This window comes from Carcharodon carcharias, chromosome 4 (genome assembly GCF_017639515.1).
Source record: "Carcharodon carcharias isolate sCarCar2 chromosome 4, sCarCar2.pri, whole genome shotgun sequence".
NCBI lineage: Eukaryota > Metazoa > Chordata > Chondrichthyes > Lamniformes > Lamnidae > Carcharodon > Carcharodon carcharias.
Genome location: NC_054470.1, coordinates 11,059,245 through 11,131,333, shown reverse-complemented (window position 1 = coordinate 11,131,333; position 72,089 = coordinate 11,059,245).

Here is a 72,089-nt window from a genome sequence, read left to right as displayed (position 1 = left end):
GAGAGCAGGGTGGAGTGTTGAAATGGCAAGCGACAGGAAGGTCTGGATCATGCTTGCGGACAGACCGAAGGTTTTCCGCAAAGCGGTCACCCAGTCTGCGTTTGGTCTCCCCAGTGTAGAGGAGACCGCATTGGGAGCAGCGAATGCAGTAGATTAAATTGAGGGAAGTGCAAGTGAAGTGCTGCTTCACTTGAAACGAATGTTTGGGCTCTTGGACGGTGAAGAGGGGGGTAAGGAGTGGGGCAGGTGTTGCACCTTCTGCGATTGCATGGGAAGTTGCCGTGGGAAGGGGTTGAGGTGTAGGCGTTGATGGAGGAGTGGATCAGGGAGTCCCAGAGGGAACAGTCCCTGTGGATTCCCAGCAAGGGGGGGTGAAGGGAAGATGTGTTTGGTGGTGGCATCATGCTGGAGTTGACGGAAATGGCGGAGGATGATCCTTTGAATGCAGAGGCTGATGGGATGATAAGTGAGGACAAGGGGGACCCTATCATGGTTCTGGGAGGGAGAGGAAGGTGAGAGGGCAGAGGCACGGCAGATGGGTCAGACACGGTTGAGGGCCCTGTCAACCACCATGGGTGGGAAACCTTGGTTAAGGAAGGAGGAAGACATGTCAGAAGCACTGTTTTGGAAAGTGGCATCATTGGAACAGATGCGACAAAGGTGAAGGGACTGAGAGAATGGGATGGAGCCCTTACAGGAAGCGGGGTGTGAGGAGTTGTAGTCGAGGTGGCTGTGGAGGTTGTTGGGCTTGTAATGAATATTGGTGGACAGTCTATCACCAGAATTTGCGACAGAGAGATCAAGGAGGGGAAGGAAGTGTCAGTGATGGACCATGTGAAAGTGAGAGGAGAATGCGAGAGGGAGGCCCTGGAAGAGGCAGCCAGCAGGAACTAGAGGAGAGTGCGAGAGGAGGACTCTGAGACAGGCAGTCAGCAGCAGCTTCAGGAGAGAGCGAGAGGAGGACCCTAGGACAGGCAGCCAGCAGCACCTAGAGGAGAGAGCGAGAGGAGGACCCTGGGACAGACAGTCAGCAGCACCTAGAGGAAAGAGCGAGAGGAGTGCCCTCTGCAGTCACCATTGCCGGTGAAAAAAAAGTGACATCACAGAAAAACTGTAAGTTCATTGGTTGGTAAGTAACTGCTAGTTTGAACTACCTAGTCTAAGTTGATTTCAGATTAAGGGTGACTACTGGGGCCCAGGATCAGAGGCCTAACACTTCAGCTTCAGCTCAGCAGAGAGAGCAAGTTCCAACTGATTTTAAAAAGTGTATTTTGAACCTCGATTCTAACTTGCTTTCAGATTAAAGGTAAATAGGAGAAATATTTTACAGATTGATAAACTAAAGACCAGTAGGAAATTTAAAAACAAATTTAAAAACTAGTTAAATAAAGTACAGATACTGGGCCAGGCGATGTGTTGTAGCTGCATGATGCAGGAGCTGGTGGACTCCATTGTGGTTCCTGGTGACCACATCTGTAGCAAATGTTGGTTGTTCGAGGAACTCTGGCTCAGAGTTGATGAGCTGGAGTCTGAGCTTCGGACACTTTGACACATCAGGGAGGGGGAGAGTTACCTGGACACTGTGTTTCAGGAGACAGTCACACTCCTTAGATTAGCTACCTTAAATTCGGCCAGTGGTCAGGACAAGAGGGTGTGACTATGAGTGAGGCAGGTAGAGGGATTCAGGAAGCAGCACTGCAGGAGCCTCAGCCCTTGCCCTTATCCAATAGGTTCGGGATTCTTGTTCCCTGTATGGATGAGAGCGGGGACTATAGGGAGGATGAGCAAACTGACCATAGCACATGGTACAGGGAGCCATTCAAGTGGGATGAGAAAAGAGAAATGTAGTTGTAATCAGGGATAGCATAGTTAGGGGAATAGATACTGTTCTCTGTAGCCAGGATTGAGAGTCCTGAAGGCTGTGTTGCCTAGTTGGTGCCAGGGTTAAGGATATCTTATCTGGGCTGCAGAGGAACTTGGAGTTGGAGGGGAAAGATCCAGTTGTCGTGGTCCATGAAGGTACCAACGATATAGGTACAAGAAGGAAAGAGGTTCTGCTGAGGGAATACGAGCAGCTAGGGGCTAAATTAAAAAGCAGAACCAAAAAGGTAATAATCTCTGGATTACTACCTGAACCACGAGCTAATTGGCACAGTGTCAATAAGATTAAAGAGGTAAATGCGTGGCTCAAAGATTGGTGTGGGAGAAGTGGGTTCGAATTCATGGGACATTGGCACCAGTACTGGGGAAAGAGGGAGCTATTCCATTCAGATGGGCTATACTTGAATCAGGCTGGGACCAGTGTCCTGGCGAATCACATAGCTAGGGTCGTAGTTAGGGCTTTAAACTAAATAGTTGGGGGGGAGGGTTCAGTCGCATGGAAGTATAAAGAATCAAAGTTCGGTGGTGGATTTGTGGTCCAGGGGGAGGTAGGAGGAAGTGTCTGAGAGTTGGCGCTCAGCCTCTGCAAGGTAGAGGTCAGTACGCCAGACAACAACAGCACCACCCTTGCCAGCAGGTTTGATAATTAAGTCTCAATGTTCTATCGATTGTAGGACATCCTGCTTGTTAATCATTTACTGGAGACGCCTCAGGAGCTGGTAAAGGCATGCATGCTCCTAAACTGCTCATGCACTGATTGGGATAACAATCCTTCTGTCTTGCTGCAGGTCAAGAACACACAGTAAGAGGGGCCAGGTCCAGAACAGCGGCGGCCTGCCAGGTATTCAAATCCTCATCCATTCAAGGAGGAGTTGTCAGAAGCACCCACAGAGTGAGACATTGTTTTAATAAGGGAGCCTGATAAGGCATTCACTAAATCTTTCTTTTCTCCATTCCAGGTAGCAGTAAGAAAAGGGGGAGAATGCAGATCACCCACAGGAACAATTCTAACCTCACCTCTGAGGATGATGCCTCAGAATCCTCGGAGGATGTACCGTCATGGCATTCAGCTACACTCTCCACCAGTGCAGATATATACACCTCGGTGGGTGCATGAGCTCGTGGTCACATCCTGATGAGCATGTCACTGACACACTGACATGGGTCCACAGCTGACAGAGGAAGTAACAGTCAAGGTCTCTGACACCCTGTGGTCTTTTTTAAAAATTTATTTACGGGATTTGGGCCTCAATGGCTAGGTCTGCATTTATTGCTCATCCCTAATTGTCTTTCAGAAAGTGGTTGTGAGCCGCCATCTTGAACCACTTCATGCCGGTTTACTGTAGTGTAGATACACCCACAGTGCTGTTAGGGAGGGAGTTCCAGGATTTTGACCCAGCGACAGTGAAGGTATATATTTCCAAGTCAGGATGGTGAGCGGCTTGAGGGAAACTTCCAGATGGTAGTGTTCCCACATGTCGGCTGCCCTTGTTCTTCAATATGGGAGTGGTCGTGGTTTTGGAATGCACTGTCTAAGCAGCCTTGGTGAGTTCCTGCAGTGCACCTTGTAGATGATACACACTGCTGTCACCATTCCTCGGTGGTGGAGGGAGTGAACGTTTGTGGAATGGATGCCAATCAAGCGGGCTGCTTTGTCCTGGATGTTGTCAAGCTTCTTGAGTGTTGCTGGAGGTGCACTCATCCAGGCAAGTGGGGAGTATTCCATCATGCTCCTGACTTGTGCCTTGTAGATGATGGTCAGTCTTTGGGGAGTCAGAAGGTGAATTACTTGCCGCAGGGTTCCTAGCCTCTGACCTGCTTTTGTACCCACAGTATTTATATATGTAACCCAGTTCAATTTCTGCTCAATGGTAACTCCCAGGAAGTTGAAAGTGGGGGATTCAGTGAAGGTAATGCCATTGAATGTCAAGGGAGTTGGTTAGATTGTCTCTTGTTGGAGATGGTCATTGCCTGGCACTTATGCAATGTGAACATTACTTGCCACTTGTCAGCCCAAGTTGGACTGTTGGAGATCAGGCACCTGCTCAGCCCTATGCAGAGGACGAGCCTCTGGGCTCAGCCTGAGACCTGGTGGAGATGGAGAGACAGATGGGGGCACATCAGGCAGAGATGCTAGAGGCCATGTGCAGACTGGACTGAAGACTAGAGGAGTTTATTCACATTCTGCCTACCCTTGAGGCTCCAGCATGTGAATACTTGGCTGTCTCCATGGAAAGGGTGGCAGCTGCCTTGGAGACCCAGGTCCAACAGAACACACAATGGCTGCTGGACATACGCTCCAACCTGCACTCCATCACTCTAGACAAGGATGCAGTGCTGCAGTGGCTGAGTGAAAAGTGGACAAAGGCATCTCAACCTCCCTCCAGTTGCCCCTTCTCCTCAAGGAGTCAGACAGGTGCCATCGTGCACAAGCAGGGAGGAGGAATGCCAGCAAGGCCCTCTGGGGGCTAAATCCCAGGGCACTCCAAGGGTGCCCTGTTGCTCAACCTCCCCCCTGCCAGTGACCCCATTACCTCCAGCAGGTCAGGCCAAGGTGGGTGCACCCACACCTGCACAGGAGACCCTTAGCAGGCTGGGGCCATCTAGGCCTTGGGCCACCAGGAGATGCCTGCCAAAGTCATCGCACTCAACAGGGTATAGCAATCAACAGGCTGTGTATGTCAGGCCTGCATCTAGATTTAGTGATAGGAAAAGAAAGATAAATAAGTTTTTAAGGCACACAGATGGTGTGGGTGTATAATCATTGTATGTGGTTTTGGCGCTTGTAAATACATGTTCACTTGCATTGTTTGGAAGTGTATTGGATTCTCATCTTGCTGCTAGTTACTTCAATGGCTGTGGGCATTTAAGGGTGTGGAATTTGAGCCCCCACCAGAGTGTGATAATGAATGTCAATAGATTCGCTTCCCTCACATTATCAACATAGTGATTACTCAATAATCCCACTTATGCATGATTAAGCACTAGCCGTCATTGGTGAGTGTGCAGCCTTGGCACGCATCATGCAATCCATAACTCACCATGTTCTGAGCTCTGAAAATGATGTCTGTGTAAAGTGTTCAGTGAGGTCATTGCATCTCCTGCTGCTGTTGGCCTGATGTGAGATGTTGGTGGATGCAAGGAGTACTCAAGGGGAGTTAAACATGCTACGCGAGTGACAAGGAAAACTGGAGATGCACTTTCAGGGTTGAATGAGTGAAGCTCTAGCTGTCTTCTTAACAAAGGAAAACCAGAGGCTTCCCTACATATTTGGAGAAATCTGTGGTGGGCACGCCTAATTTTTACTGGTCATCCTTGATGATTTGTCGTTGTGAGCCAATGTGCTGGTGAATGCTGCAAGTAAAGAGGCAACAGGCAAGTTAGCCTTGACTGCAAGAGGGATTGAGTGTAGGATTAAAGAGGTGTGCCTGCAGTTGACTGAAGCTTTGTGAGGACTCACATGAAGAATTGTTAGGCCTATTCATCTCCTTATTAAGGGTTGGAATAGACCTCACATAAAGGAATTACAAACAAAGTGCACCAGACATTATTGCATAACTGGGGTATTATCCCTTGAGGTGAGAGCAAATAGTTTGGGCCTTTGTGCTTGACCATACAGAGGACTGTGAGGCTATCAATGTGAAGCATCAAGAGATCTTACAGGATGGGGTGGTAAATAGTGAGGAGAATAGCCTTAGATTACAGGAGGATATAGATGGGCTGGTCAGATAGGCTGATCAGTGGTATTTGGAATTTAATCTGGATAAGTGTGAGGTGATGCACTTGGGCAGGACAAACAAGGCATGAGAATGCGTGATGAATACTAGGACCCTGGGAAGTACCGAGGATCAGAGGGACCTTGGTGTACATGTCCATGCCTTAAGGTATGCTTCTATGGCTCTGCAGGTTCCATGCAGGAAAGCTATTTAGCTTGTCTGGGGTATCCAGAATGATGAATGCACTAATACTAAGGCCATCTAGGATTGAGAGTTGTAGGAGTCTCTGCAATTGGATGGTCCAGAGTGGTTGCCACTCGACAACCTAAAGTGCAAACCTTGAAACTTTTCAGTATGATAAAGCTGCCAAGGGATATGTGTTTACTGTGGCTGAGAGGCAATCAGGGAGCAGGAACACCATCTTCCTTCATCAATCTGCAGGTCGAGTAATCTTGAGGGGTTAAATGGTGTTCTCATCTTGTGCACCCATATATCTGATTCCAAGTGAAAGAGCTCTCTGCAAGATCTGCTCCCCTTTGGGACCAGGTGTGAGGGTGAAATGGGTGCATCCCTACCAAGGTAATATTTCATGTTGCTTTCAATGTGCTTTGCATGCAATCTTTGTGAGGGCACAGGAAAAATCTCATTTCTATTTACAGGTGCCCGAGGCTGTGGGAGAATGGAGTGCTGTGCAGTTTTGAATGTGTGCATTTAGCGACAGGGGTCTGTTTATCAGCACAGTTTGGTGCATACAAAGGATCAATCCATCAGCAGGGCATGCAGTGCAATTTAATTCAGCTATCATACATCAAGGTACATGAGAGAAAAGTATAATGATTGTTACCAAAAAGGAGGCTGGCAGATGATAGAAAGCCGAATAGTAAAGAAATGTTTCGGCAGCTTACTCTTCCTGGAATTTATTTGCAATCAGATTGTCACAGGCCTGTCTGTCACGTCATTCCCTTGCAATGGCCTCTGCACGTGAAACCCTGTCCCTCATCATCACTATCCCTTTAGCCGTCCCCCCTTATTGGAGGAGACATCTCACTCCTTCTTGTCTTCCTCAGCCAAGACATCTCCCCTTTGTAGCATGTGGCTATGCAGGGCACAGCATACAAAGATTATCTGGGACGCTCTCTGTGGGGAGTATTGGAGTGCGTTGCCTGAGTGGCCCAAACATCTGAACTTCATCTTTGGGAGGCCTATTGTCTGCTCAATCATGGCCCCTGTGGAGGCATTTGTGGCATTGTCGCTCTCCTCAGCGGCACTCTGGAGGTGACAAACTGGCATTCTCAGCTAGGTCTTCTGGAGACATCCCTTGTCACCAAGGAGCCAATCCTGGATTTGCCGAAGTCCCTCAAAAACTTATGGCACCTGGAAGCGGGTCAGAATGTAGGCATCATGAGAGCTTCCTGGGAACCAAGTACAAACATGCAGGATTTGTCTTCTGTGATTACATATCAGCTGAACATTGAAAAAATGGAATCCTTTCCTGTTGATGAATATGACTGGCTGATGCCAGGGAGCTCTCAAGGCCACAAATGTGCAGTCAATAGCCTCTTGTGCTTGTGGGAAACCAGTGATTGCTGCAAAACCTGATGGTGTGGCTGCCTGGCTCTCGGGATCCAAGTCGAATTGGACAAATTGGTGCGCACTCCTGAAGAAGGCGTCTGTCACCTCTTGAATGCACGTGTCCGTCACTGACTGGGAAATACCACTCAGGTCCCCTGTGGAGCCCTGGCAGGAGCCACTGGCAAAGAAATTTAGGGCAGCATTGATCTTTAATGCCACTGGCAAGGGATTGCCTCCAAGTCCTTGAGGCCACAGGTCCTTGTGGAGAAGCTGGCAGGTGTGAGGAACCACATTTCAGCACATCATAAGGCACCTCCAGCATTGTCCTTTGCTCATCTGTAGCTAATTGCACTGCTTGCAATATACCCAAGATCGGGCCAATGCTTTCCATTGCGCTGGTCATTGGTTGCCAGTGTCCTGATCTTTTTGAGGCGCCACTGTTTCTTGCTGTTCTCCTCCTGGCCTTGTGCCAACTTGCACCAGTTCCTCTTTATTTGGATGAGAGTCGGTAGAAAGTCTGGGTTGCCTGGAGCCTGCATCATCCAGGCCTCAGAGGATCTGTGAGCGAATTGTAATAATCCATCTACTCAGCAAGCTCTTTGTAAATCAGCCTCTATCTCTGGCCACAAAATTGAGCTCAGTAGCACTGCTGGTGCCGTTGGTACAGGAACCTTGAAGGCAGGAAATGACTCATGACATAAGCTGGCCACTTCCAATGCAGCCTGGATGGCACCCCAGCTTCGGAAGGATGGTTGAGCCATCTGTGTGTCAGAAGAAACAGAAGAGGTCAGATGGTGATGTTAATCAGCCGTTCTGGTTGATCTGATGCAAGTTCTCACCATGTCAGCCCCACGGTACCAGTGATGCCTGTGCTCATCACTTGAAGCTGAACATGTGTTCAGTTGCACAAAGGATCCCCCGACTAGTGTACTTAAAGGACCAGATAGCCAGTTTGCAGGTGAGGTGCATTTGACTTACCTCTTTTATAGCGAAGTCTGCTGAAGTATTGTGTGTTGGCAAACTCATGCATCCATTCAGGGAGGCAGACAATTTCATCACCTGCACACACTAAATCTGCAAGAGGAATGTGGGTTGTAGTTGCAGCATTTCTAGGTCTGCAGGTTGACCGAGAATTGGAGCAGAGGGGCAAACTCTGCAGCGTTGGAGGAGGACTCTCCACAGAAAGCCGTCCCCATTACAGGTTTCAGGGAGCACTGCCTGAACCTCTACACTGCCTAGGAGTAATGTCTAAGGTGACTCAGATTCAACAAGGGGATGATCACAGAACTGTGTCACCTCCTTAAAGAGGATCTGCAGCCTCATGCCTGGGTCAGGATGATGCTGCCAGTGCCAGTGTAAAGGTCAGTCACACTAAACTCCTACACAACCACATCATTCCAGACAGTACACTATTACTGCATCCGGGAGGTCACGGAGGCCCCATTTGCTAAGAGAGGTGATTACATTGTGGGCTCTCTAGGCAGAAGGCACCAGGATAATGGGATTCCAAATAGTGCAGGCAATCATCAGATGCATTGGTATGTGTTCATTCACAAACCAAACTACCGGTGAATGCCTATTATCCTGGCAGCAACCACAATGCCTTCATTCTGGGGCAGTGCTCAGTTCCTGTGTCTTCAGGCCTCTAAGAAGAACCAGAGGGCAGTTGCTAAGAGGCAAGATATAGCCCCTCAACATTGGCTGATGACGTCCCTGCAATACCTGACCATGGGAGGACAGCACGAATATAGTGAAAGCCGTACAGCCAACAGAAACATCTTGGAAGATCGGCCTGCTAAAGCAGTGCTTCTGCTTTATGGATTACTCAAGAGGACCCCCTCATTACACAGCAGAGTGTGGCTCCAAGTTTGTGATGGTTTGCCGTGTCCTGCAAACATTATCATGAGGGCTCAGCCTTTGCCACCAGGAATCGGTAGACCACCTTGGGAGGAGAGTGAGGAAGAGGAAGAGGAGGAGGAGGAGGCACAGACGATGCAGCCAGGATCCTGTGGTTCTGGATGGGCTGACTAAGGTTGCCTGCTGAGACACTTCTTCCTTCAGGGGAATATCCCTTCACCACCATGGATAGCTGGCCAAAACGCTGCAATAAAAGTCATTACCAATGACTTTCCCATAACATCTTTATCCAAAATACATCGCTTGTACAAACAAAAATGAACTAACCACCCTTATGCCTTCCTTTGTGTCTGCCTCTGTGTGCTCTTGCTTGGACCAGTACTCCTGTGCAGCGCTATGCAAGTGCATGCAGCATGGCTGGTGAAAGGCTGCTGACTTTCAGTCAGGGAGACCGCTGATGGCCTTGCAGAATGCCATCAGGAAGTTTAGTGGGTACAAGGCTCGGCTTTGATCTCATATGATCTCATAGAGTGCAATCAGACTATTTCTCCAATATTTTGCTCCCCCATGCTTCAAAGGATGCTCCTCTTGGAGCACCTTCAAGGCTTCAGCAGCAGCAACTAGTTCTGTCGAAGGGTCGTGAGGACTCGAAACATCAACTCTTTTCTTCTCCGCTGATGCTGCCAGACCTGCTGAGTTTTTCCAGGTAATTCTGTTTTTGTACAGGATTCAACAAACTGGCGGCGGGAGTAAAAAGCAGGAAAAAAAAAACACGAAAGGACGAGAAAAAGCAGGAAAGAGCAAAGGAAATCAAGAGAACCAAAATCGGGCCGCACCTTGTACAGGAATTGTGAGCAAAGAGAAATTTCCATTCTGATCGTCGAAGTAACCCCCTCAGAGCATGCTGCAACTTGGAAGAGCTGGACCTTTTGATCCAGCCTCGGACGACTGGTCTCATTATGTTGAACGCCTCACGTTCTTCTTCCAGACAAACAACATTGCGGGGGAGGAGAAGAAGTGTGTGGGAGTGAGACATATGAGTTAATGCGAAATTCATTGGCACCCAGGGCCCCAGATTCAAAAGGTTTTGATGACTTAGTGAACCTCGTAAAGAATTATTATTATCAGCCAAAGCCCTCGGTGATGATGCAACAGTTTAAACTTAACTCAAAGAACAGAGCCGCGGGAGAGACAGTTGCTTGTTACGTAGCAAGTCTGAAACAGTTAACAGAACATTGTGAGTTTGGTACACCTATCAATGATATGTTTAGAGATCGTCTGGTGTACGGAATAAATGAAGATGCAATTGAGAAGAGATTGCTTTCTTCGACAAATTTAAATTTTCAGAAGGCATTGGAAATTGTCCTGGCAATGGAAGGTGCAGTGCGGGACTCGAAAGCCATACAAGGAGCGCAAAATGGCGCCATCCTCAACATTGGGCGGGGAGCCTCAGCCAAAAAGAGTGAGAAGGAGCAAGGCTTTACTCAGAAGCAGGAAGCAGCCACTGCAAGCAGACAAATTAAAAGAGATAACGTAGCAGCAAAAATGGCGTAACGGTAACAGAGGTGGAAGCAGACAACCTAGTAGTGAAACACATTTTTAAAAAAGCGAATGTTTTTTCTGTCATCGAAACAGACACCTTATGAGACATTGTAAAGGTAGAATCATGCAGACTTTCAAACAAAAGCAAAAACCCAATGAGATCTACAGCATTGAAAAGCCAGAAGTATTAGATTCAGATAGTTATTCATTGTATAATTTAGAGGTAGGAAGAACAGAACTTATCTATGTAAAAATGAGAGTGAATGAGAGGCCTATCAGAATGGAGATGGATACTGCAGCATCCACTACAGTCACAGGTGACCGTCCTTTTAAATACCTGAATCATGGGCAACGTAAACTAAATTTGGAAGAAATAGATGCCAAATTGAAAACTTACACAGGAGAAGACACACAAGTCAAGGACATAAATAAAGTCACAGTACATTACAGAGGCTAAACAGTGAAATTACCCTTGATGGTTGTAGCAGGCAAGGACCTAACCTCCCTGGATGAAAATGGCTTTAAGAAATTAAATTGGAATGGACAGAAATTGTCCAACTGAGAATTAATGGGTTATCAGAGCTACTACAAAAATATGCCTCAGTCTGCAGGGATGAACTTGGAGGCAAGACCAGTACCTTATGCAATGCGGGGAAAGGTAAACACCGAACTGGACAGATTAGAAAAACTGGGAGTGATACAACCAGAGCAGTTTTCAGAGTGAGCAGCACCAATTATACCTGTTCTCAAACCTGACTGAAGCATTCGAAATTGTGGAGACTACAAATTAACAGTCAATAAAGTGGCAAAGTTGGACAGACACCCCATACCAAAACTTGAAGACTCGTACACTAAATTGCCAGATGGAACCACCTACATGAAGCTTGATATGAGTCATGCTTATCAACAATTGGAATTAGAGAAGGCCTCCCAGAAGCTTGTCACCATTAATACACACAAAGGTTTGTACCAATACACCCGTTTACATTTTGGCTTATCTTTCAGCTTGCGCCATATTCCAAAGAACCATGGAAAGTTTATCACAGGGACTGCCCTATGTTGTAGTTTAGTTAAATAACATTCTGGTGACAGGACTCACTGGAAAGAAGCATTTGGTTATCTTGGAAGAAGTTCTGAGACATTTTTCACAGCTAGAAGTGCGTTTGAAAAAATAAAAGTGCACATTCCAAGTGAAAGAGGTAACCTACCTAGGTCACAAGGTAGATGCACAAGGCCTGCACCCAGTTGAGGAAGAAGTGAAAGCCATTAGAGAGGCACCAGTGCCTAAGAATACTCCTGGACCCAAATCATTCTTAGGGATGTTCAATTACTATGGACACTTCTTGCCTAACTTGTTGACAGAACTAGCACCACTGTACTATTTGCTCAAGGAAAACCAACCATGTTCCAACCACAGGAAGAAGCTTTCACACAAGTGAAACAGTTGTTGCAGGTGTTGACATGTGACGCATCTCCCTATAGAGTGGGAGCAGTCCTCTCCCATTGAATGGATGATGGATCAAAGCGGCCTATGGGATATATAACAAGAACACTCAATATAGCGGAAAAAGGGTACTCATGAATAGAAAAAGACCTGTCAATCATCTTTGGTGTTAAGAAATTTCACCAGTGTGTACATGGTCATGATTTTACCATCATACCGGACCCCAAGCCATTGCTGGAATTGTTCAGCGAAGACAAGGCGATACCCCTATAGTCTCAGCAAGAATTCAAAGATGGGCATTGACCTTGGCAGCGTATAAGCATACTTTCATTCATAGACCTGGGAGTCAAACTGCAAATTCTGATGCCCTTAGTTGTTTGCCCATGCCAGTAAATGATGAGAATGTTCCAATTTCTCAAAAATTCATTTTACTATTGAACTTCTTAGAATCATCAGCAGTATGTGCTAGACAGATTAGAGAGTGGACAAGTCGAGACCCAGTCTTATCCAAAGGAGGAGAACAAGTTCTTCATGGTTGGTCACAAGAACAGGAATCTGACAAAATGAAACCCTTTTTTCAAGGAAGATACGAAATAACCAGCCAAGAAAGTATCTTATTGTGGGGAGCGCGAGTGATTGTTCCTCCAAAAGGACGAAAGCCATTGTTGTCTGAACTTCACACGGCGCATCCAGGAATTTCCCAAATGAAGGCAATAGCACGAAGCTATCTATGGTGGCCTGGGATGGATGGAGAAATCGAAAACTTAGTAAGAAGTTGTGTGCAGTGTCAGCAAGGGCATAAGTTACCTTCAACAGTTCCATGACACCCTTGGGAATGGCCAGGAAGGCCGTGGGTGCAATTACAAATCGATTATGTTGTACCCTTTATGGGAATGATGTTTCTACTTATCGTTGATGCTCGCTCAAAATGGATGGACATATAAGAAGGGAAGTCGCAGACACCTTCTGCTACAACTGACAAACTATGTCAAAGTTTCACACCCAATGGACTACCAGAAATAGTCATAGCAGACAATGGAACAGTATTTACGAGGTGCTGGGTTTCACCAATTTATCAGCCTCAATGGTATTACTCATGTAAAAACTTTACCTATCCACCCTTCTTCAAATGGACTGGCCGAGAGAGTGATTCAGATGTTCAAGTCTGGTACAAAAAAATTGGAGATGCTACAGCTACTAAACTAGCACAATTTATTTTCCATGATAGGACCAGCCCTCATACAACAACGGTGTCACACCTGTGGGATTGTTGATGAAGCGCCGTCTCCAATCGAGATTCCGTCTAACTATGCCAAACTTGGTGGGGGGGAAGGTGGAAAGGAGTAAGGGAAGTCAGAAAACTGAACGTGACTGTCACAGTTGTGACAGGGCAGTTAATGTAGGAGAGAAGGTATATGTGAAGAATTTTAGAGAAGGACCAACATGGTTGTTCGATGAAATAAGCACAGCATCTGGGCCTCTTTCCTACCACCTGAAACTGGAAGAACGAATCATATGGAGACATGTGGCTCATATAAGAGGAGAAACAAAATACCCAGAAATGATTCCACCAGTGTTCGTGACTGAATCAACATGTCCTGTTGAAAGAATTCAACTGAGTACAGATGTGTCTGAAGGGTCGACTGTACCTGAAAGAGAAAACAGAGCTGCGGGTACCTACAGAAGAGCCTAATGCTCAGACGACTCCAGTGAAGGAGGTTGCAGATAAAACATCAGAAGCTGTAGAGCTGAGATGTTCTTCACACATATGCAAACCCTCAGATTGATAGATTTTATAAATTACTTATCTGTATGAAAAATTTGATATTTAAAAACGTTGTAAAATGTATTTCTCAGTAAATGGGGAGGGATGTAGTAATCTGATGTGTGATATACCTTTAAGACGAATGTCATAATGAAAGATCACATGATCTTGGTATCCAGAGTAGTGCAGGCTAGCTCTGTAGTCAGTAGTCTTGAGTTGGAGTGTGAAATGTACAGACAGAGTTTTGAGGTGTAAACACAGAAATGTAGCTGCTGAGTTCATTTTGTAAATGAACAGAATATGTTTCTTCTAAGAATGACATACTGATCTTCTCTGTCTATGGTGCCAACTCAGTCACCCCTAAACCCGGATACTTAAGTCCCAACAAACCAGGGTACAGGATCCAACAGTGTCCCTGGTGTCCCTGCCTCCATGGGGGTTACAGAGGTCTGCCTCCATGCCCTCAGCATTCTTCTCCCCATTCTCCTCTTCTGACACACTACTGGATTCATCTTCTGTGGCCTTTGGGGCTGTGTCAAGGTCCTCTTCCTCCAGTGGGTCCCCCCTTGCCAGTGTCAGATTGTGGGGAGTGCAGAATGAAACCACTATCAGTGACACCCGCTCTGGGGGTTATCGTAGTACAACTCCTGAACGATCCAGTCATTGGAAGCGCATCTTCAGGAGATCTGTGGTCCTCTTTATCACTGCCCTTGTGGAGGCATGGCTCCTGTTATAACGCTGCTCTGCCTCTGTTCTTGGATGGTGGAGATGCATCCTAAGCCACCTATTCAACAGATAGTCCTTGTCACCCAACAGCCATCCATCCAGTTGGGCTGGAGCACTGAATAGACTTGGCACCTGGGAGTGCCTGAGTATATAAGCATCATGGGATCTGCCAAGGTACCTTGCACAGACTTGCAGAATATGCATCCTGTGGTCACACACTATCTGGATGTCCACAGAGTGGAATCCCTTCCTGTTGACAAAGGCACCCGGCTGAGCTGCTGGTGCCTTGATGGTCACACGTGTGCAATCAATTGCACCCTGGACATGGGGGAACCCAGCAATCGCTGCAAAGCCTCTGGCTTGCTCAGCCTGGCTGGCCTCGTCTGTACAGAAATGAATAAATGTCATTACCTGCCTGAACAGAACTTCTGTTACCAGGGTGATACAATTGTGGACAGCTGATTGGGACACTCCACACAGATCCCCCATGACCCCTGGAAAGAACCAGATACATAGAAGTTGAGGGCCACGCTGACCTGTAGGACCATTGGCATGGGTTGTCCACACACATAGTTGGAGGTGATCTCAGGCCCAATCATCTGAAAATGGGGGTCATGTTCTCCCTGGAGAGGCAAAGCCTCCTTCAGCATTGCACCTCGAACATATTGAGGTAGCTGCATCACCACATGTAAACACTGGCAGCAGGATAGTGGCGTCGTCTGCAGCCCCTTCCGCCTTGGACTACTTGCAGGCCCTGTGCCCCTTGTGCCTGCACCTCTCCTCCCACACGTTGCTTCCCTGGAAGTTGCATTGGGACACCTGGCCTCCTCTCCCTTCTGCCCCTCTCTTCCTCCTCAGGGTAGGTGCCTCCAGCGGAGATCACAATCCCCATTACCAGGGTAACGGAAAGCTGTCTAATACCTGGAAGGGTTCACATGGTCTGAATCCTCTGGGGGCCTTGGAGACAGCAATATATCCTGAAACGAAGCCTGGAAATGCTAAGAATGAAGCCCTGAACAGAAATGAAACTGCCAAGTACCAATAAGCAACCAGCACCAAACTATCTCCAAAACTCCTCATTACTCACACTGGCAATGCTGATGACCCTATTTCTGCCTCTCTTGGATGAGAGTTTGCAAAACGTTCCTGCCCGTCTGCCCATTTTGCCCGTGCCACAAGCGCGAGATCGCACAGGCAACATGAGGTCTTGGTCAATTGCCTTTTTAATGGCCTTAACTGGCCTGTTAATAGATGGTGGGTGCGGCTCCGATACCCATGCACACCCTCCAACTGAAATATCTCGTGAGCGCGGGGTGACGTTGGGGTGCTCGCCCAACGCCATCTCGTGCGGTTTCATGTCCGATCGTGTCGCGTGCGCACGCCTATCCTATCAGTGTAAGATTCTGCCCCTTGTGTGAATGGAAACGCAACTGCCTCACAAGCCTTATAAGTTGCTCTGGTAAATAGCTTTGTGCAAATGTCCCCATGTTGCTACCTTCACCAAGATCATTCTTCTAAAACATGTTACATTTCACTGGAACTGGCAAACAGCAAATATGCATGAAAATACTAATAACGTTGCAACACAGAGGGGTGGAGCTTGACTTTTGTTCAGTTATTTGTTTGATGGCAAAGAGGCCTGGATCTCATTCAAATCCCTGCTGAGCTGTGGGTGCCCTGAGACTGCTTAAATAAAGGCAAAATACTGCGGATGTTGGAAATCTGAAAAAAGTAAACAAAAATTGCTGGAAAAACTCAGCAGGTCTGACAGCATCTGTGGAGAGAAAGACAGAGTTAACATTTCAAGTCCGTATGACTCTGCTTCAGAGCTGAACTTAGGACTCAAAACTTTAACTCTGTCTTTCTCCCCACAGATGCTGTCAGACCTGCTGAGTTTTTCCAGAATTTTTTTGTCTTTGTCCTTGAGACTGCTTTCCAGTTTTAGTTTTGCAAAGATTAGCCTTGAATCTTCAAGCAGTCAGTTTAACCATGATGGTGGGGAAGCTTTGGAAATGGTAATTCAGGAAAAAATTAACAGTCACTTCGATAAATGCAGGTTAATTAAGGAAAGCCAACATGGGTTTGTTATGGATAAATCATGCTTAACTAACTTGCTTGAGTTTTTTGCTGAGGTAACAGAGGGGGTTGACGAGGGTAACGTGGTTGATGTGGTGTACATGGAATTCCAAAGGCATTTGAAAGTTCTGCACAACAGACTTGGCAGCCAAGTTAGAGCTTATGGAATAAAAAGGACATTAGCAACATGGATATGAAATTGGCTGAATAAATGGAATCAGAAAGTAGTGGTGAATGGTTGCTTTTTGGAATGGAGGAAGATTTATAGTGGGATTCTGCAGGGGTTGGTGTTCAGGCCCATGCTCTTCTTGATACATAGTAATGACCTAGACTTTGGTGCACAGGGCACAATTTTGAAATTTGCAGATGACACAGAAGAATTATGAACTGTGAGGAAGAGGGTGTTAACCTGCAAAAGGACACAGACAGGTTGGTGGAATGGGCGGACAAGTGGTGGATGAAATAAATGTAGTGTGAAGTGATTTGTTTTGGTTGAAAGAATGGGGAGTGGCAATATAAAATAAAGGGTACAATTTAGAGGCAGAGGGACCTGGGTGCACAAACCATTGAAGGTGGCAGGGCAGGTTTTTTTTATTCTTTCACGGGACATGGGCCCTGCTAGCTTGGCCAGCATTTTTATTGCCCTTCCCTTATTGCCCTTGAGGAGGTGCTGATGAGCTGCCTTCTTGAACCGCTACAGTTGATATGGTGTAGGTACACCCGTAGTGCTATTTGGGAGGGAGTTCCAGGATTTTGACCCAACGACAGTGAAGGAATGGTGATATAGCTCCAGGTCAGGATTGTGAGTGGCTTGGAGGGGAGCTTGCATGTGGTGGTGTTCCCATGTGTCTGCTGCCCTTGTCTTTCTAGATGGTGGAGGTCGCGGGTTTGGAAGGTGCTGTCGAAGGAGCTTTGGTGAGCTGCTGCAAAGTATCTTGTTGATGGTACACAGCACTGCTGCCACTTTGTGTCGGTGGTGGAGGGAGTGGATCTTGGAGGTGCTTGATAGCACTGTTAGCAAAGCATACGGGATCCTGGGTTTTATAAATAGGGGCCTAGGGAACATAAGCAAGAAAGTTATGATAAACCTGTATAAAAACTGGTTTGGCCTCAGCTGGAGTATTGCGTTCAGTTCTGGCTGCCACGCTTTAGGAAAGATGTGAAGGCATTAGAGATGGTGCAGAAAAGATTCACAAGAATGGTTCCAAGGATGAGGAACTTCAGTTACGTTGATCGGCTGCAGAAGTTGATGCTGTACTCCTTGGAGAACAGGAGAGAGGAGATTTGTTGGAGATGCTCATGAGGTGTCTGGTCAGAGTAGATAGGGAGAGACTGCTCCCATTTGTGGAAGACTGAGAACCAGAGAGCACCAATTTAAGATGTTCAACAAAAGAAATGACAGCAACATGGGGAAAACCATTTTTACACAGTGAGTGGTTAGGATCTGGAATGCAATTCTTGAGAGTGTGGTGGAGGCAGATTCAATCATGGCTTTCAAGAGAGAATTGGATTATTATCTGAAGAGGAAGCATTTGCAGTTTACGGGAAAAAGGTGGGGGAGTGGGATGAGATGAATTGCTCTTGCAGAGAGCCAGCACAGGCACAAGGGGTCGAATGGCATTCTTCTTTGTTGTAACCATTCCAAGATTCCATGATTTTATGGCCCCAATAAGCATTGGCTGGTGACAGCAACAGGTAGATTCCGATAGGGAGGTAAGGTAAGGTTGAGGAGGGTGCAGGTGGGGAGCAAGCCCAGGCTAGCAGAATCCTGCAGTATTTGGGTGGAGCCCTCTTGCTCCACTTGACCCCAAAAAATTAATGTGAAACTTACTTCTTCAGGGCCTCTTCAGCTCTAATGCTGCTCAAACCGGATGATTCCTTCATGATACATGTTCCATATATTTCTTTCCTGAAGACCAGTCCAGGTCTGATGTACATTGCTGGACCCTGATTTTCATTCAAATGAACCTACTGCCATTCAAATGAATCAGGGGCAGGAACGGATAAACTAAATAATTGAATGACCCCACACTGTGAACAATGACAGAACAGAGCATGAAACAATTGATATCAAGTATTCAATTTGACACAGACAGTAACTCTTCCAGTTGCAACTACTGCCAAATAACCTTCTTTCAAATTAGGCTTTACATTTTGTTCAGGACAACATCATTACAGCTGGATAATATTCTACCCTGTTTATGATTCATGACCTTAGAATGATAAAAGATGAAAGAGAAGTAAAGAGACTAAGCTCAGGAATGAAGAAAGAAATGAAAAAGCCACAGGCAACTTTTCTCATCAGATTACAAGATTGGCTTGTGTGTAAGAGGTTCTTTGGTCCTTTTGATCTCCAGTTATAAATTTGGGCTGGGCTACAGACTCTTAAACAAAGTTCTACCAGAATAGCTCAGGTACATCTTGCTCCTGCCGCCCTAGGGTAAGTAAATTCTACAAGCTTTGGCACCTTAAACATTCACCCCCTCCACCACAAGCCCACTATGTCTGCAGTATGAACTATCTACTGGAAACACTTGCAGTAACAGGTCAAAGCTTCTTTGGCAACACCTCCCAAACTCGTCATCTCTGCCGCTTAATAGAAGAAGTACATGGGAACACCATCACCTCCAAGCTCCCCTCCAATGAGTCATACGCCATCCTGACTTGATGGGTATCTTCATCATTGCTAAATCAGAATTCCAGAACTCTCTACCTATCAGTACCAGCTTAATCAGTTCAAAAAGGTGGCTTATCACCACCTACTCAAAAATAAATAGGGATCTTGATAGTGAAGTGCATGTCCCTAGAATGATTTTTTTTTAAAAATGGAAACAGCTTTGCATATGAAAAATAATGACCTGTACTCTGGCAAGCACGGGCCAGAATTTTACGTTCAGCATGAAGGCGCGTGCCCGACATGCATGAGCAAAATATGACGCGCGATGATGTCGGCGTGTATCTTGATGTCATCGCGCACTCGCGCTATATTTCGTTTGACGGGCGCATGCTAGATTCAGCTGTGTGCCTTTCAATAATTGAAATGCCTAGTAAGGCCATTAACGAGCTAATTAACTTCAAATTTACGCTGCCCGTCCAACCTGACGGTTGGCAGGCAAACAAAAAGACCAAGCAGTCTTTATATTTTTTAGGGAATGTCATCCATGAGCGGGATGAGGTTTCCTAAAGCTAATACAAACTAAATAAAAACTTTCTTTTTACATTAAAAACTATGTCCCATGAGGGGACATGTTTCATTAAATTTTTATTGCCTTCATTAATTTTTTTTATAAAAGTGCTTCAATCTCCCTGAGGCAGCTCCATGCGTCAGGGAGATTGAAGCATTCTTTCACGTGCATGCACCAACTACGCTCGAGGCCCTGCTCTCCCACCTCCCTCCCCCCACGTCCACAGGCAGCGCACGGTGCTGCCGCTCATGATCCACGCAGGGTGGGTCTTAATTGGCCCGCCCGCGTGAAATCACGGTGCGGAGCCAATCGCGGGCGGCAGTTGGCTTCCCAACTACCCCCGCCCGCTCCCAGCAAGCCCGCTCAACAAGGGAAGTATTCTGGCCATGGTATTCTATACATGAAGCAATCTTACATATTGCAGCAGATGGAAAACACATTCCCAATTGTTCATAAAATAATGTTCTAACGTCTCTCAAATTCTTTTATGTACATCTAGTTCCTGTAGTGAAAGCATAGAGATTTAAGTGGCATGTATATCTTCCAGAAGCAATATTGGAGAGGAAGAAAAAAATGACAGTTGTAATTTTATCAAAGTTCACCCTTAGTTTTCAGATAACATGGCTGTCACTCTGATCTGTCTATTTTTCTTACCTTGAAATGATTCAGAATGGGACACACAAAATGAGCCACAAATGATGCTAGCCAGGTGACTGATGGATGTGTAAATTACAATAGTAATGATAGGGTCATATAAATTTAGTGAACAGCTTTTCTTTAGATCAAATAATAAAACGCTCTACAAGCCTTTACTTACATTTCTTCACCATAGTATTTTGTTCAAAATAAGGAAAAGTAAGTGTCTGATTCTCTGTGAAGTTAGCAGCACTTCCACTCCGCTCCTGTTTTGGAATTCCAAAGAAGCAATGGGGTGATCAGGAAAATAACACTAACATATACTTCATTAATATTTAGATAAAGCATTAATCATGTGAATGGCATGAAAGCCATTACGTGTCAATCACATCACTAGTACTTGGGAAATTGGGGGAGAAAAGCATTGGTTATTGATTCTGTAGCTCATCTATTTTCATTTTCCCATTTATATCTACACGTGGTTACGGAGCAATAGCTTTCCTTCGTTGATTTTAATTTTGAGTGGGTTTACTCAGTTGTGTACCATTATAACACAAAAACAAAAACAGAATTACCTGGAAAAACTCAGCAGGTCTGGCAGCATCGGCGGAGGAGAAAAGAGTTGAAGTTTCGAGTCCTCATGACCCTTCGACAGAACTTGAGTACGAGTCCAAGAAAGAGTTGAAATATAAGCTGGTTTAAGGTGTGTGTGTGGGGGGTGGAGAGAGAGAGAGAGAGAGAGGTGGAGGGGGGGGGGGTGTGGTTGTAGGGACAAACAAGCAGTGATAGAAGCAGATCATCAAAAGATGTCAACAACAATCTCTGTGTACCATTATACCCATTCTCAAACAACAGGTTGAAATCATGGCTTAAAGAAAAAGGAAAATTGTTGACCTTTGTCTTTTAAAAGGTTGCCTAATCATTATTTTCCTCTTGAATCGTATAATAGCTTAGAATTACTGCAAGGCCTTTTTAGCAATGCAAGATGAAACACTAAAGGCTGAATTTCCAGGGATGAAAAATAGCCTCACAGGCCAGCTTGACAATCCCTTGGCTCCGTCCTGCCTCCAGCCATTTCATGCAGATGGGGTGGGGGCCTGCAGGCCGAGACCTAAACATATGCTGATCAGTTTTGATACTGCCTAAGTGAGGCTAATTAAAGGTGGATAACTGGAAGCTTCCATGTTCCTGCACTAATGTGACCCAGTTTAGGGGTCTGGGGTCAGGCACCTGGCGACACGCCAGAGGTCTAGTGCTCCAAGTAGGCCTAGAGGCCCTCCCTGGATGCCAGAGCATCCTTAGGTTTCCCTGTAGATGGGCCAACCCCTTCCACCATCATGGCCTGGCTGATGAATCTAATTTTTAATTAAAGATTTAAGAGACATGGCAGCACCTCCATTTTGAATCACCTTCTCTCTTATTTACCTTTTATAGTAGTCTAGTGCACCTTTCAAGCCAGAAGGCCTCTGGTTGGCTGTCCAATTCCAAGAGCTTACCCGCTATCTTTATTTGGACAGAGAATTTGTCTGCATGACAATAAAGGGGATACCCTTCTAAAAATCTCAACGAATGGTTGTCTTCTCCCGGGAAACAGTCCCAGCCTCTGTCCTCGTCCTGGGTGAGAAAATCCAGTCCTGGGTATTGTGCATTAGCCATTCGCTAAGAAGGAAAATACATAGCGTGGTCCAAAAGATGCTTGGCAATTTTTTTTAAGATGGGTGGGAGGACTGGTGAGAAGCCCAAGTCATTTTGTGAGCCTGGCCTCATTTTAATATGAAGGATGAGCTCAATTGCAGAGCCAGTGTCAATAGGCAACTTACTGTTCGAGGAAAACCAACGGCTCTGATTTGGAGCTGAGTTAGAAGCAGGGACTAAAGGAAGGAGACACTCACGGGTGTGGGGAGCAAGGACAGACTGTCAACAAGACAGGAGACTTTTCCACAGACAGAAGGGCCATTTATGGGCCCTTGAAGAACCAATGGTTGGTCTACAGAACCTTAAAATTGGTAGCAGCAAAATTGCCTCAGGTTCCCAGGACCACCATTACCCCACTTTGCACATTATAAGTGGAATTCCAAATGAAGCAGGCGAACTGTTTGGCCATTCATTTCCATCATGGCTCAGAAATGGTGGCAACTGCAGAGGGTATGGCAATGGTGCGGTAAGTGGGGCATTGGCATTTTAGACGCAGCGCTGCGTTGTTCCTGCCAGGCAGAGGGCCATGAATCTCAGACTATTTTTATCCTAAAAAATACTGTCACGTTTGAAAAACAGTTTGTACAACAAAAGGAATCATAGGATGAGAAAAGGTAACGACAGAATCTGATCATGAACTGTGCATTAATTGAGATATAATAGGGATGAGAAGCATTCAAACTGTGTTGCATTTTGGTCAGTCCAAAAGCTGAATAGATGGCATAGTGAACTAGAACAGTCATTATGTGTTTCAGAAACATGAAAGTAGATTTTCTGAATTGGGATTATTTTAGCTTTTCGTAATGGTGGGTAGAATTCTGCCCTTGATGGGCGGGCGGGTGCGACCGACTTGGTGGCAGGTGGGCAGCCGATTGTCGCCGCCGAAACGGACCCCGCCGCCATTTTAAGTGGGTGCGCCAATTAAGGCCCGCCCAGCGTGGCGCCCGACAGAAAGTGCTATGCGCTCCCTGCGCGGGATTCCCCAACTGACAGAGTGCGCTCTTTTGGCACGTGCGTGCGAAAGGAGGCTAAGTGCTGCCTCAGGGAGATTGCTGAAACTCTGCGCAACTCTAAAAATAGAAAAATTTAAAAATCATTAACATGTCCCCCTCATGTGAAAATATCGCACGCGATGGGCCATGTTAGTGAAGAACACAGACACTTTATTAAAAGTTTTTAAACCCGATATCTAACCTCATCCCGCCCGCCACTGGATGACGTTTGTTAAAAAAAATCACTCACCCGCCTGCCCGTTGAGCCCGTGCGCCGAGCCGAAGTTCGCACGGGCCCCTCAAAATCCTGGATGGTTGGAGAGTTAATGGCCTTAACAAGTACTTTAATTAATGGCGGGCGCGCATCCCGCTGCATAGCGCGCCCGCCAACTAAAATATCGCGATGTCACGCGCTGACATCGGGACCCTCGTGTGACATCAGCGCGCGACATTTTAAGTTCTGGCCTGTGGACTCTGCCACCCGCACACCAGCCAGAAGATCCTGCCCAGTGTGATATTGGGCCAGCTATTTGATATTCCCACTACACCGTGTACTTTTATTTTCAGTAATTATCTTTGATGTGGCACATTATCAAAGGTCTTCTGGAAATCCAGGTACAGTACATCTACAGTCTCCACTTCATCCACTGTGCCTGCATAATTCTGAGGTGCAGAGAGATCTAGGTGTTCTAGTATGAGTCAGAAGAAGTTGGTATGTAGATACAGCAAGTACCCAGGACGAGGACAGAGGCTGGGACTGTTTCCCGGGAGAAGACAATCATTCGTTGAGATTTTTAGAAGGGTATCCCCTTTATTGTCATGCAGACAATTTCTCTGTCCAAATAAAGATAGCGGGTAAGCTCTTGGAATTGGACAGCCAACCAGAGGCCTTCTGGCTTGAAAGGTGCACTAGACTACTATAAAAGGTAAATAAGAGAGAAGGTGATTCAAAATGGAGGTGCTGCCATGTCTCTGACCTTCTTAAATCTTTAATTAAAAATTAGATTCATCAGCCAGGCCATGATGGTGGAAGGGGTTGGCCCATCTACAGGGAAACCTAAGGATGCTCCGGCATCCAGGGAGACAGGGAGGGCCTCTAGGCCTACCTGGAGCACTAGACCTCTGGCGTGTCGCCAGGTGCCTGACCCCAGACCCCTAAACTGGGTCACATTAGTGCAGGAACATGGAAGCTTCCAGTTATCCACCTTTAATTAACCTCACTTAGGCAGTAATAAAACTGATTTTATTGACTTCATTAGAAAGGAAAACTGGCCAATCTTCAATATCAGCCATTTTAACCCATTTTGCAGAAGTTAAAATCACCTACTCAGTCGGGACCTTTGTGCGATATAAGTTGGGAAACAATTGTTGAGCTCAGTGTGCCCCGCTCAATTTTCCATTTGATCATTTGAACGGGCTGAAAATTGTGTGAACATAAGAACATAAGAAATGGGAACAGGAGTAGACCATTTGGTCCCTTGAGCCTGCTCCGCCATTCAATAAGATCATGGCTGATCTTCTTGTGTTTCAATTTCCACATTCTCATCTAACCCCGATAACTTTTGATTCCTTTGCCTAACAAGAATCTATCTACCTCCGCCTTAAAAATATTCAATGACCTCACCTCCACCACCTTCTGAGGCAGAGAGTTCCAAAGTCGCACAATCCTCAGAAAAAAATTCTCCTCAACTTTGTCCTAAAAGGGTGACCCCTAATTTTAAAACAGTGCCCCCTAGTTCTGGACTCACCCACAAGAGGAAACATCCTTTTAATGTCCACCTTTTCAAGGTCGTTCAGGATCTTGTATACTTCAATCAAATCACCCCTCGCTCTTCTAAACTCTAGTCGAAGCAAGCCCAGTCTGTCTAACCTTTCCTCATAAGACAACCCACTCATTCCAGGTATCAATCTAGTGAACCTCCTTTGAACCGCCTCCAATGCATTTACATCCTTCCTTAAATAAGGAGACCAAAACTGCACACACTACTCGAGGTGCAGCCTCACCAATGCCCTGTACAACTGAAGCATAACATCCTTATTTTTATGTTCAATCCCTCTCGTAATAAAGGATAGCATTCCATTATCCTTCTTAATTACTTGCTGTACCTGCATACTAACTTCTTCTGACTCATGCTAGAATACCTAGATCTCTCTACACCTCAGAATTATGCAGCCGTTCTCCATTTAAGTAACACTCTGCTTTTTGTTCTTGCTGACAAACTGAATAACCTCACATTTTCCCACTTTAAACTGCATATGCGAGATCTTTGCCCACTCACTCAACCTGTCTACATCCTTCTGCAACCTCCTCATGTCCTATTCACAATATACCTTCCTACCTATCTTGGTGTCATCTGCAAACTTAGCCACCATGTCTTCACTCCCCTCATCTAAGCCATTGATGTAAATTGTAAAAAGTTGAGACCCTAGTACACAGATCCTTGTAGGAAGCCACTCATCATACCCTGCCAATCTGAAAAGGGTCCACTTATGCATACACTCTGCTTTCTGCCAGCCAGCGAATCTTCTATCCATTCTAATCTGTTACCCACTATACCGTGTGCTTTTATTTTCAGTAATTACCTTTGATGTGGCACATTATCAAATGTCTTCTGGAAATCCAGGTACAGTACATCTACAGTCTCCACTTCATCCACTGTGCCTGTTAATCCTTCAAAAATCTCCAATAGATTGATTGAACATGATTTTCCTTTCTCAAAACCATGCTGACTCTTCCCAATTGCCTTGAGCTCTAAGCGCTCAGCTATAACCTCCTTAATGATCGATTCTAATAACTTCCCCACAACAGATGTCAAGCTAACCGGCCCATAGTTTCCTGTTTCCTGCCTCCCTCACTTCTTGATTAGAGGGATTATATTTGCTACTTTCCAGTCTGATGGAATCTTTGCAGAAGCTAGCGAATTTTGGAAAATTAACAACAATGCATTAACTACCTCATTAGCCACCTCTTTAAAGACCCTAGGATGTAGTCCATTGAGACTTGCCAGCCAGCAGTGCCATCAATTCGCTCAGTACCGTTTCCCTAGTGATTTCAATTTCACCAAGCTCCTTTCTGCCGTTCACCTCCTGATTTGCAGCTATTGCTGGAATGTTTTTTGTATCCTCTATCGTGAACATTTGTTCATTTCTTCTGCAGTTTTCTTATTATCTATTATTAACTCCCTACTGTCGCTCTCTAGAGGACTAACACTCACTTTACTTATTCTTTTCCTTTTTAAGTACCTGTAGAAACTCTTGCTATCCATCTTTACATTTCTAGCTAGCTTCCTCTTAGACTCTAATTTATTTCTCCTGATTAGCCTTTTAGTCATTCTCTGCTGTTCTTTATATTCTGTCCAATCATCTGTCTTGCCACTAAACTTTGTATGCTTTTTCCTTAAGTTTGATACTTTCCTAAGTATCTCTGGCTAACAACAGATGGTGGGTCCTCCCCTTAAAATTTTTCTTTATAATAGGAATGTACTTATTCTGAATACTTGGAAATATCCCCTTAAATGTCTGCCACTGCTTCTCTATTGATCTATCCTCTAGCCTAGTTTCCCAGTTCACTTCAGCTAGCCCAGATTTCATCCCCACATAGTTGCCCTTATTTAAATTTAAGATACTAGTCTTAAACCCACTCTTCTCCTTTTCAAACTGGATGTAAAATTCAATCATATTGTGGTCGCTGCTACCTAGGAGTACCTTTACTCTGAGGTCATTAATTAATCCTGTCACATTACACAATACCAAGTTTTATATAGCCTGCTCTCTGGTTGGTTCCAGAACATGCTGCTCTAAGAAACTATCTCCGAAGCATTCTAATAACTCATCATTCAGGCTACTACTGCCAATCTGATTTTCCCAGTTTGTGTAGATTAAAATCACCCATGATTATTGCTGTCCCTTTATAACAAGCACGCAATATTTCCTCTTGAATACTTTGTCCTACACTGGGGCCATAGTTCGGGGGCCTGTAGACCATTCCCACTAATGACTTTTTCCCACTACTATTCCTCATCTCCACCCAAACCGGTTCTACATCTTGATCTCCTGCACCAAGGTCATCTCTAACTATTGCACCAATGCCCTCTTTGATTAACAGTGCTACCCCTCCACCCTTACCTAGCTTCCTATCCTTCTTGAATGTCATGTGCCCCTCAATATTAAGCACCCAATCTTTGTTGTCCTGCAGCCCAGTCTCCGTAATTGCTATCAGATCATATTTATTTACTTCAATGTGGGCCATGAATTTGTTTACTTTGTTATGAATGCTACGTGCATTCAGATAGATAGCCTTCAGTTTTGTCTTCTTGTTCCCCTTGTAACATCAGTCTTGACTGTCGATGTATTCTTAAGTTTTTTCTCTCTGTCCCTTCCTGCCATTCTCTGACCCTCATTTCTCATATTACTATTTTTATGTCCTGTCTTAACTCTACACCCTAAATTTCTATCTCTACCCAAGCTTAATCCCTCACCCCTCTTGTTTAGTTTAAAGCCTTCTCTATTTCCCTAGTAATGCAATTTGTGAGGACACTCGTCACAGCATGGTTCAGGTGTAAACTGTCCCAATGGTACAGCCTTCACTTCCTCCAGTACTGATGCCAGTGCCCCACAAACTGGAACCCACTTCTCCCACACCAGTCTTTGAGCCACACATTTGTCACTCTAATCTTATTTGCCATATATGTGGCTCAGATAATAATCCAGAGATTATTACCTTTGAGGTTCTGCTTCTTAATTTGATACATAGCTCCTCATACTGACTTTGCAGGACCTCCTTCCTAGTTCTACCTATGTCATTGGTACCTACATGGACCACAACAACTGGATCCTCCTCCTCCCACTGCAAGTTCCTCTCCAGCCCTGAGCAGATAAGAACATAAGAAATAAGAGCAAGAGTAGGCAATTCAGCCCCTCGAGCCTACCCCTCCATTCATTACGATCATGGCTGTTCTCATTTCGGCCTCAACTCCAGTTTCCTGCCCTCTCCCCATAACCTTTCAACCCATCACTAATTAAAAATCTGTCTATCTCCTTAAATTTATTCAGCGTCCCGGCATCCACTGCACTCTGAGTTAGTGAATTCCACAGATTCACGACCCTTTGAGAAAAGTAATTCCTCCTCATCTCTGATTTAAGTCTGCCACCTCTTAGCCTAAAACTATGGCCTCTCATTCTAGAATGCCCGACAAGGGGAAACATCCGCTCCACGTCTACTTTGTCTGTCCCCTTTAGTATCTTATTTACCTCAATTAGATCTCCTCTCATCCTTCTAAACTCTAGCAAGTATAGGCCTAAACTGCTCAATCTCTCCTCATAAGACAAGCCCACCATCTCTGGAATCAATCTAGTGAACCTCCTCTGAACCGCCTCCAATGCAACTACATCCTTCCTCAAGTAAGGGGACCAAAACTGTATACAGTACACCAGGTGCGGTCTCACCAATGCCTTGTACAGTTGCAAGAACACTTCCCAATTTTTATATTCTGTTCCTTTAGCAATAAATACCCTGAACCCTGGCACCTGGCAGGCAACATATCCGTCTGGACACTTGCTCTTTGCTGCAGAAAGCAGTGTCAATCCCCCTCACTATACTATCCTCTACTATCCCTACATTCCTTTTTGTTCCCCTGGCTTGAACAGCTTCCTGTGCCACAGTGCCATGGCCAGCCAGCTCATCCACCTTGCAGACCTCGCTTTTACTCACCCAGGTTGTGGGCACCTCAAACCTGCTTGACAATCGCAAAGTCTGAGGCTCCTCCCCTAGGTCTGCTCAGTCCCATTACCTGCCTCACTGACAGTCACATCCTCCTGTCCCTCACTGCTGACCAAAACAGATGACCCTATTCTAAGAAGAGTGACTGTCTTCTGGGACAAAGTATCCAGGTATTTGGCCCCCTCCCTTATGTTGCACAGTGTCTGCATTTTGGCTTCCAAATCAATAATCCTGATCCGGAATTCCTCAAGCTGCTTACATTTCCTGCAGACGCATTTGTCATGGATCACCGTAGCATCCAAAAGATCCCACATCCCACAGCTGCAACATAACACCTGTCCCTCCATTCTAACTTATGTTATTTAGTTAATTTACTTTAATTACTTTCTTCCTATGTATGCTGCAATTTACTGTGTTTATTGAATGCTAGTACCACCGACAACTAACGGTTATCTGCTTCTTAACTACGAGGTATGTGTTTTAAACATTTGTTTAAATTACTTTATTTTTATTGCTTTTTTTAATCTTTATTGTTTGATTTTAATTTTGAAGTTTTCAAATTTTGGTTTATCATTTTAAAGTTTTAGTTATTTCTGTTTATAGATCTGCCTTAACTCGCTTGTCCCAAGCTGGTTTCTCACACACACTGTCCCTTAGACTGAGCTCTTACCGGCCAATCAACTGACAAGCTTCCTGTGACATCACAGTTGCTTTTTTTGCTTTTCCCAGACAGCAGCTTCACAGCAGCTGAAACAGTGAAACAGTGAAACACTGCGCTGCTCAGCTCCACTCCTCACTCAAATCCCCCGTCTGTATTTACAGGAGCTTCTCAGCTCCCGACTGTCTCCCGCAGGTCTGCTCCACTTTGACTCCCAGCAAGATGTTCAAACTGAGGGCCCCGCCAATCTCTGTGCTCTTTTAAACTGAAGTCTCTCCCACTTTCTGCATCCTTTTCAAACTGAAATCCCTGCCGCTGTTCGTGCCCTTTTCAGACTGAAGTTTCTCCCACTCTCCATCGTCCTTTTCAAACTGGGATAAATTAATCTTCATGTCTGATTCCCCAATCTGTGTAGTTATTTTGCAAAGTGCTATATTGGGCACACTAATTCATTAAATCTACTCCATAGGGCACACTAAATAAAAGACTAGAAGGAGTAGAAGCATGGGACCAAGAATTGACCATTCAGCTCCTTCGAGTATGTTCCATCAGTCATTTAGATTATGATTGATCTGTATCTCAACTCCAATTACCTGCCTTAGCACCATCTCTGATGGGACTCTTGTCTAACAAAAATCTATGACCTGAGTCTTGGGAATGTCATGCTCACACAATATGGACTCATGGACTTGAGGAGTATAAATTTGAAATGGAAATTTTACCTTAAAATAAAATGGAGTTGAGAAGTCAGGTGACCTTCCCTTTCCTGTAAATATACATGGAACTACATGAGGCCCTTGAAATAATCTTCATTTCTGCAAAAGACATCAAGATGCAAACAAACCTTCAGGACATATCTTTGAGAAGTCATTAAAATGTAACAGACCTTTCCTGTGGTTAATGACTGCCCTTATCCAAATAATTAAAGAAACTGGTTCACAATACAGCTTATGGACTTTTCAGCTTTGGTGTGGAATATCATGAAATATAAATAAATGAGACTTGGGATCCATTGTGTGTCAATGGCCTAGTTGTCAGAAACCATTTATGAGGATAATGGACAGAAACACTCTGGTCACATGACAGAAACTAGGTTTTCAGGTAAAAACATTTAATAAAACATATTTTTGGAGCAGCAAGGGAGAAAAATCCAGACCAGCAATGGAACAGGACCCTTCCTATCGGTGGAGAATTTGGGTTGGTCTTTCCCTCTCTATTTGAGGAACCGAACCAGGTTTCCGCAACAGGGATTTGACTGCACCTCAATTGGAGTGGAGCCAGGGGAACCTGCTATTGCATGCAGTAAACCCCAGCGAATTCATCTTTCTAAATCTCTGGGCTCCATTCTACAAGGGACCTAAAAGGAATCACAAGCATGCAACATTTCAAGACTTCAACCCAGGTTTTTACTCCTGGGTTGGCCACGCAGAGATGGAAGAATTCTTGACTCTGTGAACCTGACCTTAAAAAATGGCTGCCCTTAGTTGTGATTTTCGTTCTGGGGGCTTCACTGGGGTGGAAGGTGGGGGCGGGGGACGGGGAGGGAGGGGGCTCTATTGTGGTTAAAATCTGGGCTTTCATCTCAGAAAAAGCAAGTGTGACAGAGAACTCAAACTTTTAAGACATAAGTGCATGCTACCTTTGTAGTCGCAATCTTTTCTTGTGTGTGTCTATATGAGTGAGTGAGTGGGTGTTGTTGCAAATGCATTCAGGTGTTGAATATTAAACATTTACCTTTCATTTTCTAAAACTTAGGGTTGAGGCAGAAGATCAGCTTTGATTGCATTGAATGACAGAGCAGGCTAGAGCGGCTGTATGATCTAATCCTGATCCTATTTTTCATATTCTTGTGTTCTTATGAGGTCAAGGAGTAGAATATCGCATCCAAATTCATCTTCAGAGCATTGCAAGATGTGTGTGAGAACTATGTATATCTCTGTGTGAGTAAGAAGGAGACAAGACATAAGAGCAGTTTAATACTTGACCTGAATTTGAAAGTGGTGGTGAGCTGCCTTCTTGGACTGCTGCAGTCCATGTGTTTTAGGTACACCCACAGTGTTGTTAGGAAGGAAGTTCCAGGATTTTGACCCCGAGACTGTGAAGGAATGGTGATACAGTTCCAAGTCAGGATGGTGTGTGACTTGGAGGGGTACTTGCAGGTGGTTGTGCTCCCATGCATCTGCTGCCCTTGCCCTTCGTGGTGGTAGAGATCACGGGTTTAGAAGGTGTTGTCTAAGGAACTTTGGTAAGTTACTGCAGTGTATCTTGTAGATTGTATACGCTGCTGCTACTGTGCATTGGTGGTGGAGTGAGTGGATGTTGAAGGTGGTGGATGGGGTGCCAAACAAGGGGGCTGCTTTGAATGGTGTCAAGCTTCTTGAGTGTTGTTGAAGCTGCATTCATCCAGGCAAGTGGAGAGTAACAGGTAGGTGTTTTGAGATAATAATCTAGAAAGTAAGGGCATGTTAGGAACCTTAGCCCTATAGAATGCACATCCATATGGAAAGTCCTGGATGATTCTCGTGGCCTGGACAACCACAAGTGCAGGAAGTGTTGCCAGCTGGAGCAGCTCGAGCTCCAGGTTTTAGAACTGGAGGGGTGGCTGGTGCATCTATGAGAACGGAGAGCTTTGCGGATAGCACATTCCTGCAGGTGGTTACTCTGCAGCTTAAAAATGTACAGGCAGAAAGGAAAGGGTGTCCACCAGAAGGGTAAGCAGACCCAGCAAGTAGGGCAAATTCCCTGTGTTCACCTCGCTCCCAAACTGGTATTTAGTTTTGAGTACTGCTGAGAATGATTGTTCCTCTGTAGGAGTGCAAGCAAAACCAAGTTATTGGCATAATAGGTGGTTCAGCTACACTCAGGGAGAGAAATAAGAGTGAAAGAGCAATGAAGGACATTCTGAGAGGGGTGGGAGAGGGTAAGCAGCCATAGGTCACATCAATATCAACACCAGTGACATCAACAGGAAGAGGGGTGAGATCCAAAAGGAAGAATTTTGGGAAATAGGAAAGAGATTGAAAGCAGGACCACGAGGATAGTAATCTCTGGATTACTCCCAGTGCCACACGTTGGTTAGATAAATAGGAAGAAAGAACTAATGAATATGTGGCTGCATAGATGGTGCAGGAGGGACGGCTTTAGATTCCTGAGGCATTGGGACCTCTCCTTATGTGAGGTGGGACCTGTACAAGATGGATTCAACACGGCTGGGGCCAATATCCTCGCAGGGATTTTGCAAATGCTGCTGGGAAGGGTTGAAACTCGTTTCACAGACTGTGGGAAACTGAGAATAGATTCAGAAGGGAGAAAAGAAGGTTTGAAATAAAAGAAAATTAGTCAGTGTGTTTGGGAGGCAGAGGAAACAAAGCCTAGAAAATAGACAACAATAAAGTTTTGCAGTGCTAAATGGCATATACTTCAGTGCAAGAAGTCTAAGGAATAAGACAGATGAGCTGCGAGCACAGAATGATATGTGGGAGTATAATAACCCAGCTATTACTGAGACAAGGCTGTAGGAAGGGTAGGAATGGCTGCTCAACATTCCTGGTTACAGGGATTTCAGACAAGGCAGAAAAGTGTATTAAAAGTGGGGGCGGTTGTAATATTGACTAAAGAACCCATTCTAGCTGTGGGGAGGAACGATATGCTAAAAGGATCATCAAATATGGCTAGAAAGGTTGATCTGAAGAACAAAAAAGGGGGGTTTACGCTACTGTGAGTGTACTTTAGACCCTCAAACAGTCAGAGAGAGATAGAAGAACAATTATGTAGGCAAATCTCTTGAGGGGTGTAAAAACAATAATTAGTACTAGTGGGGGATTTCAAATGGATAGAATTAATATGAAAGTCACAGAGCAGGCTGAATTCTTAAAATGCTTTCAGGGGAACTTTTTTTAGTCAATACATAGCAAGCCGAACGAGAGAGGGTCCAGTTTTGGGCTTAATTTTAGGGAAGAAGGGGTATCAGTTGGGAGCACTTTGGGCATCAGAGGTAGGTGGAAGGGCTATCAGTTGGGAACACTTTGGTGGAAGTGATCATAATTCAGTTTGATTTAGAGTAGTTATGGAAAAGGACAATGGTATGCCAGGAATTGGGGAAAAGCTCACTTTACTAAGCTGAGATGCGATTTAGCTATAGTGGGCCGCAAACAGTTACTTGAAAGCAAATCAGTGATAGATCTTTGGGAGGTATTCAAGGAAGAGATAGTGAGGGTTCAGAGCAAGTATGTATCCTTAAAGGAAGGGATCAGAACTAAAAAATCCAGAGCCCCCTGGGTGTCATTGGGCTTAAAGGAGAGGATCAATTAAAAAGGGAAGATTATAAGAGATACCAACAGCTCAATACTGCATAAATCCTAGAGGATCATAAAAGGGGAATCAGGGAAACAAAGAGAAGACATGAAAAATATTGGCAAGAAAAATCAAGGAAACTCTCAAGATTTTTTATAAACTCAGAAAGAGCAAGAGGATAATTAAAGAAAGAGTAGGGCCTACTAAGGACCATAAAGACATCCTGTGTCATTGATACATTTATTAATAAATACTTTGCATCTGTTTTCACAATAGAGAGGAACAATACAGACATTGCAATCAGGGAGAAGGATGAAATGCTAGATAATATTAACCGTGACAGAGGAATTGTTAATGGTTTTAACATCCTTAAAAGTGGGTAAATCTCCAGGCCTGGATATAGTGCCTCCTGGGCTGTTAAGGGAAGCAAGAGAAGAAATAATCGAAGCTCTGATAATCATTTTCCAATCCTCTCTGTGTACAGGTCTATGCTACAGTACTGGATGACAACTAACATTGTAACAATTTATAAATGAAGAAAGGGATAGACTGAGTAATTATAGGCCAGTCAGCCTATATGTAGTAATTGTAAGTTAAACCATTTCTTACTGTTATGTGGATCATGTGACCGTACAGACAAATTAGCCCTAAGTGTGGGGAATCTTTGGGGATGAGCTTTTCAGCCTCGGTTTTTGGGAACAAGCAGACAGCCTCACCAGGAGTTGTAAATAAAGTTTGCTGTTTCTTACAAGAAACCAGCCCTGCATTCCAAATTTATTGCAACTGGCAAAGAACAAATAGCGCTGATGCAGCACCTCGCCTCACACCTCTGAGTAATTCGACTGATTTTAAGTGAAGAAAGAAAAGAAGTATACTCACCAGCAATGCCTCTCTTTGATAGAATTTGCCCACATGACTCATCCATTAAGAACTGGAGTCAGTACATAGAGTGACTAGGTTTCTATTTTGTGGCGAACTAAATAACGGTGGAGGAGAAGCAGAAGGCAATTCTCCTAAGTGTCTGCAGGAGCAAAACATATAACCTATCTGTAGTTTGGTGGCTCCAAATACACCAAATTCTGGATCCTTCACTGAGCTAGTCGACCTCGTGAAGGGACATTTTCAGCCTAAACCCTTGGTGATTCAAGTTTAACTCTCAAGTAAGGGCCCCCCGGTGAGTCGATCGCAATGTACATCGTGAAGTTAAAGCAGTTAATGGAGCTCTGTGACTTCAGTGATACTTTAAACAGTATGTTGCGAGATCGTTTGGTTTGCAGCGTAAATGATGATGCCATTCAGCACCATTTGCTTGCAGAAATTGATATAGACCTGAAGCACATCATGAAGATAACACTAGCAATGGAGAGTGCTGAGAAAGACTCGCAGCCTTTGCAGAGTGTGCAACATGGTGCCGTTCTGCAGTCAGGGCGTGAACCTGCCAACCGCCGCGGCGTGAAGATCAAAAAGGCTATCGCAAAGTGGGACACAGTCCCTACCGCTAAAAAAAAAATACTGGAAGCAGCTCACCAGTATTCCAGAAGTTAAAATGCTACCAATGTGGGGGAAATCATGCACCTGAAATCTGCAGATTTAAAGAGGCAGAATGCCATTACTGTCACAAAAAAAGGGCATGTTATTAAACAGTGTGGGGCTAGATTAAACCAGCCATTCTGTCAGCAGGTCAAGTTAAATGAAGTGCACAATATAGATGAGTCAGAAGATACTGAGGCTGACATTTATTCCCTACACAATTTGAAGGCCAGGAAAATTGAACCAACCACTGTAACAGTTCAAGTAAATGGAAAGCCTCTGGTCATGGAGGTTGATACAGGAGCATCAGCCACAGTGATGGGAGAACTAGTCTTTAAATATCTCAGAGAAGGTACACAGCCATCAATTTTAGGAAAAACCGCTGCTCAGTTAAAAACATACACAGGAGATGCAATACAGGTGAAGGGCATCACTTCAGTACCTGTATCATACAGATAACAGACGGCTCAGCTGCCAATAATTGTTATAACAGGAGAAGGGCCTGGCCTTCATGGCTATGATTGTTTGAAAGAAATCAAACCAAACTGGTCAGAATTTTTTCAGGTCAGGACAAGAAGAAATCCTGAGTTGACAAGGGAAGATGATGGTGCTTTTTGGAATGAGATAGAAGAACCAAAGGATCTTCACAGGAAGCAAGGATCCCTCAGGCCAGAGCTGGTTCCATGGAAGATCATGAAAAGAAGTTAAACGAATACAGTGTCACTCTGAACCAACTGAAGAAACAGTTGGAAGGAAAAAACCAAGTGTTCAATGTTCCAAGAGGAAGCCAAAAGATACAAACAAGAGACAGAAGAGCTGAAGAATCAGTTGATGGAGACAAAAGAGGCATTAGAACGAAAAGACATGGAACTTTCCAAGGTGTGAATGGATAGCTCAACCCCTGAACTGAACCAAGTTAAGATTCACCAGAGAGAAATTTGGCCAATTGTGAACTCAGAATAAATTTGTGACACCCCTGTTGCAAACACAAAAAGAAAAAACTGAAATCAAAGCTGAAGATCCAGTAGGATACATATCCAGGACCCTTTCTGCAGCCGAGAATGGCTCCCCTCAAATTGAAAAAGAGGGCTTATCTATCATATTTGGAGTAAAGACGTTCCATCAATATTTGCACGGTCAGCACTTCACCATAGTGTCAGCTCACAAACCAATGTTAGGGTTGTTGGTGAAGATGAGGCAATCCCACCGATAGCCTCTGCTAAATTCAAAGATGGGCTTTAACTTGTTGGTATACAAGTAGGCTTTTATGCACCATCTGGATGTGCATATAGCAAATGCAGATGCCCTCAGTCATCTCCCTTTGCCAGATAGTATTACACATGTACTGGTACCTCAAGAGGTAGTACTTGCGTTGAATTTCCTGGACTCCTCACCAGTCTGTGTGAAACAGATAAAGAATTTGGCAAATTGGGATCCAACTTTAGCAAGAGTCCATGAAAAGATATTGCAAGGGTGGTCAAATGCACAAGTGTCCGAAGAATTAAACCCATTCTTTGCCTGTAAATCTGAACTGAGTTGTCAAGATGATAACTTGTTAAGGGAATAGGAGTCATTATCACTGTGCAGGGAAGAGAACAATTATTGGAAGAACTTCAAAGTGCGCATCCTGGTATTTCAAAAATGAAGATACTCGCACAAAGTTATAACTGGTGGCCAGGTATAGAGAGTGATATAGAAAAAATTATGAATCACTGTTTCCAGTGTCAGCAACAGCAGCAGTTACCCGTTTCAGCTTCACTACATCCATGAGAATGGCCTGGTCGGTCCTGGGCTAGACTACGTATAGACCATGTAGGTCCATTTCTAGTTACCATGTTTCTTGTGATCATTAATGCACAAAGTGGATGGATGTGTTTGAAGTGAGATCACCTACATTGTCTGCAACCATTGAAAAACTGTACCAGAGTTTCATGGTTTACCTGAAGTTATTGTGTCAGATATTGGTACGGCTTTCACTAGTACTGAATTCCAAAGACTCATGAACCTAAATGGGGTTAAACATATCAGAACAGCACCGTATCCTCCCTCATCCAATGGGTTAGCAAAAAGAGCAGTACAAACCTTGAAAACAGGCATAAAGAAACCATCAGAGGGAAGGTTGGAAACACAAATTTCAAAATTTTTGTTCAGCTATTGCACAACTCCTCATGAGACCACTGGTTTAACACCATCTGAATTGCTAATGAAGTGTTGACTTCATAAAAGATTGAATCTTGTATTCCATAATTTAGAGGGGAAGGTGGAGCGAAACCAGGGTAGTCAGAAAGTGAATCATGATGTTCACAGTAAAGGTTGAGAGTTTACTATGGGAGAGACAGTTTTTGTATGAAAGTTTGCAATTGGACCGAGATGAGTCCCTGGTACAATCGTCTCTGAAGCAGGACCTTTATTTTATCAAGTGGAAGTGGAAAACAGGGTTGTTAGGAAACACATTGCTCACCTCAGAAGGCAGCTCACCACCACTTTCTCAAGGGCGATTAGGGATGGGCTTAGCCAGCAAAGCCCACATCCCATGGATGAATAAAAAAAAGACTACAGGGCATGAGTCTAGTAGTGAGTCAGAAGATGAGTATGGTGAGGAGAATGCTGAGGGCATGGAGGCAGACCTCTGTATCCTTCAGGGAGGCATGAACGCCAGGGATGCCTTGATCCAATGCTCCTCCAGCTAGGTTGCCAAAGATCTGCTTCCACCTCATTCTAGGGCTGCTGCCTCCATCCTGAATGTCTGAAATGACTCTTTCATGGAAACCCAAAGTCCAGTCAGTGCCTGTACAATAAAGTATTGACCCACTCACGTCCAACATTACATACTGGCATACCCTGCACCAAAAATATAGAAAGGTGAAGCTTACTCAGAACATTATGACAAAAATAAAATTTATCTTATTTTGACAATCCAAAAAATTAACATAACCTTCTCTGGTCTTCATTCCCAGACCAGTAAACATAAACAAAGCATTACACAACTGAAGATCACCCGTGAACAGTCCCTCTCATGCTCATGGTGCCTTAAACTTAAATTTGCAAGTGCTGCGTCTTGGTTCTCCCACCTCACTGGCAGCAGCATTGGAGTCAGCCTGCTGACTCTGGTGTCCTGCTGGCTGTCATCCTCTGGCTGGTGGAGCCTGTGTTGGCCCCACCAGTGAGGGAGTGGCCAGTGCCAGGGCTGGCATCTCCCCTGTTACCGCAGCCTCATCAGATACCATAGTCACTGGCAGAGGGGTGGAGGAGCTGCAGATCTGAGCACAACCCCTGTTTCTGTTCCTGAAACTGCCTCTCCATGCGAGTTGCCACTCTCTCAATGGAGGAGGCAGTGTACTGGGCCATGAGGGTCAATGCAGTGCTCATGCTCCGCATGGAATCCTCCTCTTCAGAGACCATGGCCCGCACACCCTCATGGACCTCCACTGGATTCTCCCCCACATCCCGCTGGACATCCAGCGTCTTCCACCTAATGGACGACTCCAGGGGCTCATCATCTGCCTTCGACTCTGCGTCGTCCTGGTCTCCAGCAGTGCTGGTGCCCTGGGCACTCTCTGCTCTTCGGGGTCCTGTGATTGAGTGCCTGCTGGCGAATCTGAGAAAGAACAACAACATGTCATTAGTTCAAGTCTCACTGTCACTGTGCATGCCAGGCACCCTGGTGAGACAATGGAGATCTGCATCATGGTGCCATCGTCCTTCAATGATCAATGGGGAATCCAGTTCTGAGGCTCCCATCAATGATGCAACTACACAAGGATGTTTTTACCATCCGAAACTCTCACCACTTGTGCACTGCACTCTTACCTTTGTCTGACACCCCAGCCTCTCCATGTTCGGTTGACTGAGGTACGTGATGCTTCTTCAGCTCCAAGGCGTCCTGCTCGAATCTGGATAGGATTAGCTTTGGGGGGCCTTTGCCTGTCCACGACCTTTCAATGTTGTTGTGAGTCATCTTCTCCTGAAAGGACAGAGGAGCATTGATTAGTCTACCTGCAGTGCCAACCCCACCTAAGGAACACCTCCTGGGGCACATCCGGGTCGTGGACCTCGAACCACAAGGCCCTCAGTCCAAACAGCCAGGGCTCACCCCCTTAGTCAGCTTCAGCATCATTGATAGTTGGGCACTCAGACTCTAACACCCCTGAGCTCCACGGGGGGACAGCCAGCCCTTAACGCTTCTGCACACTGATCCATGCCAACTTGGTACTCACCCTTCCCAAGCACAGCAGGTTGCTAAACTTTTAGCAGCACTGCACCCATGTTAGCCTGGATAACATCTCCGGGGACAAAGGTGCCCCTCTTGGCAGCCACCTCTTCCAGGAGGACCGCGAGGCACTCGTCCAAAAACCAGGGGGGAAAGTGCCCACATGACCTACCCTCCCTGGCGTCTCCAGCCGCAATCGAGGCCATAGCTTCGCTCTTCAGAACACTGCTAGTATGTTCTTTCCCGTCAGCCTTTAGGGAGCAGCCTGTGCTGTTTTTGAACCGGCCGCCGGGTTGCCATTGGACCCAGCAGCTGACATGCCCTCGGCCTGGCCGGCCCTTCCCGACCATTGGGAAGACACATTTCACGCAGGGCAGGCCTTAATTGGCCAGCCAGCGTGAAATCATGGTTGGGGGCCGATTGCAGGCGGTGGCCCGTTTCCTGACGTGCCCGCTAAGGGTAAAATTCAGGCACATGTGACCGTACAGATGAATCAGCCCTAAGCACAGGGAATCTTAGCGGTAGAGTTTTTTAGCCTTGGTTTTGGGAATAAGCATGTAGCCTCACTTAGAGCTCTTACAAGAAACAGACCTGCATTCCAAATTTATTACACTAAACTCTGTGATGGGAAAATGGTTGGAAAAACCTGAGGAACAGGATAAATCCTCAGTTAGAAAGACACAGATTAATTACAGACCGTCGGCCTGGATTTATTCAGGGGAAGATCGTGTCTGCCTAACATGAGTGAACCTTTTGAGGAGGTAACAAGGAGGGTTGATGTATGTAATGCACAAAAGAAAAAGCCCGTGGAATCCAAGGCAAAGTGGCAAGTTGCGTCTAAAATTGACACAGAAGCAGAAGCAAAGTGTAATGATCAATGAGTGTTTTTGTGACTGGAAGGCTACTTTCAGCAGGGTTCAGTACTAGGGCCTGAATTTTTGCTCCAGTGTCGGGTGCACCATGTTGGAAGAGTTCCAAGCTCTGTGAAAAAGTGGCCCAGAAGTTTTGATTTTCGTGCTGGGAGGGTTGGGTTTTATGGAAGTTGTGCTCGCTGACCCCGGAAAAAGATTTAGGCAGCCACAGGGGCAGAGGCAGGCTTGCCAAAAGGCCCGTCTCGGTGCATGGCACTGTGTCCCAGCTGTGAAAAAAAGAATGAAACAAATAACAGCCCTCCAGCACTCAGCCCTCACACCCTATCACCCCCCCATACATACCCCATGTCCCATTCATGCCAACTCATACCATCTTATGCCCCCTAACCACCCCCTTGGCCCTTCATACCCTCCATGCAATCAATGCCCCTTCACCCAACCCCAAGGCCCTTTATGGCATCATGCCAACTTGTGCCAATTTATGCCCCCATCCACCAAACTCTGCCCTTACATCTTCCATGCCAACTCACCCGATGTCCACCATGGGCAGACCTCAGGACCCACGCTGAGATAAAATAAAGTTATGAAGTGTGCACTGACTGTTTCACTGGGCAGGATTTTTGGGTCATTGGGCGGGTGTGGTAGGTGGGCCCGGAAGCAGCTGGGAAATGATCCACCACCGCCTACAGTCCACCCCCCAACTGCGATTTCACACTGGCTGGCCAATTAACGGCTAGTCAGTGTGAAAGGCGCCCTGAAAGGCTCAGCGTTGCTGGGGTGAGGGGGGGTGGTGGGAGGAGTGCAAGCACAGATGTCTGCGCATGTGTTGGGGGAGCACCCATTGAAATCTCCTTGAAGGTAGGGAGCTGCCTCAGGGAGCTGACCAATTTTAAAATCAAAAATAAAGATTTTTAAAATTTGCAAAAAAAGTTCCAATATGCGACTAACTTACAATAACATGAATAGGATAAAAATGATGCCCAAAAATTTATTTTTTTATTTAATTGTGGAAATCTCATCCCACCTGTGGATGAGGTTTTTACTAAAAAAAATCAAAAGACCTCCTGGCTATTGGCCTGCCCACCAATCGTAAGGTTGGGGAGCAGCTAAAAATATGTCCAAATTAATGATTTAATTACCTTAACAGGCCTCTTAATGGGCACGCTGCCGACTCTTGTGCGTACCCACCGACCAAAATATCACACGTGTACACGATGATGTCATGCACGCACCCGCCCACTGAACATAAAATCCTGCCCGCTATTTAAAAGAAACACTTCTGTTGATTAAAACCCACTCACTAGATTAACTCGCCCCACCTCAAAGACTTAATAAGCACTTGGGTCTGTCAAGCAAACTGTGAACTGACAGGTACACCAATGCGATAATGAAAAGTTGTGAAATCAGTCATGCAGAACTAATCCTGTAATGGTAATGCTCAAGCCTATGTTGACAGACATGAGTGAAATAGCAAGCACTGTTTTTTTTCCAATCACTGCAAACATTTTTTTTCAAATATTTAAAGGGCATGAGATTTAAATGGCTTGACAGCTTCTTTGACTGTCTCAATGAGCTTGACAACTCCATTGAGCTTATCCACTTTTTTTTGCACATTCATGTCTAATTTTAACAATCCCAAAGGGAACTTGACCTCTCCAAAAGGGCACCTCACCATTCCCAAAGGTGTCTTGGGACTATATTTAAAAGAGTACCTTACCTCTCCTAAAGGGTACGCTACCTCTTCAAAGAACTCCAGCAAGTTTAGACCAACTCCCACCAGGTCTAATGTGTACAAGTTTTATTTTCCACTCCCTCCTTGTGAAAATGAGATCAGCCTGAAGGCAGCTGCACTCTGACATGAACCACGGATTCCAAACTTCAACCCCTCCCCGTCCCCCCAAGCACCCGCACCCCCCACCTACCACCACCACCCACCCCCACCCACCCACCCACCCCCCCAACCACCACCCCGGGACCCCTGTGAAAACGGTGGGGGCCAGGCTTGGGGCCAGGACATCTGGATTCAGGCTTCCAGCACCATTTTTGCAAAGATGGAGAGCCTCTCCATCTGTATGAAAATGCAGGCCTAAGTCCACTGTTTTTTTGATAATGCCAATGCAAGGTACATGACTAAAAAATTTGAAGAAACAATTTACTTTCCTACCTATATTTGTGTCATCAGCACATTTGACAACCATCCCACCCATCCCTTCATCCAAGTCATTTATATAAATTGTTAGCAGTTGAGATCCCAGCACTGATCCCTGTGGCATAACACTCGTTACATCTTGCCAACCTGAAAAAGACCCAGTTATGCCTATTATCTGCTTCCTGTTAGCCAGCCAATCTTCTATCCATGCCAAAATGTTACCCTCTATACCATGAGATTGTATTTTCCGTAATAACCTCTGATGTGGGACTTCATCAAATGCCTTCTGGAAATCTAAGTACAGCACATTCCATCGGTTCCTATTTATCCACAGCACATGTTATTTCCTCAAAGAACTTCAATAAGCTGGTTAAACATGATTTCTCTATCACAAAACCATGTTGACTCTGCCTGATTGCCTTGAACTTATCCAAATGCCCTGCTATAACTTCTGTTATAATAGCTTCTAACATTTTCCCTGTGACAGATGTTAAGCTAACTGGCCTGTAGTTTCCCACGTTCTGTTTCCCTCCCTATCTGAATAGTGGAGTTAAATTTGTTATCTTCCAATCTAATGGGACCTTCCCGAATATAGGGAGTTTTTGAAAATTAAAACCAATGCACCAACTATCTCACTTGACACTTCTTTCAAGAACCTAGGATGAAGTCCATCAGGACCCGGGCACTTGTCAGCCCACAGCTCCAACAATTTACTCAGCACCACTTCTCTGGTGATTGTAATTTTCCTGAGTTCCTCCCACCCTTCCATTTCCTGGTTTACAGCTTCTTCAGGGATGTTACTGGTATCCTCTATGGTGAAGAATGATGCAAAATACCTATTCAATTCTTCTGCCATCCCCTTGCTTTCCATTATAAATTTTCCATGCTCATTTTCTGGATGATGAATGCTCACTTTGTTAACTTGTTTCTTTTTTAAACATTTATAGAAACTCTTACTATCTGTTTTTATATTTCTGGCTAGCTTTCTCTTTTACTCGAATTCTTCCCTCCTTATTCATTTTTTAGTCATCCTTTGCCATTCCTTATATTCTGTCCAAGCTTCAGACCTTCCACATGTCTTTGCAGAATTATTTGCATTTACTTTAAGTTTGATGTTATCTTTAACCTTTCTAGTTAACGGCAGATGGTGTGCCCATCTTTTGGACTTTTTCTTATTCGTTGGAATGTATCTATTCTGTGTATTCCGAAATATCCCCTTAAATGTTTGTCACTGCATCTCTATTGACCTATCCCTTAACCTAATTTGCCAGTGTATGAGGGGCCATTGGGGCGGGTAGAGGCAGTTATGTGACATGGAGGGTATGAAGGGCCATTGCGGGTGGGTGCAGGGGCAAGGCTGGCAAGGGGGACCTTTTGAACTTACCTTTGAAAATGATCCCTCGTTCAGACTATGGTTCACGACACCAATGAGGGGCCATGAACCATGGGTCCTTGAAAAGCTGGCCCAACTTCATGAAAATTGTGGAGACAGGGGAGGTGCTTATTCTTGCAATGGAACTGACCAAGTTGGGGGTGTAGGGTGTGGGCACGCGACTCACACCAGTTGATGAATATTGGCGGAACTGGGAATGGGGTCGTGAATCCCAGGAATTGGGACCTACCCACCATTTTTAAAAGCCCACAGAGCTTCCCTGACTCAGCGAAAATCTAGCCCATAAGGTCTAATTGTCAAAAGCTTGGTCAAAGAGGTAGGTTTCAAGGGGTATCTGAAAGGAGGAAAGGGAGGTAGAGAAGCAGGGGATTTTAGGGAGGGAATTCCAGAGTTTAGCACCTAGACAGCTGAAGGAACAGACATCAATGGTGGAGCAATTAAAATGGGGCTGTTCAACAAGCCAGAATTGGAGTGCAGATATCTTGAAGGGTTCTGGGACTGGGAGTGACTACAGCAGAGGGAGGGATGAAGCCATGGAGCAGTTTAAACACAAAGATGAAAATTTTAACACCAAGCATTCTTAACTGGAAGCTAATGTATATCAACAACAGAGGAGTGATGGGTGAAGGGGGCTTGATTTTCAGTAAGCGTACAGGCAGTAGAGTTTTTGATGAATTCAAGTTTACAGAAATAGAATGCGGGTGGTCAACCAGGCTTGTGTTGCAATAGTCAAGTTTAGAGGAAATATGGGCATGGATGAGGGTATCAGCAGCAGATGAGCTGAGGCAGGGCGGAGTTGGCCATCTTACAGATGTGAAAATAGGTGTTTTTTATGATGGCATTGGTATGTGGTCAGAAGCTCATCTTGAGGTGAAATATGCCACTGAGGTTGAATCAGCTTGGCTCAGCCTTCGGTAATTGCTAGAGAGAGGGATGAAGTCAGTGGCTAGGGAACAGGGTTTGTTGGTGATCGAAGTCAATGACATAGATGTATGTCCTTAGCAACCAATATTTTATGCTGATTAGCATCACAATCCTCCTACTCTGCATACTTAAAAGCCTATGCCTGCACTAAATCCCTATGTAAAATGGTATCCAGCTAGCACCAGAAGTGTGTGCACCTGCCGTGGACACCATTTTGGAACTAAACTGGCACTCAATAAATGGGGGGCTAAACAACCAAATTTTGTAGCCATAAACTTTCAACTAGATTATGAATCCAACCAATTTCCAGACAAGTGCTATGGAGGTACATAAGAGGTAGATTTACTTTATCTTTAAGAAGACATGGGTTTGCGATAAGGAAAGAAAGAGGAGGACAACATGTCACTAAAATGATTTAGCAAGAAGGGAGATTCTGAAGCTTACTTTTGCCCAAGAAAAGTATTTATATCTAAATGCAGAGCACTAAGATACTGAGAAAAGAACATCTGGTTTAAACATCTGGGAGGGGAAGAGGAAGTACTTTGTAATGGAAATATTATAAAGAGTTCTTAATTTTTTTAAACTTAGATCACATGTCATCACTGGCTTCATTCAGGACTGTTTGGTCATCCAAGTTCTTAGCATAGTACAATTCCAGAGATTGAATTGGAATGGAAATGTCTTTTTGTTTTCTGATTTCATCCTTCATATAATCAACTTTGTTTAGCCCTATCAATATAATATATTACACAATGAAATGGGATGTTTCATTCAAAATTTAGGTGGTAACCAATAGATACATAGATAGTGTCTGAGCTTTCCCCAGGGTGCGCATAAGATGTTACAAACTTGATTATGGTCATAATCAAACTCTATTCAAGCTCCAATATAAATCAAGTTCTCAGTCATTGATCGACTTACTGAAGCTCGAGGAGAGAATTTTAGGGGTGTTTTATGAGGGTTAGATTGCAATAAGTTGAGTATCTAAGAAATGTTTTTGGAAAAGCAAGATGTAATTTGGTTATTTTAAACAGATTATTACATGTTAATAAGCAATTAGGAGAGGTCATGCCTTGACAATGAAAATGAAGAAGCTGATGTTTAAACAGTTAATCAAATTTTTATGCATAGGCTAGCTACTTGAGGCAGTGAGGGCCCTGACAAAGCATTTTTTTTCCGAATCAATTAACAGCTCAAAATAATGCATCAAGACAGGGAATATGACATTTTCAAAATAGTTAATACAGTGCCTAGAATATTGATTCTTTCTCATGATTAGACTTTAACTGCTGTCAACAAAGTGCTGAATACAATACACCATCCAGGAAGCACTTTTGGCATTATAAAATGCTCAATTTATAGATTAGCTATCATTCATTTTGGAAGGATGGGCCATCACACACTAGATCCATCATTATTATGCTGGTAAATTGCTGGCAGCAAGTCGTGTCTATTGGCTTTACCAAAGCCATGAGTTAGCACCTCTCACAACCTCATGACATCCCTAAGTACTTTTCAGTCAATAAGGTACTTTTGAAGTGTATTAACTGATGCAATGTATGAAATGTTGCAGCCAGTTTGCACACAGCAAGCTCCCACAAACTGCAATGTGATAATTATCAGAGAATGCTTTAGTGAGGTTGGTTGAGAGATAAATGTTAGCCAGGATACTGGGGATAACTCCTCTGCTCCTCTGAAAAACTGAAATGCATCTTCTATTTCCATCAGGATTGCACAGGGAATACCAACCCAGAGTAGGTGCTGAAGTCTCTGCATGGAGCCAGACTTGAGCCTACAAACATAAGAGATAAAAACAAAAAAACTGCGGATGCTGGAAATCCAAAACAAAAACAGGATTACCTGGAAAAACTCAGCAGGTCTGGCAGCATCGGCGGAGAAGAAAAGAGTTGACGTTTCGAGTCCTCATGACCCTTCAGCAGAACTAAGTAATGTTAGGAGAGGGGTGAAATACAAGGTACAGCTCTAGTGAGGACACCTTGGGTGTGTCCTGCCATCCATTCTTAATTAGCACATTCGTTTAGATAATATCACCACCTTCAACACCTCTTTGTTCTTTTGTCTGTGACATCTTTTGATGATCTGCTCCTATCACTGCTTGCTTGTCCCTACAACCACCCCCCCCCCGCAACTACTTCTCTCCCCCCCCCCCACCCCACCTTAAACCAGCTTATATTTCACCCCTCTCCTAATATTACTCAGTTCTGCTGAAGGGTCATGAAGACTCGAAACGTCAACTCTTTTCTTCTCCGCTGATGCTGCCAGACCTGCTGAGTTTTTCCAGGTAATTCTGTTTTTGTTTTGAGCCTACAAACTTCTGACTCAGAGCAAGAGAGCTAAGACTGAGGCAAGCTTGACATTCTGAGTCCACCAATGCCAGTGTAATTGGTATTTAAATGGAACTAGTACCATTTATCAAAGCTTTGCACATGCAATAGTTTCCCAACCCACAGGTCAACCTGGCTTTGTAGCACAGGCTTTAGAGTGATTGGCTATACTAGCAAATGATCTGCTACAGAATTAAACTACAATGTAGAGGGTTTTGATCGCAAAGGCATTGAATGCCATACTGCTGTTGCATTACAATTAGATAGGAGCAGACAAGTAGGAAACAGCTGCTAGTGATAGAAAATGGCTCACAAAGAATACTCTGAGACTTCAATAGTGCAGAACATTTGAAATCAGCCATTGCAGTCACAGCTAACTGGGAATGACTGAGGAGCAGTGCCATATAAAGGTAAGACTATAAGCAGGGATGCTATAACAGAGCTGTGTCAGTTTCTCAGTGAAGACATCCAGGCACCTGTATAGCAACCATTGGTCCTGAAAGTCACCGATGTGGATGGTAGATTGAATGATTGCACATTTTACAGAAAGTAGAGAAATCACTAAATGTGGAAGCACAGTAAAGTGACATCTTACTCAGCTTGACTCTCCGGAAGACAACGGTCCTCAGTAATTTCAAGGTAACTGCGCCTGGTCTCGCAGATACAATGGATAGTGGAAGGTTTTGTTAGTACGTTCCTGGTGCTCAGTATTGTGTTGTGCTGGTTTAGACTGTCACTTGCATTAATGATAACAAACATCCAGGGCAGAATTTACCCGTTGACGTGTACGAACGGGACCCTCATACCGATGTGTAAAGTGATGTGCGGTGATGTCGGGCGAGCATCCCAACGTCACCGTGCCCCATCGCGATATTTTGTTGGGCGGGTGCGCGATGATATCCAATGCGCACCCGCCATTAATTAAAGGGGCCATTTAAGCCCCTTGAGGGGCGAATTGACGGTGATTTTTCGGTGCCCGTGCGATCCTCGGATTGTCACACAGGTGCAACGGGAAGGCGGGTAGGAGACATTTGTATAAACCTCATCCACAGGCGGGATAAGAGGGCTCAGTGGGGTCGCAGGTGTGCACAGTCAAATATTTAATTTTCAAAGTTGCTGATACTTGCTTGTGTGAGCTGCAATACTTCAAAACGCATTCCAGCTGCTTAGACTGGACTCACAAACTTCAGCTCAGCACTCTGCACTGAAGAATCGGTTTTGGGCCTGCAGGTTACAGGAAGCCTTCCCTTAGCCTGGGAATGGGAATTGAACTCTCCACTAGAAGCACCTCCTCTGAGGAGGAAGGGAGGGCTAGAAGGGGGAGGTGGCCAGGACATCCACATTCAGCCTCCAGGGGAGCCAACTTTGGGAGGACAGGCGCAGACGTAAGGGATTGCAAGGACAACAGGTAGTCCAAGGCAGAATGGGAAGACACCACTATCTTGCTGCCAGGGTTTACAGGCAGCAAAGCAGCTACCTCAATATGTCTGAGGTGCAGTGCCGAACGAGGCTCCACCTCTCAAGGGAGACAGGCAACTATGTCTGTCAGTTGATTGGGCACCCCATGCCAGTGACTCTAAAGGTCACAGCTGCCCTCAACTTCTTTACCTCTGGATCCTTCCAGGGCTCAGTGGGTGATCTTTGTAGTGTCTCCCAATCAGCTGTCCACACTTGTGTCAAGCAGGTTACAGATGCTCTGTTCAGGCATTCATTGACCTTCATCCACTACTGTTGGGACCAGGCAAGCCAGACACAGCAACCCAGAGGCTTCGCGGCTATTGCTGGCTTCCCCCGCATCCAGGGTGCTATAGACTGTACACATGCGGCCATCAAGGCGCCAGTGGGTGAACCGGGTGCCTTTGTCAACAGGAAGGGCTTCCACTCCATGAACGTGCAGATAGTGTGTGATCACAGGATGCAGATTCTGCAAGTCTGTGCAAGGTACTCAAGCATCTTCCACAACACCTACATCCTCAGACACTCCCAGGTGCCGGGGCTCTTCAGTGCTCCAGCCTGGCTGGATGGATGGCTGCTGGGTGACAAGGGCTATCCCCTCAGAAGGTGGTTCATGACGCCTCTCAGCCATCCAAGAACAGAAGCTGAGCAGCGGCACAATAGGAGCCACGGCTCCACAAGGGCTGTGGTGGAGAGAGCCATCGGTCTTCTCAAGATGCGCTTCCGATGCCTGGACCGTTCAGGGGGTGCACTCCAGTACCCCCCAGATCTTGTGTCACTGATTGTGGTTGCATGCTGCGCTCTCCACAATCTTGCACTGGAAAGGGGGGACGCAGTGGATGATGAAGATGTAGACACAGTGGCTGCAGCTGCACACGATGAGTGCAGAAGTGAGTCGGAGGATGAGCATGCATAGGGGAATGCTGAGGGGTAGACGCTGACCCGGGCATACTCCAGGGAGGCTTTAATCCAACGAACCTTCAGCTAGCACAGCACATATGGGCCTCCAGGACAAGCCTGGGCTGCAGGCTCTATACTCAATACCTAAGTGCAAAATCTGCCTGGGTAGGGACATTAACTAAGACCATAAGACATAGGAGCAGAAATTTGGCCATTCGGCCCATCAAGTCTGCTCAGCCATTCAATCACGGCTGATAAGTTTCTCAACCCCATTCTCCCGCCTTCTCCCCGTAACCTGTGGTCCCCTTACCAATCAAGAACCTATCTATCTCGGTCTTAAATGCACTCAATGACCTGGCCTCCACAGCCTTCTGTGGCAATGAATTCCATAGATTCACCACTCTCTGGCTAAAGAAGTTTCTCCTCATCTCTGTTCTAAAAGGTCTTCCCTTTACTCTGAGGCTGTGTCCTCGGGTCCTAGTCTCTCCTACTAATGGAAACATCTTCCCCACGTCCACTCTATCCAGGCCTTTCAGTATTCTGTAAGTTTCAATCAGATCCCCCCTCATCCTTCTAAACTCCATCGAGTATAGACCCGGAGTTCTCAAACGTTCCTCATATGTTAAGCCTTTCATTCTTGGGATAATTCTCGTGAACCTCCTCTGGACCCTCTCCAGGGCCAGAACATCCTTCCTGAGATACAGAGCCCAAAATTGCTCACAATATTCTAAATGTGGTCTGACCAGAGCCTTATAAAGCCTCAGCAGCCCATCCCTGCTTTTATATTCTGGTCCTCTCGAAATAAATGCCAACATTGCATTTGCCTTCCTAACTACCGACTCAACCTGCAAGTTAACCTTAAGAGAATCCTGGACTAGGACTCCCAAATCCCTTTGCACTCCAGATTTCTGAATTCTCTCCCCATTTAGAAAATAGTCTATGCCTCTATTCTTCCCACCAAAGTGCATGACCTCACACTTCCCCACGTTGTATTCCATCTGCCTCTTCTTTACTCATTCTGCTAACCTGTCCAAATCCTTCTGCAGCTTCCCCGCCTCCTCAATACTACCTGTCCCTCCACCTATCTTTGTATCATCTGACTAAGGGCCTTGTCAATAAAACTGAATGTCCCACAAATCACTCATAACATTATTGGTGACCATCCATCTGCAGAAGAAAAGAGGCACCCTCAGCCATGGTGACATGTCTGAATTTAATGTTATAACAAAAGGAACTTAAGAGAACAACATCATACCAATTCATAAAGACCTCATTGCGGGACAACACAGAAGCACCGGTGATAAACCCATGGTGTGCCTAAGGTGCCTTATGTTTACATTCCCTGTGGGTGCTACATCTTGGTGCTGCTCCCTCGCTGGGACTGATATCTGAGACAGCCTGCTGACTCTGCTGCCTTGTTGGCCTCGATGACCTTGGCGGACGTCCTCTGGCTCATGGAGCCTGTGCTGGCCCCACCTGGGAGGGAGCTGCCAGTCCCACAGCTGGCATCTCCCCAGTCATCGCAGCCTCACCGAATGCAATGGTCACCGGCAGAGGGGCAGAGGAGCTGCCACCCTCATCCGGACCATCCTGAGAGGAGGCCGCAGGGAGGAAAAGCACCTGCTGCACCGATGTGAGGTCAGTTTGGACCTCCCTGCTCACTGTGGATGGATGGGCACTGAGCTGGGAAACATGGTGCCCGGACCATCTCCCACACTGGCATTGACCAGCTGAGATCAATGCCGATGTGAGGGCTTGCTGGTCAGAGCACATCCCCAGGAGGCCCTGATTGGTCTCCTGGAGGAGCCTCTCCACGAGAGTCGCCACTCTCACCATGGAGGAAGCATGGCACTTGGCCATGAGCCTCAGTACGTCGGCGATAGTCCGCGTAGACTTCTCCACCATGGATACTAAGCCAAGCATAACCTCACGTATCTCTACCAGATGCTCCCGCACACCCAGCCATATTTCCTGCGTTTGCTGCATCGCAGATGACTCCAAAGGCACATCATCAGCCACCGAACTGAGCATGTGCCTGGTCCGCTGCAGACCTCCGACTGCTGGCGCCATGGGCACACTCTGTCTCTGCCAGCTCCTCTACCGAATGTGAAGTGCCCTCACTGCTGTGCCCCAGGACACTAGCTAATGTTCTCATTCCCACCGAGGTGCTAGTATCTGCGCTGGTGCCTGCCTGGCAGAGATGGTGTGACGCTGGTGAGTCCGAGTCTTCAGGGCCCTCAGGTGTGAGAGGTGGCCCCTGCTGCTCCTCCTCCTGACCCAGCTCCGCTGATACTGAAAGGAAGAACAAGGATATTTGATTAGTTAACGTGGAAACCATGTCAATGTGTATCCCTCACCCCGGGTCATTATGCACTCATCTTTCCATCAGCAATGGTCAAGCCATGTTGCAAACATCAATCACTGAACATTCAGCACTGCCATGGCTGTTGGGAGAACAATAGTGACCTCACTGCTGGGCAAACATACCTGCCTGTGGCACCCCAGCCTCACCGACACCGAAGGACCTGGGCGCATGGCACCTCTCCAGATCTCGGGCCTCCTGCTCAAACCGGCTAAGGATGCCACCTGTGCCAGCCCTCCCCAGTCCTCACCCACTCGGCTGCGTTATGTACATTCTTCTCCTGTAAAGGAGAGAAGAGCATTGATTAGTGTTACTCATACGTGGACACTCTTCACGGACGGCTCACCCCAACCAGAGTGAGACATTGCAGGTCTCCAGTGCCTCCTCACCCCGCTGCTGCTGAACACTCACACAAAGATGCTAGGCCTGTCGCCCCCTCCCACCCCCTTGGCGAAATGCTGCCTATATCACATTTGGCACCACACGGCCTAACCTTCCATAGCAAGGAGGCGCAAGCAGGTGGACCGCCGAGGGCAGCAGATCGATCGGTACCATGCCACCTTGAAGCTCCCCTCCCAGTGTGCCATCACCTTGTCCTGGAGTTCCAGCTCTGCGCCCAGGTGCTGCTCCTCCAAGCTGCCCCAAAACAGTCATGTGGGTCTCAGTGTACCATATGCTGCAGGGTGCAGAACGCATCTCTTCACCACCCCCTCAGGGTGACCTCAGCATGGGCAATATCTCCTGGCCCACCCAGCGAAGTACACATTCTGTCAATGATTCAATGCAGCCATTACACTCAGATTTGGCAGATAGGAGAGGCACCTACCTGCTGGGTTAAGTGACCAATGCCAACATGGTACTCACCCTTCCCGAGCGCAAGAGGTCATTGAAGCGCTGGCGGCACTGGTTCCAGGTGCGCTGCACCATCTCGTGGGGGGTCACTATCTCTGCCACCTACTCCCAGGCATGTTTGGTTATGTGGGGTGGGGGGGGCCTCCTCCTTCCGTCCTGGGGTACAAGGACCTCCTGCTGTGCTGCCACCTCCTCGAGGAGGGCAGCAAGGCAATCGTCTGAAAAAAAAGAGGGGCACAGTGCACCCCCACCGCCCCCCCCCCAACTCCTGCCCTACCCTCCTGCCTGGCCTGCTCTCTAGCAGTGCTCTGGGGAGCCCTTCCAGTAGCCACGTTTGACAGCCTGGACCTGGCAGTCATTGCAGTCCCACCGCCGCCCGGGAGGTGCAATTCACACTGGGTGGGCCTTAATTGGCCATGTAAAATGGGTCCACGCCTGCCCGCGCATGCTCTGCCCGCCCACTCGACAGGCAGGAAATTCTGCCCCTAGACACCAAAAGCCTGTCCACCAGTACCCTCCAACATTGATTCTGCTGGAACTGGTGGGATCAGTGGGAGGGTATTTTATTTCATTGAAGTTGACAGGTACCTGTCCCACTCGAGGCACATTTTCCCTCCTGACCCAAGAGAACGTGAACCGGACAGCCTGCCCACCTCTTTCTGGAAGGTTTCACTGAACTCTGGATATACAGGGGTCTTTGGCCAAACATGTAAGAAATTTGAAGTTTTAGGTCTCAAACACCAGATTTTAGCCGTTTTGCTGAGTAATTAAATATCACTAATAGGTCTGTTGGATGACGGTGATGCCTGAAGCTACAGAAATATTATTAATAGTTAAATATTAGAACATGCATAGCTAGAACCTAAAAATGGGTGATTTTTACTTGGAGAAAGACTAAAGATTCAAATTTAATGCTACTCTGCATTGATAATGTCCCCTCTGGTGATCACATCTGAAATTAATTATTTCAATGTTTGAGCTCTGTCCTGTACTTCCTCCTTATATCTTACTCCTCTCCCACCCCCACCTGTCCCCGACACACTGGATTATTATTGTATTACATAAATAACATTGGTTTTGCTTGCAAATGCTAACATGTTGAGAACGCCAGGTCCCACTGTTCTCCTTTCAGTGATAAATGAATATGTCGCTCTAGTATTTGTAGTTATTTCCAAAGGTCAGTAAACGTGCAGACATTGATATGACTGCAGAATCAGTAGGAAGCTTCTAGGTCAGCCATATGCAAGACATTTGAACACTGTGGAGCTGCATATTGTGTATATTATGTTGAACAAAAACCATCCTGTACTGCACCACATTCTAACAGGTCAACTTTGGAGGAACAAATGCCATTTTTGAAGATGTCTATAAAGGACACCGATGGAGCAATTACCCATTGTCCTTAAGTTAATTGATCACAGTAGTACCAACACTGCAATCTATGATACAACTACAATATTGATTGATTGTGGTGACATTTCTCAAAGATGGGGTCGAGGAACTTATTGAGCTTGAATTTTCAGCTTGGCGGGCGGGCCCTATCAGTGTGCCCGGGACCGACCAGGAAACGGACCACTTACCGTGTTGGCCCCCCCACCCCAGACTGCGATTTCATGCTGGCTGGCCAAGCCAAGGTGAAATGCATGCTGAAAAGCTCTCCACTGCCAGGGTGGGGGTGCCAAGAGGGCTGGCGATGATGTCAATGTGGGCTCAAGCCAGCGCTGACAGAAAGACCCCTGAAGGCAGAGAGCTGCCTCGGCGAGCTGAAGACATGAGAAAGCAAAAAAAAATAAAGGTTTCAAAAGCTGAAAAAAAGTGTCCAGGCGTCATAATCAAACACCTGAAAGTTTAGCTAATGAAAATGCTGCTCACAGGAATTTATTAATATTTCATTATGGAAATCTCATCCTGCCCGTGGATGAGGTTTGATGAAAGATTGGATCTTAAGGTTGGATGGACAATGAAAAATCACAGTCACTTGCGCCATTAATGGACATAATTGTCAGCGGCCGCGCTTCTGACTTTTGCACGTGCTTGCCAACTGAAATGTCACCCGAGCGTGGGATTACATCGGGATGGGGTCCTGAAGTCATCTTGCACTATTTTATGCCCGTTTGGGTTGGTAGAGTGCCCGCCCGCGAGCTGTAAAATTCAGCCCATGCTTTTAAAACATTGTCGTTATAGAGTTTGACCCTTTCTCAAAGGTTTTTTTCACTTTTGATGGATGTATTGGAACAATTTATAAGAGGTGCAGGGTATGTAAAATTGCCTAAAGATACTTTTTTAAAATTTTTTCATGGGATCTCGGTGGTGCTGCAAGGCCAGCATTTATTGCCTGTCCCTAATTACCCTTGAACTGAATGGCTTGCTTGGGCATTCCAGAAGACAATTAAGAGTCAACCACACTGACAGCAGATGAGTCAAGTAATTTAAGATTTGAATCTCAAGACTCTATTAAGATTAACACTTAACAACACCTGCTACTGACTGAGGGCCAGGAGATGAGGCAGAATGCTTGACAGTGGCTGATGACTGGTTTTGAAATGCACTTGGTGAGAAGTAACAATCAGAATAGGAAGTCCCTCAAATTAAGGAAATGTCATTCATTTTATAATTTAAATTCATAGAATCACAGCATAGAAGGGGACTCTTCAGCCCATCATGTTTGTGCCACCATCTGCAAGAACAACTTAGCCTTAGCTGGTTCCATTCTCCGCCTTTTCCTCATCATCCTGCAATGTTTTTCTCTTCCGATAATTATTCAATCCTCCTTTGAAAGCCATGATTAAATTTGTCTCCACCACAATCTCAGGCAATTTGTTCAGATCTTAACTGCTGACAGTGTAATGTTTTTCCTCAGGTTACCTCTGATTCTTTTGCCAATCACCTTAAATCAGTGTCCTTCTGCCAATGGGTACATTTTCTCCCTCTCTATTCTGCCCAAACCCATCAAATCTCCTTGATCAAATCTTCTCTCAACCTTCTCTTCTCTAAGGAGAATAACCCCAGTTCCTCTAATCTATCCTCGTAACTGAAGTACCCCATCCCTGGAACCATTCTCTTGAATCATTCCGCACCATCTCCAGTGCCTTCACATCCTTCCTAAAGTGCATCTCCAAAGCTGGATACCATACTCCAATTGAGGCCAAACCAGTGTTTGATAAAGGTTCATGATAACTTCATTGTTTTTTGTACTCTGCCCCTCCAATTACAAAGCTCAAGATTCTGTATGCCTTATTACCCGCTCTCAGAACCTGCCTTGCTACCTTCAATGACTTGCTCACATATACCCTCAGGTTCCTCTGCTCCCGCACTCCCTTTAGAGTTATACTCTTTATTTTATATTCCCTTCATTCTTTCCACTTCACACTTTTCTGCATTAAATCTCATCTGCCATGTGTCTGTCCATTGCACCAACTTGTCTATGTCCTCTTGAAATCTATCACGATACTGCTCACAGTTCACAACCCTTCAAAGTTTTATGGTGTCTGCAAATTTTCAAATTGTGCCCGGCACACTCAGGTCTAGGTCTTTAATATTGATCAAGAAAAGCAATGGCCCAAATATTGAAATAAAAGCAGGAAATGCTGGAAAAACTCAGCCAATCTGTGGAGAGAGAAGCAGAATTAATGTTTTGAATCTGTATGACTGCTTCACAGCTCTTCTGCAAAGTCATTCGGACTTGAAACGTTAACTCTGTTTCTCTCTCCAGATGCTGTCAGACCTGTTGAGTTTTTCCAGCATTTCCTGTTTTTATTTCCGAGTTCCAGCATCTTGCCCGTTTTGTTTTCATTCTGCCACTGACCCTTTTATTCCATTCTAGTTTGCTTTCTGTTTTGCTGACAGGCTTGCTATGTGGTACTTTATGAAACATTGGCATGGAAAGGGTCTTTAGCAGAGCTGGTCTCACCACGTCCTTCCCAACTGGACCCAAAGTATCTTGAGTAAATAACTTACTGTCAGTTTGCCATACCTATAGGCTTCACATCTTTCTTTAAGACAGTGGTGACTGATAGCTTTTGTTTCAGCAGCACAACACTTAAAATTGTGGGGAGGACAGCCTGGAACTAGACTGTCACCTACTCGGGCTATAAATGATCTCAAAAGGCTTCATCAATCTAATCACCAGCAATTCAAGGTCACTTTATCATCAGCATATAAGCTTGTTGGTCAGTATAGCCAACCTATCTCATTCCTGTTCACTCAGAAGATAACTTGTATGTGTAGGCTGATTGAATTACAACAATTCACGGAAACAAGCAGACCTATTATTACTTCATGCTCATGAACCAAGCATAGTGTATATGATGTCAATAGATATAAAGTAACAATCCTACAATCATTCTCCTCACAAAGTTGTGACTGAATGCATTCTTACTAAATTGCTGTCCACACACAGAATGTGTTGACAAATGACATTGTACTGCAGCCTTCCCTAACCACCCACGCATGTTGAGCTCTCAGTGAATGTGTTGAAATAGCAAATTCTACATAGGTCTGGCCCATTCTCTTACTCAAACTTCTAAATTTCTACCTGTAGGCCTCTGGCGCCACCTCATAAACATTGACTACAGCAATCTATACCATAGAACCATAGAAAAGTTACAGCACAGAAGGAGGCCAATCAGCCCATCTTGTCCATGCCAGCCCGAGGACACCCAGGTGCCCTTTCTAATCCCACCTTCCTGCACCCGGCCCATAGCCCTGCAGCTTACAGCACTTAAGGTACAGATCCAGGTACTTTTTAAAAGAGCTTAGAGTTTCTGCCTCGACCACCAACTTGGGCAGCGAATTCCAGACACCCACTACCCTCTGCGTAAAAAAGTTCTTCCTCATGTCCCCCCCTACACCTTCTGCCACTTATCTTGAATCTATGTCTCCCAGTTCTAGAATTCTCCACCAAGGGAAACAATTTTATCCTGTCCACTCTATCTATTCCCCTCATAATTTTGTACACCTCAGTCAAGTCACCTCTCAGCCTTCTTTGTTTTAAGGAAAATAACCCCAACCTATCCAATCTCTCCTCGTAGCTACACTTTTCTAACACTGGCAACATTCTTGTAAACCTCCTCTGCACTCTCTCCAGAGCTATTTTGTCATTCCTGTAATGTGGTGACCAGAACTGCACACAATACTCCAGTTGTGGCCTCACCAGTGTTTTATACAATTCCAACATTATACCCTTATTTTTATATTCTATACCTCTGCCAATGAAGGAGAGCATTCCATATGCCTTCTTTACAACCTTGTCTACTTGAACTGCTGCCTTCAGGGACCTGTGTACTTGTACGCCAAGATCTCTCACTTCATCTACCCCTCTTAGTATCTTCCCATTTATTGTGTAATCCCTGTAACTGTTTGACCTCCCTAAATGTATGACCTTACATTTCTCTATGTTAAAATCCATCTACCACCAACCCATCTATATCATTTTGGAGATTATGACTATCCTCTACACTATCCACTACTCGGCCAATCTTTGTGTCATCTGCAAATTTCCCAATCATGCCTCCCACATTCACATCCAAATTGTTAATATATAACACAAACAGCAAGGGTCCCAACACCGAACCCTGTGGAACACCACTTGAGACAACTTTCCATTCACAAGGGCATCCATCGACCATTATCCTTTGTTTCCTGTTACAAAGCCAACCTTTTATCCAGTTTGCCACATTACCCTGATATCCCATGGGCCTTTACTTTCCTGACCAATCTGCCATGTGGAACCTTGTGAAATGCCTTGCTAAAATCCATGTACACAACATCCACTGCACTACCTTCATCAACCCTTCTTATCACTTCCTCAAAGAATTCAATCAAATTTGTGAGGCAAGACCTTCATTTAACAAATCCATGCTGACCATCCCTGACTAGTCCATGCCTTTCCACATGACAGTAAATCCTATCTCTCAGGATTAATTCTACTAATTTGTTCACCACTGATATAAGACTAACTGCCCTATAATTGTTTGGCATTTCCTTTGATCCCTTTTTAAACAACGGAACTATGTTTGCATTTCTCCAGTCTTCCGGTACCTCCCCTGTATCTGTAGAAGATACATCTGGTGAAGAGCATCTGCTATCTCCTCCCTGACTTCCTTCAACAGCCTCGGAAACAATCCATCTGGCCCTGGTGACTTATCAACTTTCAAGAATTTTAACCCTTCGAGTACTTCCTCTCTCTTTATGACTATCCCATCCAATATCTCGCAATGTTCCTCCTGGACTACCATATCTACATCCTCCCTTTCCTTTGTAAACACAGAGACAAAATATTCATTTAAAACCCTCCCACAGCCTCTGCATCTACACACAAGTTTCCATCATCATCTCTGATAGGTCCCAATTTTTCCTTAACCAACCTTTTAGCTTTAATGTATTGGTAAAACATTTTGGGTTATCTTTAACTTTACTTGCTAATCTTTTCTCATGCCCTCTCTTTGATTTCTTTATTTCCTTTATTACTTCATCCCTGTACTTCCTATATTTATCTGGGCTATCTGTAGTGCTTAGTTCTTTGTGCCTATCGTACGCTTTCTTTTTCTATTTGATCTTCCCCTGTATTCCTCTAGACAACCAGGGGGATCTAGATTTGGCAGTACCACTCTTATTTTTGTAGGGGACATGCCTACTTTGTATAATTAGGATCGCGCTTTTTAGTGCTTCTCACTGGTTTTCCACTGTTTTATCCTCCAGCAGTGCTGTCCAGTCCACCTCACCCAAGTCCCTTCTCATTTCAGCAAAATTTTCCTTCCGCCAGTTCAAGACTTTTACTCCTGCCTATTCTCTGTCCTTTTCCATGGTAAAGCTAAATCTTACTGAACTGTGATCACTGTCCCCGATATGGTCGCCAACTGTCACTTCACCCACTTGCCCTTCTTCGTTCCCCAGACTAGGTCTAGAATTGCATCTCCTCTCATTGGCTCTGTCACTAATTGGTTGAAAAATTTTTGCTGGACACACTGCATGAATTTTTCTCCCTCAGTGCCCCTTATATTGTTTGAATCCTTGTAATCACACAAGTGCTCTGCTGAAAGAGATGAGCTCACCTCTATAGCCTTCCCTACCAAAACACTTTGTAGGAGCATAGCCCACAGTTCTTTCGGCCAATTCAGATTTGTAACAACTTTCTCAAATGACAGGAAGCACATCTCCGCTCCTTCCTCACTGAATTTAGACACTATCTGAAAATTCCTCACCAAATCTAAATTAAGAGGAGCTCTCTCCGAGTCTGCCTCCATTCTCTTTGTCAACTCAAGTTGAGTAATCAGCACTCCTGCTCCATTTCAAGGCTTTTCATCCCTCCCTCTCTTTATCTTGTTTCTCTCTTTCCCTACTTCTTTCCTTATCTCTTTCCTTTGTTGCAAATTTCTCTCGAAGTCAATCTTTCTTAGTTCTACTTCTTTTCCAATTCTGGCTGGTTGTACTTGATCACTAAGGGAACCAATCCTTTCTTCCTCAAGCCCGAGATGCCTAGTCCAACGATCCCCTCCCTCTTGGCTCCTGATTTTATGTTAAACCCATGCACTCTGCTGTAAATTGCCTTTTCACAACTGTTTCAAACTTCTTAGAGTTTCTGAGAGTCATATCTCTCAACAAAGGCATGAGCGGCAAAGGTACCTATATTGATTCCCCCAAAAATATAGCCAAAGCAAATGTGAAATCTTGTTTAAATGTTGGAAGGTTCCAGTGAACGTGTTTTACACTGTTTACACAGGATTCAGCCCCAAATTTTTTTAATGATTGTCGTGGGGGAAATTGCAAATTAAAATAGCCAAATTTACCAAATGACCCCCAAATGAAGGAATGACTAACGATTTCAATTTTTGTCACTTGAACCTTAACACGAATCGGAACCAATGCAAATTATAGATGAATTAACAGGCAAATGATACTTCAAATAAAAAGATAAATTTCACTTTAAGTAGTCAATACAACAAAGAAACATCTTAAGCAACATCAAGCATTTGCATCACACCCCACACAAATGTGACACTACATAGTTCCAAAGTTCTCTAACTAGGCCTCTGGCATATGAACATATATAAGGACATTCAAATTAGGAACAGGAGTAGGCTACTCAGCCCTGATTCAAACCTCATATTTCTACCTACCCCTGATAACCATTCACCTCCTTGCTTATCAAGAACCTATCGACATCTGCCTTAAATATATCCAGGGACTCTGTTTCAACCACCGTTTGAGGAAGAGACTTCCAAAGTCTCAAAACCCTCTGAGAGAGAAAAAAAATTCCTAATCCCTGTCCTAAATAGGCAACTCCTTATTTTGGAACAGTGAACCCGAGTTCTAAATCCTCCCACAAGAGGAAATATCCTTTCCATGTTCACCCTGTCAAGTCCCCTCAGGATCTTATATATTTCAACTGAGTCATCCCTTACTCTTCTAAACTCCAGCAGATACAATCCTTGTATGTCTAGCCTTTCCTCATAAGGTAGCGCACCCATTCCAGGTATTACTCTAGTAAACCTTCTCTGAACTGCTTTTAGTGCATTTACATCTTCCCTTAAATAAGGAGACCAGTTGTGTATATAGTGCTCCAGATGTGGTCTCATGAATACCCTGTATAACTGAAGCATGACCTCCCTACACCTATACCCGATTCCCTTTGCAATAAACAATAACATTCTATTAGCTTAGCTAATTACTTGCTGCGCCTGCATACTAACCTTTTGTGATTCATGCACTAGGATACCTAGATCCCTCTGCATCTCAGAGCTCTGCAATCTCTCACCATTTAGATAATGTGCCTCTTTTTTACTCACCCTGCCAAAATGGACAACCTCAAATTTTCCTAACATTATACTCCATTTGCCAGATCTTTGCCCACACACCTAACTTATCTATATCCTTTTATAGTCTCTGTATGTCCTCTTCATAGCTTACTTCCCTACTACCTTTGTGTCATTAGCAAATTTAGCAACCATGCCATCAGTCCCTTCGCCCAAGTTATTTATGTAAATTGTAAAGAGTTGAGGCTCCAGCACTGATCCTTGTGGCACACCACCTCATCACATCCTGCCAATCAGAAAATGAGCCATTTATGCCTACCCTGTTTCCTGTTAGTTAGCCAATCTTCTATCCATGCCAATATGTTGCCCACTACACCATGAGCTTTTATTTTCCACAATAATCTTTGATGAGGCATCTTATCAAATGCCTTCTGAAAATCTAAATACAGTACATCCATCAGTTCCCCTTTATTCACAGCACCTGTTACTTCTTCAAAGGACTCCAATAAATTAGTTAAACATGATTACTCTTTCACAAATACATGTTGACTCTGCCTAATTACCTGGAATTTATCTAAGTGCCTTGTTATAACGTCTTCAATATTAGCTTCTAACATCTTCCCGATGACAGATCTTAAACTAACATGCCTGTAGTTTCCTGCTTTCTGTCTCCCTCCATTTTTGAATAAAGGTTTTACAATAGTTAATTTCCAATCTAATGGAACCTTCCTTGAATCTAGTGAATTTTGGAAAATTAAAACCAATGCATCCACCATCTCACTAGACACTTAAGACCCTGGGACCTGGGAACTTGTCAACCCACAATTCCAAACATTTTCTAAGTACCACTTCCCTGGTGATTGTAATTTTTTTCAGTTTCTCCCTCCCTTTCAATTTCTGATTTACAGCTATTTCTGAGATGTTACTTGTATCCTCTATTGAGAAGGCTGATGCAAAATACCTATTCAATTCATCTGCCATATTCTTATTGTTCCATTATTAATTCCCCAGGTTTACTTCCTATACGACCAACACTCACTTTGTTAACTCTTTTCTTTCTTAAATATCTATAGAAACTGTTACTGTCTGTCTTTATATTTGTAGCTAGCTTTCTCTCGTACTCTATTTTTCCCTCCATATTAAATTTCCTTTTAGTTATTCTTTGCTGTTTTTTTTTTAAATTCTGGCAAATCTTCTGACCTGCCACCCATCTTTGCACAATTATATACATTTTTTTGTGACTGACACTATCCTTAACCTTTTTAGTTAACCATGGATGGTAGATCCCCTACCCCTCCCCCCCACCCCCCCCCACCCCCCACCCCTTGGAATTTTTCTTGTTGGAATGTTTCCAATCTGAAATATCTCCTTAAATGTCAGCTACTGGATCTCTATTGAGCTATCCTTTCACCTAAATTGCCAGTTTATTTTTTGCTAACTTTGTGTTCATTCCCTTGTAACCTTGTAATTGCCCTTATTTAAGTTTAAGATACCAGTGTTAGACCCAGTCTTCTCTCCCTCAGACTGAATGTAAAATTCAGTCACATTATGATCACTGCTACCCAGGGATGCCTTCAGTATGTTATTTATTAATCCTATCTCATTGCAGAATGCTAGGTCCAGTGTAGCCTGCTCCCTGGTTAGCTCTAAAATGTGATGATCTAAGAGATTGTTCTGAAAATACTGCATGAATTCATCATCTATGCTACATTTGCCCATCTAGTTGTTCCAGTCTACATGTATATTAAAATCCCCATACCTTTCTGACAAGCTCCAACTATTTCTTCTTTGATACCCTGTCCTACCATGTGATTATTGTTAGGGGGCCTGTACATTACTGCCACAAGTGACTTCTTGCCTTTATCATTCTTCATCTCTACCCAATCCGCTTCTGTATCCTGGTTTCCTGAACTTAGGTCGTCCCTCTCTATTGTGTTTATGTTGTCTTTAATTAACAGAGCCACCCCTCCACCTTTTCCTAACTTCCTATTCTTCCTAAAGTCACATATCCTTCAATGTTCAAGTCCCGATCAATCCCATCCTGTTGCCATGTCTCTGTAAAGGCTGTTAGATCATACTTATTTATCTCTCTTTGTACTATCGGTTCATCTGTTTTGTTTAGAATGCTACATGCATTCAGATACAGAGCCTTAAGTTTTGTCCTTTTATTATTTTTGTAACCTCTAGCCTTATCCATTGGTTTACTCTTAGACTTGTACTTTCTGTTCCTTCCCGTCATGGTCTATTTATCATTTCCCAAATTAATACCTTCCTCTCTTATCTGGTCTCTACTCTTTAATTTACTACATCTTCCCACATTTGATCCCTTGACCCCACTCTTTAGTTTTAAACCCTTTCTACTTCCCTAGTTATGCGATTCACAAAAACACTTGTCCCAACACGGTTCAGCTGTAGACTATCCCAAAGTGGGGTTACAGCCCCCACTTTCCCCAATACTGGTGCCAGTGCTCCATGAACCGGAATCCACTTCTCCCACACCAGTCTTTGAGCCAAGCATTCATCTCTAATCTTATTTGCTCTATGCCAATTTTCATGTGGCTCAGGTAATAGTCCAGAGATGTTACTTTTGAGGTTCTGCTTCTTAAATTTGGTACCTAGCCCCTCACACTGACTATGCAGAACCTCTTTCCTTGCCCTCCTATGTCACTAGTGTCCACATGGACTGTGACAACTAGATTCTCCCCTCTCCCACTGCAGGTTCCTCTCCAGCCCTGAGCAGATGTCCCGAATCATGGCACCAAGCAGGCGACACAGCTGTCTGGACTCTTGCTCTTTGCTGCAGAGAACAGTGTCAATCCCCCTCACTATACTGCCCCCCACTACCACTACATTGCTGTTTGCTTCTCCCACTTGAACGGCTTCCTGTACCATAGTGTAATTGCCAGCCTGCTCAGCCAACTTGTAGACCTCACTTTCGTCCACATAGGCTGCATGCGCTTCAAACCTGTTTGACAATTGCAAAGTCTGAGTCTCCTCCACTGTGGTCTGCTCAGTCTCTTTAGCCGCCTCACTCACCGTCACATCCTCCTATCCCTCACTGCTGACCAAAACAGGTGACCCTATCCTAAGAAGTGTGATTGTCTTCTGGTATGTAGGATTTCTCAATCAGTTTGGCCCTTGAGTTGCTTTCACTGGCAACTCTATTCTACCCAGGTAACCAGAGATGCTCATCATCAAAACGGCACACTCCTGCTGAACCTCCTTAGCCAGGTATATGGCAGTCTTAATGATAAAGGTTCCCCAGAGAGTCCTTTATCCAAACGATTTAAAGAAACCCTGTTAAATGGTCTGGCTGGCTCTGGCAAAACTCGGCAGCATTAAAATTGTCCAATTCACAATCCCTGTTCTCACCCTGTCTTCAGCTTTCTTTCTTGTTTAACTGTATTATACACACACAGCTCCTTGTAAATAGGCCTTCCCTGTTCTCCCCTCTGCTGTAGTTCTCCAATGTGTCTGGCCACACAGCTTCTTTCTTATCTTCCCCCTTGTTAGTACTGATTTGAGGTCAAGGGTCACCAGGTCACATCATATTTTTTATTATCCAACTAAATTACAATTGATCCCTTTACAATTGATGCAAACTCTTAAAAGTCATTTTCAAACATTCTCAAAATAAAATCAAAGATTCCATAGACATTTTGAAGAAATTATACATTTTCCTTACTGTACTGCTTCCAGGTCAAATCTCATCACATATTTGTCTCCCAATATATACGCTCTCTACCGATCCAGAACAGCTAAATAAATCAAATAGGGTACTAGTGTGCATCTATAGATTAATTCACTACAAGACATAATAGTCTTCACAGAAATGTGAATACAAACTATTCAAGAATGGAAAATGTTTCATCAGGATTTAAATATCTAGAAGGCAAAGAAAAGATAAGAGGAGACAAATGGAAATATTCATAAAAGAGGGGATACACACTGTAAAAAGGACTGTTGTAAACAAAGTGAGGATACAGACAGAGTCAATATGGCTGGAGATCAAAAAAAATTAAAACATTTCTGACTTGAGTTGGGGGATATTACAGATTTACCAATTGTCAGAAGGAAACGGAAAAGGAAATCTGCAGCCAGGCTAGGTACTTGAGTAGGAATTTTATGAAAAAAAAATATTCTGAGAGCATTTTGATCACCCCTTCTACTCTTTCTTGGCATCCTTTTTTTGTTAAATACTTTGGGACATTCTTTGGAATGAAAGGAATGGCATCAATGCAAATTGTTGATGTTGCTTAGGATAGTACTGCACTTTGCTCCTTTTTTTATTCATTCACGGGATGTAGGCTTCGCTGGCTGGGCCGACACTTATTGTTCATCCCTAGTTGCCCTTGAGAAGATGGTGGTGATGGTGAACGCTACAGTCCATGCGGTGTGGATACACCCACAGTGCTGATAGAGAGGGAATTCCAGTATTTTGACCTAGTGACAGTGAAGGGGCGGAGATATATTTCCAAGTCAGGATGGTGGGTGACTTGGAGGGGAACTTCCAGGTGGCGGTGTTCCCAACTATCTGCTGCCCTTGTCTTTCTAGATGGTAGTGGTCATGGATTTGGAAGGTGCTGTCTAAGGATCCTTGGTGGATTCCTGCAGTGCATCTTGTAGATGGTACACACTGCTGCTACTGTGCATTGGTGGTGGAGGGAGTGAATGTTTGTGGATGCGCTGCTAATCAAATGGGCTGTTTTGTCCTGGATGGTGTCCAGCTTCTTCAGTGTTGTGGGAGCTGCACTCATCCAGGCAACTGGGGAGTATTCCTATATACTCCTGACTTCTGTCTTGTAGATGGTGGACAGGCATTTGGGAGTCAGGATGTGAGCTATTCGTCGCACGATACCTAGCATCTGACCTGCCTGCATCTGGAATGAGAATAGAGGAAGGTTCCATGATGGTGCTCCTAAAGGGGCAAATGATTTTTGAATAATTTATATATTATTAACATTTTATTGGCATTGGGCATATAGATGTAGATGCCATCCTGTGAGATAAATTAAGTACAAAAGGGCTCAACTAAAATTATGTGACAGACCCTCCCTTCACCAGCAAGAAAACTAACCATTCGATAGAGATCTTCCTATTCTCCCCTGTCTTCTTTGTGCCTCCTTTTCTGAGGGTTGCATTTCATTTTGATACATTTTTTTCCCAACTTTGATTCCTTCTTTCATTCAAGTTAATTTAATTGAGAATGTTAACACTCTCCTATGCTTTGGGTGAACATTCATTTGGGAATTCCTCTTCTTCTCTGGGAGATAGAGGACAAGGCCTAATTTCAGAAGAATCATCTGTCCGTACCTGAGGCAGATGCAGAGGCCTATCATTCCCCTAGTGAGCAGGTCTACAGACTTGGTGATGTCAAAAGAAATACGTTGGAAGACGGGATGGGGTCAGAGGGGATGGGCAGGGGTGGAGGGTCCTGGATGGGCAGGGGTGGAGGGTCCTGGATGGGCGTTGGTGTCGATGAATTGTTGGCGCTTACGTTCCTTTGCACATGAAAGAAATAGACAAAGTTTCTTGTTAAGGCGTCGGATGAGATGAAGAATAAAGTGAAACTGGGGGCAAGGACAGCTTAGAGATAGGGTGAGTCAGTGCTGCTGGAGGGAGAGGTCGAGTGTGTTCATATAGCGGCGCATGGCACTGAGTGTGGATCTCAGGATGTGGCGAGAACAGCAGTCCGAGGAGCGTTGTATGTCCCAAAGAAACCTGTAATCCTGGGTGGGTTCGAAACATGAGGGATGGAACTTCAGTTGGAATCCACGTGGGGTAAGTCGGAGACAGAGACAGTCACTGAGGAACAAGATATGGCTATGAAATCGAGTTTTAGTAAACACCTTGTCAAACACCAAGAGAGAAAGCGAAAGCAATGAAGGTGAACAAGGCAAAAGAGACAAGTGGAAATCCTGTCGGAGAGAAGAGCAGAATTTCTTCAAGGTAGGCATTCCTGGAAGAGAAGTGGCAGTCTATTAAACACTAAGATAAAAGCAAAATATTGCGGATGTTGGAAATATGAAACAAAAACAAAAATAGCTGGAAAAACTCAGCAGGACTGACAGTATCTGCGGCAAGCAATACAGATAATGTTTCAAGTCTGTATGACTCTTCATCAGAACGCAGGAAAAATAGAAATAAGATGAAATATAAGCTGGTTGATGGGGGTGGGACAGGTAGAGCTGGATAGAGGGCCAGTGATAGGTGGAGGCAAAGAAGAAATTACCAAAGATGTCATGGACAAAAGGACAAAGGGGTGTTGACGATAGTGATATTAGCTATGGAAGTGCTCATGGTGACATTAAGGGTAGAAAGCAGGACGAGCAAGTGAGAGATAGCCCTCGTGGGGGTGGGGTAAGGGGAAGGGATTGAAATGGGCTAAAAGGTGGAGGTAAAACAATGAGCATTTAAAAATAATAGAAATTGGTGGGAAAAGAAAAATATATATCTAAAACATGATATATATATATATATATTAAAAACATGTTAGTTATTGGAAAAAGGGGGATCGGAAAGCAGGTAGGGAAGGAGGAGAGAGTTCATGATCTGAAGTTGTTGAACTCTATGCTAAGTCTAGAAGGCTGTAAAGTGCCTAGTCAGAAGATGAGGTGCTGTTCCTCCAGTTTGCGTTGAGCTTCACTGGAACATTGCAGCAGGCCAAGGACGGACATGTGGGCATGAGAGCAGGGTGGTGTGTTGAAATGGCAAGCGACAGGGAGGTCTGGGTCATGCTTGTGGACAGACCGAAGATGTTCCTCAAACGGTCACCCAGTCTGTGTTTGGTCTCTCCAATGTAGAGGAGACCGCATTGGGAGCAGTGAATGCAGTAGACTAAATTGAGGGAAGTGCAAGTGAAATGCTGCTTTACTTGAGTGTTTGGGCCCTTGGACAGTGAGGAGGGGGGAAGTAAAGGGGCAGGTATTGCACCTTATGGGAAGTTGCCATGGGAGGAGGTTGAGGTGTAGAGGGTGATGGAGGAGTGGACCAGGGTGTCCCGGAGGGAACGGCCCTACGGAATGCTGACAGGGGAGGTGAAGGGAAGATACGTTTGGTGGTGGCATTTCTACTATTCTTTGGCTCTGAAGAAGGGTCATATGGACTCGAAACATCAACTCTGTTTCTCTCTCTCCACACATGCTGCCAGACTTGCTGAGTTTTTCCAGCATTTTCTGTTTTTATTTCACAATATGAAACCTGTCCAGTTTGAGTTTGGATTTTCAAATCGGTGTTTTCTTAATGCTTGTGGAAATTTTAAATAAGTTGGTTATTGCAGATACTACTTGGAAAGTCCAAGACTGAGAAATTGGTCAGGATTTTGCCATTTGTGTCAGGATCCCAACATCGAGGTCCAATGGTAGCCATGCCCTGCGTTGTGTGGGAAATAGTCACTTGCCAGTGATTTTCCCCAAACTGGGTAACTAGTAGCCAAAGGGCATGTTTGCTGTCCAATTAAGAACAGCAGATGGGCTTTTATAGCTGGAGGGCCAAGAGGAAGCCTTCCAGCTTGGATGGAGGAGCAGACTGCAGTTCAGGTAAGAGAGCGAGAGAGGGCATTTTGAGGCACCCTCCCGGTAACTTGTAAATAGTTTAAATTGAAAAATCCCCTCACGAAGCTGTACCACCATTGGGAATCCCTCCAAAGGGTGGTTTGTGACTGCAGCTGTGGCCAGGCAAGTGAGGAGGGCCTCAGAGCCTGCCTGGACCTCTGGCCCTCTGCTCTTCCACTGGGTGGCTGCTTCCATACATTTGCCTAGTCCCCGACACCATGGGGGGGGCCTGCAGTCCCACTGGAAAGTTCCAGTCAGCCTCTGGCAATTGGCTTTAATAGGCTATCAGTCTAGCTCATATGGTGACCTTTGTGGCTTTCTGACCTCCAGAAAAATAGCTGGTGTTGGCAAGCACAATCTTTCACCCATTTGCCTCCGTACTCGCCCACATATGGGGCAAAAAATTTAAGCCCATAATATTCCTTTCTCACTGCTCTTTATGTTTCATCGAAATGTAATTATTCAGTGCACCCATTCTGATACAACTCTCCAATGCATGGTTCAATCATACTAAAATGACCAATACGATAGAGCTCAACCTGAAAAAAAATCTTAAATGAGAAGTTTCATTTCCAAGAAGGATGATAGGGTCAGGGTGAAGATGTATCCAAATCATTAATCAAATTCCAAATTTCACCAGTGGATAGAAATGTATTAATTTTTGGACCACTAGCCTGCCAGAGAGGTCTTGTAGCTCAGTGGTAGTCTCCTTGCCTCTGAGATAGAAGCTCTGGGTTCAAGTCCCTCTCCAGGACATGATGGTCAAGGAAGTGCATTCATAACATGGTCCAGCAGGTTAAGAATCAACTTGTAAACCCTTCCAACATATGCCAATGGCAGAAGATAAGGCCAGGAGAGGATGGTCAACCATGTGATGGAAAGAAATTTGACCCTCTACCATCACTATCCATAGCTCCAGGCTACAGCATGTATGGAAAAGTGTGTGTTGCCACAGCAACTCAGACTCCTTGTTTGGCAGGTTGATTGGACGGCTCTGGCTGGGGTGGATTCTGCACCTGCTGTGGGTTGGACCTTCCTTCAGGCAGGGAACTCGAGGAGAAGAATAGGAACCTTTTGTAATTATCCCTCTTAGTTGTCAGTTGTGGATTTCTTTTCAGGAGAAGTTAATAATAATTGAAGTTTAAAATGGGAAACAATGTACTATGGAAATAAATATTTAAATGAGGATTTAGCTTAGTATGTAAGTGGTGTTGACAATTACATCTGAATATGGATTCTATGGAATCCTGCAAATCAGATGACCCAGTAGTACACTTCCAGTGTCAGTTGGCCAAGAGGCTAGAGAACCTGCTGCGGATCCTTTTACACCACGTCTGAGAAACCACTTAAACCTAGAGGCTCGGGAATTAAAAAGGGTGGGCGCTAGATGTGTCTCAGCATCTTATTCATAATCTTTGCACCGGGGGCCATTGGCAATTTCCCAGTGCAGGAGCCAAAAATATCTACTACATATAGTATATTTATATAGTATACTTCATAAAATATCGTTGGGTAGATAATGTTCCTGTGCTGTTCCACTTGCTATTACTCAGAAGATTTAGATTACAACTATGAATCCTCATTAATAGCTCGGTCTCCAAAGCTAAAGAGTTTCTCTGCTCAATAAATACACAAGAACTAGAAGCAAGAGGAGGCCATTCAGCCCTCGAGCCTGCTCTGCTATTCGATAAGATAATGGCTGATCTGATTGTGGCCTCAACTCCACTTTCCCCCTCATAACCCTCGACTCCTTTGGTGATCAAAAATCTAACTCAGCCTTAAATATATTCAATGACCCAGCCTCCGCTGCTCTCTGGAGAAGGGAGTTCCATAGACTAATGACCTCTGAGAGAAAAAAAATCTCCTCATCTCTCTCCTAAATTGAGACCCTTAATTTTTAAACTGTGCCCTAGAAAGTCCTAGGCTTTCCCACAAGGGGAAAAATCCTATCAGCATTCTGCCTTAGGATACACTTGCTCTGGCATCACTATATTCCCTTTTAATTGGTCTACAACTATAGATTCGCATCTGAACATATTTCAGTTCAGAAACCAACTTCGCCAACTAACCTTCCATCCCAAATATTCACTCCACTTAATGCAGTTCTCCCCTGATGGAGAAACATGCAATATATTTGTAAGTTGTGATCACAAAATCGTTGGTAAAAAGCTATTCAACCTACCTGAATTAATTTATCAAATAATTACTACCTATCCAATATGCCAGTTTCTATAATAGCTTCTCATGAGGAATCTTCTGAACAATAATGCAAAATTTCCAAAACAGTTCAATCTGTGAATTAACCTTTTTAGATCATTGACCATTTATGGTCTCTTAATGTTTTTGTTTAATCTGCACTATATATTTACTAAAGTGGATTAAAAGTGTGTGATAAAATATGAATGTCAAAATTCTTCACATGAAATGAAAATCTACCAATTGTTAATGCAAATATTTAATAATTTTTTTTCCCAGTTAATCAGAAGTCCAACCATATGCTGAGGGCCATGTCTCTGTGTGAATACAGGTCATTTTTTGCAATTGGTTTGATGATACTGTTAAACTTGAGTGCAAGTAATTACAAATCGAGCATCCTTTATCCGTAAATCCAAGAACCAAACACATCCAAAAACCACACTTTCTTTGAAATTTATTGATCTTTAGCGCAGGAAGTCTGTGACTTGAGCCGATGCGATCCTTGCCGACTGCACCCAACCTTTAGCGCGGGAAGTCTACCAGCAGTATGCATCGACACTCTGAACCCTCTTCTACAAGCAGAATTACAAATGGCGCTGCTGGTGGAAGCTTATTATAGATACCCTGTATTTATTATTCAGCGGTACATCTTACTTTTCTCGCCATTTTATTTACTTTAGACTATAGCTAGCCTAGGCTTCAGCCACTGTAATGTAAGTAGCCCTCGGCCTATATGCAGTATCCAAAAACCAAAATTACCTGACATCCGAAACGCAATTGGCCCCGTGGGTTTCGGATAAAGGATACCCAACCTGTACTGGCAAAAAGAAATTATTGA